The following is a 72,089-nucleotide window of genomic DNA, read 5'->3' as shown; positions in this document are numbered from 1 at the left end:
CATCAACTTCCTTTCCTCTCCTGCTGTCCCCCCTCCTCTCTCCTCATCAATCCTGCACTGCCTCCCTGCACCCTCCCATGATCCTTCTCCGCCTCCCACTCCAACTCCTACACATGCTGCACCTCTGATCTCTAGCACTCCCCGTAAGTCCTCCAAGGCTGTCAACCTCCTCCACAATTACACTCCTTTCACTGCGGCTGCATCAGGCATTCCTCCGATATCTGTCACTTACATGAGGTTATGCACCTTGACATCCTTGGTCTCATGGAAACATGTCTGACGGCCAGCTCTGTCTGCATCCTTCACACACTCCTACCTGATGTTCAGGAGACCCTCTCCCTGGCCCGCCACTACTGTGCAGGGGGGGTGTGCCCTTGGCTTCCCTGAGGGTATTCCTGCCACTGTCACTCCTACTTAGACCTACTCCACTCTGGAATGGCTTGTGTGACGTCTCTCTCTACCACACCTTGACATTCACAAACTGTGCGTACTGTGTCTGGGAAAACTGGTCAAATGTACTACTTCCTTTCTGAGTGTCCTCACCTCTCCTCCTCACTCATGTCCCCAGACACAGAAATCCTCTTCCTTGGTGCTGTACGCATCCACCTGCATGCTTGTTGACCCCCCCACGTGACCTTTCTGTGACCTCAGCAACTCCCTCTCACCCTCTAGACTCCCGTCTGTCCCTACTCATTCTGCAGGGCACACTCTTGATGCTCTGATCTCATCTGACTTTCCCCTCTCCGTCCATCTCTGCACTCCTCTCTCCTGGAGTGATCACATTCTCCTCTCCTCCCAGCTCACCCTCACCACCCCACAGGCAAAGCCACCCTCACCACTGTCACACACCTTCTTGGTATTCCAACCCATGAAGTGTGTGTCAGTCGAGGCTCATGCTGCCAAGATCTCCCCCCCATCCAGCTCCCCCTTAGACTCACTCCCATCCTGACAGGGCCCACTCCATGCTCCACTCTATGTCAGGTACACTGGATGTCTTTGCCACGGTCATGACCACCTGTCTGAAGCCCCATGCCAATGCAAAGTCCTGGCATGACTCGGATCTTGTGAACCCAGACCACAGGTGCCGGGTGGCAGAGAGGGAATGTCCTGCATCATGCTCATCCTCTGGCAAACTGGCCTGCCACATGCTCCAAAGGCAATAGCGCCTCACCCTTTTCACCAAGATGAGATCCCCAATCCAAGGGCACATATCTGCGGCATGTGACAACTCTGCAGGACACATAGAAATCTGCAAGGACCTTGCCGAGCCAGATGCAGTGTGTACCTCCCCTGTCCCCTCCGAGCCCACAGCACTGCATGATTGTATCTGTACCCCTATAGGCCACCCCCCCCAGCACTTGTCTGCGCCTAACACCATCTGCCCTTGACGTTAAGTCCTACTTACCTTGTACAGCACTTCCAGCCGCCACTTCCCCTTGCACTTCATTGTGCCACCCACCCCTGCACTTGCGTGACATGAATGACACCAGCACCAGTAGGATTGTTGACTGGCATCCCCTTCTGCCCCACCACCCCTCAGTGCTCCGCTGTACCTTCATACATTTCTGGACCGGTGCTTCACGAATGCTATATGATTCCTTTACAGGTGATGGGGAGGTGGAATCTCATTGTTTACTGCATTTTGTTGATGTAGACAAGGCACTGTGCATCGTGGCCAATTTGGACTAGCAGATCCATGTACAACATGTTAACTTATTGATGTGATGATGCAATGTCAGGACCAGAGTGGTTGAAATCCAAAAAAGTTGCCCTCCTCTCCCTCTTCACTTGGTGGCTATGTCACATGCCATGTGTGTGATGGCATGTGCCTTTGACATGGCAATCACCGGCCAATGTGTGATGGCAGTGCTAGGCAGAATGGTGAGCAGGCGTTGCTCTCCAATCTGTACATTGTATGCCCTGAGCCTCCCCTACAGACCCAGTGATGGTGAATGCATAGGAGGTCTCCCAGTCATGTGGGACATGTGTCGTAGAACTACTGCCTCTGTTGTTCATCAGCCCTTGTTGCATGCCATGGTGCTAATGCCTGTTTCCATTTTTCTCTTTCATGTCTTTGCAGGGGACGAAGCACTTGTTGATGCTGGGGATGTGGTGGTTGAGCCGTCCCAGGAGGGCAACCTGGGCCGACCTTCCACAAGTGAGGGACGTGGTGTGTTTGTGGGTGAAAACCCACAAGTGCTGCAGGTTGTGCTGTCGAGGGGTGTCTCTGGGGGTTCCTCCCCCGAGCAGTATTCAGGTGTAGACTCGGAGGATGACACCTATGTGCAGTCGCAGGTGAGTGTTCTTGGGAGAGAATCTCCTCTGTCCGACCCACCTGCAGCCGGGCCATTGCCCTCAATGGGGATGTCAGTGTCGGCAGCTCAGCCTCCGGTGGTTACGGATGCAGGGCCACACCACACAATCTCTGATCCTGTTCCTGGGGCTGCAGATCAGAGAGGGAATGCAGTCCTGCAGCCTGAGGCCTTGCCGGCACAGCAAGGCGCAGTCCGCCTTGCCCCAGGCAGGTGTGGTGCCCGTCAACGTGGTGGCCGTATGCCACCTGGCAATACCGCTTGGGAGCAATCCATCTACGGTATGGCCAACCAACAGGCAGCATCATCCGAGATGATTGCACAGGCCATGGATAGGGTGGCCACTTCCATTGTCCCCCCAGAAAGGCTGATGGAGCGACTGGAGCAGGCTACAGAGTCCATCTGCCAGGCACACAGGGAGGATATGTTGGCGTCCAACATGGACAGACGGGCGGCACTGGCGACTCTGCGGGAATCACTTTCCATGGAGTCCCAGCGCCACAGGGAAGGCCTGAGGGAAGAATTCCATCACCTCAGGTCGACCCTGTTAGAGCTTGAGGCTTCATCCCATAGAAGGACAGAGGAGCAGCTGGAGCGTCTGACACGGACGCTCTCGGCCGAGATGCAGGCAACTCGTGCGGAGGTCAGGTCATCCCGGAAGTTACTGCATGGGGACCTCCGCATGATTACAACCCAGAACCAGAACTACCAGACCCGCCTGCTTGCAGCCATGGAGGAGCAAACTCGTGCTTTGCGTGGGCTGCCTCCCATTGTCACACCATCTTCTGAGGCAGCTCCCCCACCTCCTGAGTCAGCTGCAGGGTCTGGCCAGAGCGATAGCGACTCATCTCCCACAACAGAGTAGCCGTGTGGGCCACGAGCCTATGGGGTGTTTTAGTTTCCCATGATCCACACAGGTGGATTGTGGCGTGCATCCTGTCCTCGGACCTCATAGGTGCCGCCCCCCCCCCCCGCCGGCCCTTTCATGGCCATTTTTTCTCAATATTTTTTTTTCTTTTCCAAGAGTGTTGCCTTGTGTGGGTACCTGGGCATACACTGTATTGTGGCTGGGCACATGCAGGCTTGTCCTGAGTTTGGTTTCGATGCTTGGGTAGCAGACATCCACACCCCTCCTGCTTCCGTTTCCATGGGCTTGCAAAGGGTGTGCCCAAGTGACAGCAAATTACACGGTGACATTGGACTCCCATGAGCTGTTGGCCAGTCCATAGTCAATACTGTGTAGACATTCATAGTGTACATTGTTGTTGCACCTAACTATGCATGATGGTTTGATATGTGCCTCTACTTACATATGTTGCTCATGTTTTGCAGGTATTTCACACAGTTCTTCACACGGGCATACTCTCTGGAGTCAGACTACATGTCGGTAGATGTGCACTGACACTTTTGCGTGGCGCCATCACTGTACATCTGGACGGTGAGGACATACCAGCACAATCAGGTAATGAGACTACCATTGATTACATGCATTGTGTCTTGTTTGGGTGGGCTTCAGGGTGGGTTGGTGTGTAATTTGATTGAAATTACTCTTACACAGGTGTGTAGTAGTGGCTCCAGCGCGGTTAGCTGTTCAAGTGCGGCTATGTACCATTTGGGGCACTGCTATTTGTGACACCGGTGTCATGTTGTGATGGCCAGTTTGTTTGCTCTCACATACCATGACATGGTGTCCTCAGTGGCGGGACTGTGAAGGGAATGGGTGACATGGCAATGTTGTCATGTAGTGAATCGCCTGTGGCAATGCATATTTGATTGATGGAGTTGTGTCTTTTCGTTGTGATGCATTGCTGGTGTATGTGTAGGTAGGGGTTCACACATAGTGACACTTCCATGTTAACAATCTCAGGCTGAAGTGTATCTGACAGTTTATTGTCAAGTAATTTTGTGACATTGTCAGGTAGTGTCATCATTGATTGTCAGATGGTATGTGCCAGAGCAGCGTGCACTAGCCAGCACTGTGATTCCTAGGTGAAGAAGTTGGCCACCAGTTGCGTACGGGCTGCCTCCCCCCGTGCCCTTTCCCCTCCCATGCGCAGCGGGCGTGCATGTGGTTGTGGATGTGGGGGCACCACCATGTCCACGGGCAGGCCCCGGCGTGTTGCAACGTTGTGCAGGACACATGCTGCCACTATGATCCTGCACACTATTCGGGGAGCATATAACAGCTGCCCGCCAGAACGGTCAAGGGAGCGAAAGCGTGACTTCAGCACTCCGAATGTGCGCTCCACTATGCCCCGTGTTGCAATGTGGGCTGTGTTGTACCTTACCTCGGGTGGCGTGGTGGGGTTCCGGATTGGGGTCATCATGTGGGGGCTGATAGGGTAGGCACTGTCCCCTGCGGAGGTGGTGATGGGTATCATTAGTGGTGTTGTGTCATGACCCAGTATCTGACATGCATGCATGTGCAGTGGCATTCATGCTCACCAAGCAGCCATGTATCTCCATGCTGGCCAGCCTCTAGGTCCCGGCATAGGGTAGACATTCTGTAGATGAAGCTGTCGTGGGTGGACCCGGGATAGTTGGCATATACTGATGTGATTATTCCCTTGGCATTGCATACAACTTGCACGTTGATGGAATGCCAGTGCTTGCGGTTTCTATAGATGTGCTCTGTTGCCCTGGGTGGACGTAGAGCCACATGTGTGCAGTCAATTGCACCAAGCACTTTGGGGAATTGAGCCACACCATAGAATTCCTGGATGCACGTCCGCCTTTCTGCATGAATCCTGGGGAGATATATGTGCCTGCGGACTGATGGCCGTGCAGTGATGATGTTCAAGACCTGGTGTAGGCAGCGTGACTGCGTGGCCTGTGACACACCACCCACTATGGCACTTGTCCGCTGAAAGGATCCAGTGGCCAAGAAGTGCAGTACATTCAGGACCTTCTGCAGGGGGCTGAGTGCTTGGGAGCACAGGGTGGGTGATGTGAGGTCATCCTCCCACTCACTGACCAGGTCCAGTATGATGTGTGCTGGAAACCTGTACCTCCCATACACCTGGTCATCAGGCATCCCGAATAGGCTGGTTCTGGGTGTGAATATTCTGGCCCTGACTCTCCTCCTCCTCCTCCTTTGGTAGCCCACTGCCACTGCTGCTAGGAACGGTATGTTCATCCTGGCATCTGGCTTGTTTATTGATAAGTGCGCAAATTAATGCCTTGCGCGTGTTCTAGGCGAGCGTGTGACCCTCGCACCCCTGGAATCTAGTTCCCACTCCAATAGCGTGTGGAAATTCCCACGCAGCAGGCATACAGGTGCGCTGACGTACTTGCGTGTGTAAGTGCCCGCGCACCCCTGAAATACACGTACATAGGCCAATGGCGTGTACGCGCACTTTTGGCCAATTACACGCGATGTAATACACGTACATTGGCCAATCGCGTGTACGCGCACTTTTGGCCAATTACACGCGATGTAATACACGTACATTGGCCAATCGCGTGTACGCGCACTTTTGGCCAATTACACGCGATGACACTCTGACGTGCAGTATTTCCACGTGTGCTCCGTCATCACGTGCTGAGTGGGGAACGCCCGTGCGGATCACGTCAGACGCGCTTACGCGGTGAGGGACTCTGGTCCAATAGAATCGCGTATGCGTGCTGACGCACTTACGCGCTTAGGCCCTTTCCTCGGATTTCACGCTGACGTGCAGGAATTTCACGTGCCAAATCACTCCGTATCAAGCTGGCCACCCGAAAACACACGGAACACCACGCTCCTGCCCAGAAGGCCGAGTTACTGCCCCCCCAGTGCCCTGAGCAGCCTCCCACGTGCAATCTGCTGCTGCCTGCCTGCCTGCCTGCCTGCTGCCACCGTGCCCTGCCATTTGGTGCCTGCACATCAGCCATCTGCAGGGGTCCAGTTGCTGTGTCCACCCCTGCTGGAACTGAAGACTCCCAACTGGGATTACATCGCTCCACAGCCCAGCCCCAGGACCCAGTTGCCCACCCACACCTGCCTCTGGGGTTGCCATGTCGGGCACTTCGACATCTGGCACCAGTGGCAACCCCAGGCCAGAGGGGCAGAGGGGCACCAGCTTCACTGCCACCGAAGTTGGTGTCCTGGTGGAGCATGTCCTGGGGCAGTATGATGCCCTCTTTGGATCGTCCCGCGCCAGCAAGGAAGGACGGGAGAGGATCTGGGCCGACTGTGTGGTTGCCATCAACGCGGAGGGGGTGGCAACCCGCAACGTCCAGAAGATCAAGAAGCGCTGGGAGGACTTGAGGTCCAGGACCCTTGTGAAGGCCCGGCGCCTCGTGGAGGGGGGCCGGGGCCGCATGAGTTCCATCCAGAAGAGGGTCCTGGAACGCGTACGCCCAGCGCTCCACGCCCAGGTCCTTGAGAGGGAGGCCCGTCTGGAGTTGAGCGGTAAGTGTGCAAGCATTACTGTGTGAGACAGGGCATGTTGCGGTGTGCTGGTTCTATGATACTTGCCTGTATGTGTGCCATGGGCCATGTATGCATGTATGTGTGCAGGGACATCATGGTAATGCATGTGCGACCAGTGATGTGTGACCCACATGGTTGTTGCATGTGTTGAAATGTGGCATGGGGAGCCCTATGCAGATTTAGGACATGAGAGCATGCCAGTCTCTGTACCTGGACATGGATGGGGGTGAAGGATGGGTGCTGATGCCAGGTACATATATGGTAGCCATGTCTGTGTGCCTGACCTGCGTGTCTGTGACTTGTGCATGCCATGGATGCATGACACATGTGTGTGACAATGCACAGATTCTGTGACGCACCCAACTTACCCTTGTTTCGCCTGTGTTCGTTGTGTTTGGGGCCAGATGGATGTGACTGAGGTGAAGTGTGTGCATGTGATATGCATGAGCCATGATGCATGTGAGTTACATATCATTGAATGTTTCAAGAGTCAATTGGACATGCATGGAAATGTGCATGGCATGCACCATGCCTGTTACTGTGTGTGTTTTGCCTGGACTGACCCATGTGTTGTGGAGGGACATGATGGAAGTGTACTTTGACAGGGGTGCTCATCTGCTATTGCTTCCTGTCTAGGGGACCATTTTACAGTAGCCTGATGCTTGTGTCCTTTGTCTCCCTCTACGCAGCGGCTAGTGAAGAAGAGGGCGGAGACGGCGCTGTGGAGCAAGGCGGCGGGGATGCCCCCACGGCTGCAGCGGAAGGGGTGGGTGAGCCCCCACAGGGGCCTGCTACGGCGGGAGACGGTGAGGAGCCATCCAGGTTGGTGGTTTGCACAGAGGAGGAGGAGGCCGACACTGGTGCACACATGGGGCCTGGTGGGAGCATCCCTGCTGGTGCAAGTGGTGCAGTCCAGGGCCAGGGGCAGGAGGCAGCACAGGTCACCGTGGAGGTGCCTGTGCATGTCGCTGTCCCTGACCCTGTGAGTGCACCACCATGCACCAGCAGGGATGCCCCGTCCCAGGCCCGTCCGCAGGTAGTGGGGATGTCCATGTCAACTGACTCCCCTCCACCTGCGGCCGTGGGAACCCCTGGCCGCGTGGAGCAGGTCCTGATTGGGGTCGCGATGTGCACGGCTGTGATTCGTGATGACGTGCGTGCTTCCCGGGAGGAGCACGCACGTCATCACGAAGTGCACCGTGCCGACGTGGCCCAATTGGGATCGGCCATGTTCGGGGGGTTCCTGCATGTGTTGGCCAATCTGATGGCCCTCTCCTCCTCTGTGCAGGCTATCCACCGGTCGTTCTCCTTGCCGTCTTCCGGCCCAGATGCCACCATGGCCCCCTGTGGACCTGCCCCGACCAATGCAGCCAGCTCGGTGGGGATCCCATCCCTGCCACAGTTGGGAGTCGGAGGTCCAGCAGGGGTGGACGACACAGCAAGTGGACCCCAGCAGATGGAAGATGTGCCGGCATCATCGGGCAGGGCACGTGCACGACGGCGTCGGTGGTTACCATCAGCCTGGATGCCGTCGTGCTGGCAGAGGCAGTGGCGTCGGAGGCAGCAGCGGGCTCGACGTGGGAGGCATCATGGCTCAGGGCCATCAAGATCAGAGGGGCAGGCATCGGCCGGAGGGCAGGGCAACCCTGGCATGGCGGTGTGTTCCGTGTGGGAGGAGTTTGGCCAGCGGATAGGTGCGGAGCGGCAGCGGGCGGAAGAGGAGCGGCTCGCCATGGCCAGGGCGGAGATCTCCATGCGTCGGGCATTGAGGCGGGCTGAGTGCCTCGAGGAGGCTCGCAGGGATTTTGGTGAGCACATGGGGTTGTCCCTGCGAGACCTCGGGGCCAGGACAGAGTCCCGCCTCCAGGACATTGACATGGAGTTCGAGGATGCCCTGGCCAGCATCACCAAGTGAGCCGCAGGACTAGCCCGCTGCCTTTGTATATAGTTTTTTAGTTAGTTAGTGCTAGGTTTCCTTTATTTATTTTTATTATTTTGGACCGCTCGGACAATGGCCACTTTTTTGTACATATTTATTTTATTAGTTAGTATTAGGTTTCATTTGTGGTGTTGGGCTCATGGACCCTGGAACATTCCTGTATATATTGTTATATTTTGGGAGATACATTTTTTAATTTTTTTATTGTTTACACCATGACGTAATGGTTTTTCTTTGATTTCCTACTACATGGTTTTGCTTTGGACAAATTCTATTGATTTTTTAATCCTTTGTTTTTTGGTTTATCATTTTTGTTCTCGGACATGGACCTTTTATTTACTTTGCCACATAGTTGTATGTTTTATTGGTTTACTTGATTTTTGTTTTTAATACATTTTTATATTATCTTACACTTGTGTTATTTTCTCTTTGGTTTCTTACATGTCATGATATGGGTTTTGACATTCACTTGCACCCATTGTGTATGTGTGTGTGACGGACATGTGTTCTTTTGCATACTTGCCTTTGGGGTTGTGTCATGTGATTGCATTCACTATGTGGGTGGATGCAATCCTTGCCTGGGTGTTTGTGCTGGGTATGCTGGCCATTACTGCCATGATTGTGTATCGTCAGGACCTGGGGCCAGGGGGACATGGGTGGGGGCCTGCTGGCAGGTTCCCCACAGTGCTGGGGGTGGTGGGAGACATGGGTGGGGGCCTGGTGGAGGGTGTCCCTGGTGGATGGGGGGTGGGGGTGGTGGGAGACATGGGTGGGGGCCTGGTGGAGGGTGTCCCTGGTGGATGGGGGGTGGGGGTGGTGGGAGACATGGGTGGGGGCCTGGTGGAGGGTGCCCCTGGTGGATGGGGGGTGGGGGTGGTGGGAGACATGGGTTGGACATGGGTGGGGGCCTGCTGGCAGGTTCCCCACAGTGCTGGGGGTGGGGGTGGTGGGAGACATGGGTTGGACATGGGTGGGGGCCTGCTGGCAGGTTCCCCACAGTGCTGGGGGTGGTGGGAGACATGGGTGGGGGCCTGGTGGAGGGTGTCCCTGGTGGATGGGGGGTGGGGGTGGTGGGAGACATGGGTGGGGGCCTGGTGGAGGGTGTCCCTGGTGGATGGGGGGTGGGGGTGGTGGGAGACATGGGTGGGGGCCTGGTGGAGGGTGCCCCTGGTGGATGGGGGGTGGGGGTGGTGGGAGACATGGGTGGGGGCCTGGTGGAGGGTGTCCCTGGTGGATGGGGGGTGGGGGTGGTGGGAGACATGAGCAGGTGTGCAGGGTAGTTCCCTGTGGTGTGTGCTGCCTGCAGGGGCCGTGGAGGGTGTACAGGTAATGCCTGGGAGCACACAGCCAATTCGCGTGTGGGACTTCCCGCGCACCCCTGAAATCCACGTACCCGGCCATATCGCGTGTGGAACTTCCCGCGCACCCATGAAATCCACGTACCCTGACTATTCGCGTGTGGAACTTCCCGCGCACCCCTGAAATCCACGTACCCTGCCATATCGCGTGTGGAACTTCCCGCGCACCCCTGCAATCCACGTACCCTGACTAATCGCGTGTGGGACTTCCCGCGCACCCCTGAAATCCACGTAGCCGGCCATATCGCGTGTGGAACTTCCCGCGCACCCCTGCAATCCACGTACCCTGACTAATCGCGTGTGGAACTTCCCGCGCACCCCTGAAATCCACGTACCCTGCCATATCGCGTGTGGAACTTCCCGCGAACCCCTGCAATCCACGTACCCTGACTAATCGCGTGTGGAACTTCCCGCGCACCCCTGAAATCCACGTACCCGGCCATATCGCGTGTGGGACTTCCCGCGCACCCCTGAAATCCACGTACCCTGCCATATCGCGTGTGGAACTTCCCGCGCACCCCTGAAATCCACGTACCCGGCCATATCGCGTGTGGAACTTCCCGCGCACCCCTGAAATCCACGTACCCGGCCATATCGCGTGTGGAACTTCCCGCGCACCCCTGCAATCCACATACCCTGACTAATCGCGTGTGGAACTTCCCGCGCACCCCTGAAATCCACGTACCCGGCCATATCGCGTGTGGAACTTCCCGCGCACCCCTGCAATCCACGTACCCTGACTAATCGCGTGTGGAACTTCCCGCGCACCCCTGCAATCCACGTACCCTGACTAATCGCGTGTGGAACTTCCCGCGCACCCCTGAAATCCACGTACCCGGCCATATCGCGTGTGGAACTTCCCGCGCACCCCTGAAATCCACGTACCCGGCCATATCGCGTGTGGGACTTCCCGCGCACCCCTGAAATCCACGTACCCGGCCATATCGCGTGTGGAACTTCCCGCACACCCCTGAAATCCACGTACCCGGCCATATCGCGTGTGGAACTTCCCGCGCACCCCTGAAATCCACGTACCCGGCCATATCGCGTGTGGAACTTCCCGCGCACCCCTGAAATCCACGTACCCGGCCATATCGCATGTGGGACTTCCCGCGCACCCCTGAAATCCACGTACCCGGCCATATCGCGTGTGGAACTTCCCGCGCACCCCTGCAATCCACGTACCCTGACTAATCGCGTGTGGAACTTCCCGCGCACCCCTGAAATCCACGTACCCGGCCATATCGCGTGTGGAACGTCCCACGCACCCCTGAAATCCACGTACCCGGCCATATCGCGTGTGGAACTTCCCGCGCACCCCTGCAATCCACGTACCCTGACTAATCGCGTGTGGAACTTCCCGCGCACCCCTGAAATCCACGTACCCGGCCATATCGCGTGTGCAACTTCCCGCGCACCCCTGCAATCCACGTACCCTGACTAATCGCGTGTGGAACTTCCCGCGCACCCCTGTAATCCACGTACCCAGCCATATCGCGTGTGCAACTTCCCGCGCACCCCGGTATGCACGCACACGTTTATTTTTTCTCTCAGCGCGTGTCTGTGTTTGTGGGTACCCCTTTGTACGTCATTTGTCCTGGAGGGCCACAGTATTGGACATTGATCATGTCTGTATATAGGTGCTATTTGTTGGCGCACCTTTTAGCGCACATTTCTTGCAGGCGCAGAGACGCTACCGCCTGCTTTCTTGTGGCGGTCGTGTTTGTGCCTGTTTGTGCCTGTGCGCTGCTTTGAGCGTGCGCTTTTTTGCCCTATTCTATTCCATGAATACGTGTTGTATGCGAGCGTGTGGGCGTTCCGCGCACTTGCCTCCTATACTTTCCCCGTGCCGCCCACATTCTTCCCCATTCCGAGTGTTGTGCCCCATTTTATTCCCCATTCCGAGTGTCCCGCCCTGTGTTCCGCCTACTTTAGAGCTGTGCGCTGCGCTCGGAGTGATAGCGCAGTGGCCGTGGCGCACGACGTTGGTTGACCTGTGCGCCGGCCTGCGCCGCGCGCTTTTTCAGCGCACGTCCTCTGCTTTTCTTGCGCACGGACTTCCATGAATCGACGTGCGCTGGTTTCCCTGCGCTTTTCGCTAATTTTCGGCGCAGCGCACGTATTGGCCCCTCTGCGCCGGGATTTTCGGCGCACATTTATTCCATGAATCGGCCTGACAATGTTTTGCTTGTTGCACAAATTGTAAAAGAAAATGATCGCAAATTAAAAGGACATCACTGTTCAAGGAGTTCTGGGAAAAATAGAGAATACATAATGCAGTCGATTGACTTGAGACAGACAAGCAAAAATAATGTTTCTATGTGATAATTCGTCATTTTAAATCAAGACTGATTTTATTTGGATGTTTTTGTGTTGGATTTAAACTGAGAGCAATATCACATACTGTGCCCCCCGCAAGATGATCCTTTCCCTACCTCCACCCTCTCCCACTGGGTTTCTTGTTAATCGGGGGGTTCAATCCCCTGAACCCCTAATTTTCCCACCAACCATCCTCTTACCAGCACAACACACACTTACTCCCTACACATATGTGCACAGACACACACAAACACACACACACACACACAGATACTCACATGACACTCCTGCAACGACTCCTCTGGGTCTCGACATGCCTCTCAGCCCCTGCATGTACTTGTGTGGGGCAGGGGTGTGACCATTCGATTTAGATTGATCTTTCTGTGCGGTCAGAGAGCAGTCTTTCTAAATCAAACTTTTTTTTCGGTAAATTGAAAACTTTTTTTTCACTTAACACCAAAATAATCCTTCATCAATAAATACCAAATCCTTCCCGCACAAAGTACTTGTTTACCACTGCTTAAGAAAGCTTTCCCTCTTTCTAAAAGCAGTAAACAGTGACCACATTAAACAGCCTGATTCAAGGACATCATTTTGGTTACATGTCTTTTAACCAAATTGTTTTCACCTAAAGATACTTTCATCAGATTTTTTTGACCTAAACCATTTTCACCTAATGTAGATTAATGACATTATTCGCCAAAAACCTGTATACCAAATTTTATTTCTTTTTTTTTAAATTGGGGATCCCCCCAAACCACTGTTTTCCGCCCTTAAAAACACCCCCAACATTCCCAAATAATGTTTTATTGTTTTTACTGAGGCTCCCCCCAAACCCCTGTTTTCAGAATGTAACCCTTTATTTTTTCAATTGAAATATCTTTCAATTAACATTTTTCGGTGAACATCTCTTGATGAAAATCTTTATGTGAAAAGACTGTATACCCATCATTTCAATATTGTAAGAGCCTCTCGCCTGGTTTCAATCACATACTGGTTTAGCCAAGGTTTGAGTCACTTGCGGTACAAAGCTTCATGAAGGGGACAAGACAACATAAAATGCATATCATCTTCCTCGAGTATCACACATACTGGGCAGAAAACAGATGTTCACTTCCCCCAATATTTGGTAAATTTGGCGAGGGGAAGAATGCCCAGTCACAATTTAACAAACAGAAATGTTTTCTTCATGCCTACTGGCTAGTCTACACAGGGCTCCATGGTCAGGTTAGATGTAATCATTAAATGGCTTGCTTGCTGATAGTCGCCCTCTATGCCGATTTCTATTCGGGTCTATGTCGTTTTGCCAACAGGAATTCCTTTGAATTAATTTACTTTGAAGGAATTATGCAGATAAAATCTCGTTTTTTGTTTGTTTTTTTATTTAGAGCGTTCCCTCAAGACTCCCCTTACTGTATGCTACACCCCATACCCCAAGTTCCATCACCAATCCTTTTAAGCCCTTAAACCCGCCCCTTATGTAATTCAATGAACATTTTTGGCATACTTTCTTTGAAGTAAATTACTTTGAAGGAGTTCCTGTCTAATCTAGTTCCTAAAGCCCAGTCGTAGAATTTCCCCATGAGAAGTATTATGTACTGCAGGCTGATACTGGAAGGGTCAGATAACAGGGGCGCAAGATCTAAAATCAGAAGTAATTGTTTGACATGATTCAGCTATGGTAAAGATTTCACAGCCTCCAGCGATAAAACATCTTCAAGACCCTCACTGTAAGTGGCAAGTTCATCGGAGGTGCAGGTCTTAAGCCAGTATAACAGGGGTTTGATCATAACCTCGTATTTGATTTCAATGTGCCCCAGTCTGAGGGATACTGGTGCAGAAGGGGCACTACAGGGGAGACACGGAAGACCCTTCAGGAATGTGCTTTCAGTCATCTGCAGAGGCATACATTATTTATGTAAAGATGTTTTGTAAAGCGCCATGTGCAAACAGGTCATTTCATCAAGGCCCAAGTGCAAAGTGTGAGAGAGACATGAGACAGACCTTTCAAAGCCTTGGCACATTCAGATCAGGTCAGGTAAGTTCATGGGTGGGTAGGTAGGTGGCAAACATCTTCTGGCAACTACCTCAGTGGGATTCAGTATTATATGTACATTGCTGAAAGATGACTGGTCTGCTCTTCACCCCACTGCCATGTCCTTTCGACTCCCCCCCCCCACAGTTATTTGCTTGGACTGTGTGCTGCAGCCCAATTTGACACTCTAGCTGTTCACCTTAGACGTTCTTATTGTGTGGTGTTTTTTTAATTTTTTTTATTTCTGTACTTCTCTCCTGATTTGCTATCATTACATCTTTCTGTATTATAATCATAGTGTCAAGAGACCTTTTGGTTAATGTGGACTCTCTTAGTACTAACCTTAAATTAAATAAACACATATTTGAACACTCAAGTGAGTCTTCTTCACAGCAGCTCCATAGCAGTTACTTCAAAATGGATGCTGTGTGTCACATACATTTAGACAGTCCACCAACGATGTCCGCCATAGCTTTATTACTTAAGGAGGTACTCCCATTAATGTACTTGATGTTTAGCAACATGCCAGATTGGAGGCAGTAAACAAAATCATTGGGGAATCAGGCACTTCTCAAATTGTATGACAACATTCGTCAAACCTTCCTTGTGATGCAAGCATAAAGTTCATGAGTAAATGAAACATCAAATATGTGTTTGTATTATCATTTTCTTTAAGATTACAGTGGCTAAAGTTGAAAGTGCGGGCAGATAAGGGACAAGGAAGAATGCAATGGGAAAAGTCTTGCATGGGGATGTTTTTGCAGACATAGGCAAGAAGGACAGACAACACCAGAGTACCTAGATAACCTGCAAGAAGTTGTCTTTCTTGTAGTTCACCCTTCACAGCTTCATCTGTATTAGAATCAAAGACACCCTTGTAGGATGAGCAACAGTGACACACACTACTGTGTGCTTGCAACCTGTGGTATAGCTCAGCTTGTGGGCCTTCCAAAGCAAAGGTTGGCCAAGCAGTCATTTAGGACAGCGTCACCTTTCCACTTGTCTTGTGATACCCTGAGCAACTCTCCCACTACTGTGCAACACGATTGAGATACTAGTGTTCATGATCCATTTCTTCTGCACATTATTTAATTACACTAACATTACAAATTGCCTCTTTTTAAAATTGTCTGATGATCACATCGAGTATATATTGTAGTCATCATAACAATGCCAAATTCGTCTTGCTGGCCAAAACAAATTATTGAAACCGAGCCTACTGACAAACATTATTTTCTGATACACAGTTGTCATTCCAAGATGGACATTCAGGTACACTCATATTGTACTCTTTCAAAATGCAACTATAAGAAGGAGAAAAATAACACCAATTAGCGTTCCTGGCAGCTTTGCATACATTCAAACTGCATTTGGAGAATAGCAGAAACATCAAAGGGCTTTACATTCGACAAATATGTCTGTGAAAAAAGGGGCTACCAGTCACTAAGCACATAATGCGCAGTTGGCTTGGTGCTCATTTCATTTCTCACACTCACCCTGACATTAAACCGTATGAAAGAACCATATGTACAGATTCAGACAGCCTCCGACTTTAGATGTGAGAATGTAAGGGTTAATGTAGTCCCTCCTCTCTCAGAACTCAGAGTAGAGGCTGAGAAGGCAAGACGGTTCCCAGGGAAAAGTTGACTGCGCAGATGCCCAGACCTTAATGCACAGATATATAGACATATAGCAGAGGTGCATTGCTAACCTATACTTATTACATGCACTTCAAACCATTCCCATCATTAATTGAAGAGCCCAGCACAAGCCATTTGAGTATGAAGCGTAGACACGCTGTGTTTGCTTTAGTATACTGAATACAACTGCGGCAGAGTAATTATCAATCATATTAAACAGATAGTGCTCCTCTCATTCCCATCACAGTCCTTCCATGTATCATTTGACAGGGCAGCTTACGATGATAACCATACTGATACGTTTTCCTTTAAGTTATTTTCATGGCATTTGATACATTCAATTACTTTTGATACATGTATGCCACATGGCCACCAGGCTGCCACAGAGCGGTTCACAGCCCGTGCCAAGGGTACATTCAGGCCGAATTGCTCTCTGTATCATCCGAGGGAATTGCTTCCTCAAGTCTGTAAACTAAAACGAAAATATATGAGAGTTCACTTATTTGTGTCATGAGAGTCGTCCACTCCTATTTTTAAATCATGATGCACATGCTTAATTTCACAGAGCTAAGGGGACCCACCCCTTCTGTAGACTGTGGGGCTCTACACAGAATGATGATGTGTATTGTATTATTATAATTGAAAGGAGAACGAGGATTAAATGGGCTACAGACTCTCGTCCTCCCTCCTTAAGGATAGTTGACTATGGCTTTACCTCTCACGAAGTGTTTGCGCATTTGAAGGAAAATAATAAACACACCGAAAGGTGATCTGGGGATATGGGGGGTGTTACGCAAAAGGATTACACTTAATTAGGTAGGTACTGAAGTTGGTCAGGAACTGCACCATTATATTAGTGGTTCGGTGTATTCCCTTCAATGAAGCAGATTTCTGCTGTGTGGGAAGGCAGATAGAGTCATTCAAGAACTCAACAAATGGGTTATAAACATATAAAGGATGATAAATACCTGACACAATACAGTCTTTAAATGAGTTTTCTATCCTCAAACCCACAGCACAGAACACTGAATGAAGAGAGTGTCGATGCCAAGCTTAACATTAAAGTATGAAGTATATAGTTATTCGCTCTTTGCCACTGAGTACAAAGAAAGTGATGCTACATGCTTCTAATCAAGTGTTTCATGTGATTGGCTAAACACGTCTGCTCAATAGTGTCTGTTTGAGGAATTGTCATCTGTCAAGGGTGTAAAACCTTGTCTTTTTTTATTTGCATTGAATTAAAAAATGATCCGTGTAATTCCTCGTAGAAAAGGAAATCTGCTATTGAGATTCCCCTGTAAAAAGCTCCCTGACAAAAGCATAGTATGTATCCATGTCCTGCTGCATCAGTATATTGATTTGCAGCACCTGCTCTACCAGAGACACCAAGAAGGTTCAGAGGTCATATATGCCCTTTTCAAAGCAGCAGTGACAGCCAAGTCTCTGCCGCGCTGGGGCTGCAATTTAGATATGCTCCCCTATACCAAAACTACGATGATCATTAGTAATCCATGGTGGCGTCAGGTGTATGGTAATACTTAAGATCATGACCTCCTCCTCCCAATAATATTCCACACGTGTCAGCTCCTGTAAGTTAGCTTTGCTGTGGAAGGTGATGTGTGCTCTCGTCAGCTGGTTGTAGGCTGCCAAATGGCTGGAGAGGAACCTGGAGGGCCTTCTGTTTGTGTCTTTGTGAGAGCACATAACACCCTCTGCCCAAGACAACTGCAAGCAGGCAGCTGGCAGCTGGCCTGGACCTGAGCATCAAAGGATCACACCCATTCACAAGGAGTAGCCTTGCAGCAGGGGGTGGGAATATTATAGGAAAGGCCCTGGTCAATGGAAGAAGACTTCCATGTGTCTATCCCTTTCCTGTCTCCACCACTTCCTCTGGAGCAATGCACTTTGGGTGTGCTATCTAAAGGTCAAAGTCCACCTCATTCAAGATCAGGGATTGGACAACTAAGGCAAATTAACTTTAGACCAATAACCTGAGGGATTGCACCACTTCTTCGGATTCTCTCAGATCGTCTCAGATCCTTTAGGGCAGCAGATTCACTCTGAGGAACTCACTGGACTTCTTTTGGGAAGGTTGTACTTTCAAAAGACTTCAGCCTGAGGTGAAGAAGGAGCCATCCAAGGCAGAAGGAAGAAATGTCCTCTACCCACGCCCAGAGCCCATCGGGAGTGACCTCTGTTGTGAGCCAGGGCCTACAACTCTGCAGCGGAATCTCCTAGAGCTGTGAGAGCAGACCCTAAACTGAATCATCTTGTCCTTGAGTCCCCTGAGTGGGCCTCACAACCAACAGGGCCAGACCAGCCAAAGCTCCCCGTTCAACTGCACTGAACCGGTCACTTCATGTTCACAGCACCTTGAATGAGAGGGTAGGTGCCATCTCTACCTGTAGTGTTCCCAGGGCTCCAACCTCTCTCCCTGGCTGTTCAGCCAATACCTGGCGCTTCTTGCCCACTGCATTGCTGCTCTCTGCCCCAACTTTCAGTGCTATGCAGATGACACTCAACTCATTTTCAAGCTCCCTTCTGCCACCTCTTCTCCTTCTATCATATCTGACTGTCTTACCGCCATTCAGGAGTGGTGTGCCGCCAATGATCTCTGCCTTAATGCCAGTAAGACTGAGATTCTCCTCAGTGGCACACCAGCACCTTCCTTTCCTGTTGCCCTCTGGCCGGCCTCTCTTGGCCTTCCTGCTGCTCCTACCTGCAAGGCTAAAAACCTTGGGGTCATCTTCGACTCCACACTCTCCTTCACTCCTCACATCTCTGACATCTCTAAGAAGTCACACTACCAACTGCCCTTCCTCAGAGGTATTCTTCCCTTCCTCTCCTTCCCCCAGAAGCTCACTGTCTCCAGAGCTCTGGTTCTCTCTATGCCGGACTACTGCAACAGCCTCTTTCTAAATCTGCCTGTCTCTACTCTCCACCCTCTGCAACTCATCCAGAACAGGACTGCGAGACTTGTCCTTGGCCTCAAGCCCAGGGATCGTATCTCTCCAGGACTGAAATCTCTGCACTGGCTTCCAGTGGCAATGAGGATTATGTTCAAAATGCTCTGCATTGTCCACAAGGCCTTCTGGGGCCTGGGTCCCCAATACATTCAACTCGCTCTTCCTAATTATCTTCCTTCTCAAGATCTTCACTCATCCGCCTCCAACTCCCTCAGGGTCAGTCGCTTCTCCATGCAACAAGTTGGTGGTAGATCTCTTTCTTCGGCTGGGGCATCTCTCTGGAACAGACTCCCTGCCTCTCTGAAACTTGAGGAGAACCATCTCCGGTTCTGGAAGCACCTCAAGACTTTCTTTGCTTCTGCTTTCTCTCCTCCTCTCCCCTGATGATCTCCTGGCTGAATCTGCAATTGCTCTGGTTACATAACTACCCTCTGATCTCGAGCCATGGTCTCCTCCCCGCCAGTTGCACACCTGGACTGCCCTCCTGGCAACCCTTGCACTTGGGGTCTGTTTATGTATACCTACAGCCCCTACTAGTACTTGACTCCTGATGATGCACTTACCCTTGCACTCGCCACTAGCTGGCCACACTTTTATTTATTGACTTTATTTATTTTACTGTTATTCTATGTACTGCATTGCCCCCTCCCCTTTCCTCCTGCACTTTTCCCCTTCCCCCTTCCCCTGCACTTGCGCAGTCTCAATTTCACCTGGCCTAGTAGGATCATTGTCTCTGTCTTCCCTCTGTTTCCCCTCCTTTCCCTCGTCGCGCCTTGAAACACTTGGGTATAGGCACGTTATAAATGTCATATCATATCATATCATATCATATCATATCCTATCATATCATATCATGGCTGGCTCCTCCACTACTTCAAACTAATGATTGCCTTCCAAGCAGCTCGATGTTGTATTGTGCCCTACCAAAGCCGATCACCTGCTAGGCCCGAAGCGAGTGCCCCACACCGGGACCTGAACTAAATCATTGGCAACTTGCCAACTATGACCGGGGTTTACAACCACATCCACCTACACATCGACGCACCCAAGATCCCCATTTCTCAAACCACTGGCGTGTCACTCATCGCCCCCTCCTGTTGGCTAAAGCCTGACTTGGCCTGGCAAACTGCAAAGCTTCCTGGGACACCCCACCCTGCATCCTTGAGAGCCTCCCTTCAACCCCACAGAATGACACCCGCTAGCTGCTTGGGCTTACATGCTCCAACGTGCCGAACTGAGCTTAATCCACTTGATTGTGGCAGGCTTGCTATGCTCTGCTATGTTATGGAGGACTGCTATTCTATGATAGGTTAAACTGGATTGCTAAGCAATGTTATGCTAGGCTATGTTATGGAATACTATGCTATGTTATGCAATGAAATGCTATGATATGGTATGCTACATTAGGCTATCCCATACATTTAGGCCTCAGAACCTCCATGTCACCTGCCTCTGCCTGTTCTGCATGAAACACCCCAGACATGCCCAAATCCCTCCTATGGCAGAGGACACGTTGGACCTTCCCTTCTGCTTACTCTCTACAAGTATAGCCATAGCCCCATATATGGGAGATAGCAGAAGGGGTTCTGCGAATGCCGCTTATTCATAATACAACACAATGTCTTTGCAGGGCTGCATCACAAAGTCACAAGTGAGATTTCAACAGTTCTTGCCAAATGTCTGTAATATCATGCCAAGTAAAACCCTGATTGCAAAAGTACTGAAACATATTAGTGTTTGCCTATGATTTGCTATATAAACCGGCACTCTAGGGTGGGGGCCCTAGGAAGAGCACTGTGTGCCAAACTGGTTGAACACTTGCATGCTGTTTTCCATGCTGATACCTCTGTATGCCATGTATTTGCGATATAGTACAGGAAGCATCAGTCTGTATCTCTCCCCTTATTTGCATATATTACTTATTGTCTGCAAGCGGAGGCCGGCCCTTGGGTAGAGGGCCGCTCTTGGCCATAACACACTTGCATCCATTTTTGACCCTCGGTCTGACACTGTCAGCCCACCAAGAACTGAATCCAGGTATAGTTGACCCTGAACTGCTTCCTCAGTACACCTGAACCCTAGAGACTAGTTAGGTCATGATCACTCCAGTTTTCACCCACAATGTATCCTTTTTGTGGCTAGAAACTTACCTATCACCTATGCTCAGAGTGCCACTTTCCTCCGTTTGTCGCATCTTCTATGTTCATCCTTCCTTTGGGGTGGGTTGGTGTACAGTATTCTCTATTAGTTCTATTGCAGATGGTTTGTTTAATTAAAGTATGTATATATTTAAGTAACCTTGACTTGACATTCCCTTTATTTTGGACTGTGATACTGTGTTGTTTTGGTCACTACTGGTTTACCTTCACACCCCACTTGAGAGCATAGTCTTCCCCTTGCCCATGTTACCACAGGAGTTGAAGGAGGTATATCTCTTAACTGTCCCTGTTTTACCTTCATGATTCTGTTGTGTTTTGATTTGTAGCAGTGTGTAGTTTGACTGGGACATTTTAGCCCTACTCAACCTTGCACTCCTGTGGAGCAGAATACAATTCGGCACAGTCCTGCTCAATGGGATTAGAGGAAAGGCAGAGGGGACTAACGAGCCTACAACCTTGGCAGTACTTCCCTGTGAGGACAGTGTGTTATGGGACATTTTGTTCAAGAACATGCAACCTAACAAGTCTGGTTGAGATCATTCTACTCTAAGTAAACCTAAGAGTGCTTCTGCAGCCAGTGACAGAGAATGCATTCTACAATAACTAGTCATATGAAGACTCCTTCCTGCGGCACAGTACATTTGGAACCTATCGATCTCTGTAGTAGGGGTTCCTTATGTTAAGTTTAGTTCTGTGGGGCCTCTGTACTCAGTGAAGGTGAGCACATTCTGCCATATCCTGGGAGTCATTGCCCCTCGTTTATAGGTCGTTTTAGACATTACATGGCTATAACTTGGTATGAAACTGGATGAGGGCAATTGATGTTTGTAGATTAGCATATGCTGCTGTGCCTTGCATTACCCTTTAGTAGGCACAATATAATGGCAGTTCCTGGTCACATATGAATAAATATGTCATATGATGACTGTATGGCATATATGATACTCTTCCTGGGTTTATGATGCGATTAATCAATGCCAGACCATTTGTTTTTGACAACGTTGGTCCCTACTTCTCTTCTTCCTTGAAACAGTACAATTGGGTCCTACAAATGTTATTGCAAACACCAGAAACTTCAGTATCTACCAGAAAATATCACAGATACTGTAAGTCGATGGAGTCCAACAAAAACCACCTGCCAGAGACAATCTGATCAGAAGGCCTTCAAGTGGAAAATTTGAAATCGGCAAAGGAGCAATTCCCTCTGAACGTTTTAGATTTCTAATAATACAACTGGACTTTGATTGCACGAAACTGAAAAGGAGACATCTAGGCAATTACCAGATCAATATCACACACTGACTCACTAGTGACACTTGAAATACTGCAGTATAGTTGCTAAATATAAGTGCTATGATGTTTTCATAGTTATTACTAGTAGCACGAACAGAACATGACATATGACAGCATTAACATTTTAAAATAGCTATTTCTCTCAAAAATATGTCTGTGTTTACATCACAATGATATAATATTTGATAGCTCATATTTAATTTAGTCATTAATCTCTTTTAACCTAATAGCAGAGTCCAGTCTCTAAGTGCTCTACTGGGATTTGAGCCTGTGTTGCCCTGTTTTGCTTCCAAGACAAATGCGTTGCTCTTGAGCTATACTCTCGGCCTATTTAATAAAAACAGATAGCCATCACAATTTCGATTTTGTATCCAGATTGCATGCACACTTTGATTTAGAAATGTGTTGAGCCAAAAATCAAAACAAATTTGAAGACCCTACGCTCAAACATTTTTTACTTTTTACATTTTTTTTATCGCAGGATATTTCATTTTATGTTATTTTAATACTATTTTCTGTGTTTCTATTTACATCTTCTGCATTCACTTCTTTGCATATTGATATGATATTATGTGATATGTTATTTATTATATGCCTGTACACAAGTGTTTCTAGGTGCAACAAGACAAGGAGGGGGAAAAACAAAAGGAGGACAAACCAACCATCTTACTAGGCCATGCGCGATTCAGATTGCGCAAGTGTGGGGAAAAGGGAGGGGATAAGTACTGGGGGAGGGGAAGAGACTAGTGCAGGTACTCAATAAGTGCAACCAGATGGTGGCTCATAAGTGCAGAGAGAAGGGATTGTGGGTTGCAGACACAGGGCCTCATTACACGGAATGCGGTAAACCATGGTGCTATTAGCACCATGGTTGCCGCTGGTACCATACCGGTACCATCATGGAGAAAAGGGGAATTACCACCCCATTCCAAGGTTGGTGGGGCGGTAATTCCCCTTTCTCCATGTGCCTTCCCCATTTGCCCCATAGGGCTCAATGGGAATGGGGAAGGAGCTAATTACGGTACCGCAAATTGCGGTACCGTAATTAGCACCAAGGTCCCTTTGCGGGTCACAACTTTAACGGCTGGTGTAGACCAACCGTTAAGGTCGGGTCCCGAAAAGGGACCTCTTAGTAAGGCGGTAAGGGTTTACCGGTACCGGTGCCCTTACCGGTACCGGTAAACCCTTACCGCCTACTGTGTAATGAGGCCCACAGACCCTTAAGTGCCCGGGAGCCCAGACGCTGTGAAGGGCATCTGGACATGCAGGGACCTGGGCCCAAGTTCAGAGGGAGGCCAAGTGACCAGTGCGCAGAGCAGTCAGGGACATCAGCAGGTGAAAGGAAGCTAGAAAGAGGAAGCGAAAAGGAAAGTCTTGAGTTGCTGTCAGAACCGGATGTGGTTTTGTTCAAGTTTGAGAGAGGCAGGGAGGCTGTTCCAGAGGGAGTCCCCAGCCAAGGAGAGAGATCTGCGCACACTCTCTGCTTGGAGAAGCGTCTGACCCTAAGAGAGTTGGAGGTGGATGAATGGAGAGCTTGAGAAGGAAGATGTTTAGGAAGAGAATGTTGGAGGTGGTGTTGTACCAGGCCCCAGAATGCCTTGTGAATGATGCAAAGGGTCTTGAACTTGATCCTTACAGCCACAGGGAACCAGTGAAGAGATTTCAGAGCAGGAGAGATACGATCCCTGGGCTTGAGGCCAAGCACAAGTCTTGCAGTTCTGTTTTGGATAAGTTCTAAAGGTAAAAGAGTAGAGAAAAGCACATTTAGAAAGAGTCTGCTTTAGTAGTCCAGCCGAGAGAGGACCAGGGTTCTGGAGACAGCAAGATTCTGGGGGAAAGTGAGAATAGGAAGAATACATCTGAGAATGTGCAGCTGATAGTGTGACTTCTTAGAGATATGTGAGGAGAGAAGAAGAGGGTGGAGTCTAAGATGGCACCAAGGAGCTTCGCCTCACTGGAAAGAGCAAGAAGAGGGCCCAGAGTGAGTGGGCAGTCAGAGAGAGGAAATGAGGGAACAGATGTCCCGATAAGGAGGATCTCAGTCTTACAGGTATTAAGGCAGAGATCATTGGTGGAACACCATACCTGAATTGCGGCCAGACAGTTTGGTATGGGAGAAGGAGCAGAGGTAGCTGAGGGGAGCCTGCAAGGGAGCAAAGTGTCATCAGCATAACGCTGAAAATTGGAGCAGAAAATAGCGATGTGGTGGGCAAGAGGTGCCAGGTAGTGATTTAAAATCAAGGGAGAAAAGTTAGACCCCTGGGGAACACCACAAGTAGAGAGATTGAAGAGAGGAAAGACCCCAGGTGGACCTGGGAGGGTTGGTTGCTGAGAAAGGAGGTCAACCTGGCCAGGGCCTGATCAGTGATACCCTGGTTGTCACAGAGGCAATTAAGCAGAATGGCATGGTTGACTGTGTCAAAAGCAGAGGATAGTCTGAGGAGAATGAGGACAGAAGGAAGATTAGAGACATGATTATTTAGCAGGTCTTCACTGGTGTTCAGGATAGCAGTTTCTTACCTTCTGGTAGCTCTGAAGTCAGACCGGTGGTGATGGAGGCAACCAGCAGATTCAGTATGCAGATTAAGCTGGTTCTGCCCAGTGAGGAGGAGAAAGAGGAGTTAGAGGAAGAGAGGGTGGACAGGACGTGCTGAGTTTTAGTGGTGAAATGAGAAGCCAAGGCAGTGCAGAGGGCCTGGGAGGGAACAGGATTGGTAGAGACTGCAACAGGATTGGCCAGCTCCTTGCAGATTTTGAAAAGTTCAGCCGAGTAGTTAGATGCTGCAGATATGCAAGCTTTGATGTAGGCTCTCTTCTTAGAGAAGAGAGAGAATCTGTACTGCCTTTGGAGCAGGCGGCAGGCCAGTTTGTCAGAGGGAGTGCCTGATGTCCTCCACTTCCTCTCAACCACCTTACACTTGCGTTAAGGGTGGCAAGGTCAGAATCATACCAAGAGTTACACTTGGATGTGGGCTTCAAATGGATCCTCATGACAAAGGCAAGGATGTCCAGAGTGTTAGAGATAAAGAGATGAATGTTAGAGAGGCCTGTGTCAGAGTGTGATTCAGCCAAAGGTGTATAAGGAGGAGAGAAAGTAGTGGCAAAATCCTCAACTGACTCATGCTTAATGAGTCGGATGACCGAGAAGGTAGGTGGCAGTACTGGAGTTGGCTTGACCTGAGGGGTAGAGAGAGGTGGGAGGAAAGGAGTAAGTGTTCGCTCCATTCAAGAGGAGTGGTGAGAGGGTTAATGAGGGGGAGGTCTGAGGAGATCCGAGCATCCACGGTGTGCCTTGCAGAGTTAGTTGGTCCAGAGGGGCTAGTAGCATCCAGGTGGATGTTCAGGTCTCCAAGGAGGAGATGTTGAGAGGTAATTGCTAGGAAGGAGGAGGAGAGGTCAGCCCACTCTTAGAGGAAGAGGGCAACCTGGCCAGGCGGCCTGTAGATAGTGGCCACAGTGATAAAGAGGACAGGAGAGTTAGAGAGGCTGCAGAGCAGGAATTCAAAGCAGGAGTAGTCCTGCATTGGAATGTCAGAAGCTGGGATCCACTCTGGAAAAATCAAGGCTTCACCCCCACCGGGATGGTTGGTTCTGGGTTCGGAGAGGATCTTGTAGCCATTGCGAATGAGAGTGTCAAAACACGTGACAGAGCTGGCCATGAACCAAGTCTCTTTGAGACCAAGTACATCCAAATCAAGCTCTTCATGAATATGGCAGATGTCAGAGGAATGTTTGACAGTGGAGCGAGAGTTGAGAGTAGCGATGTGGAATAGGTTGCAACATTTGAAGGACTTCTGTGGAGGGGTACAGGCCCGATGTATGTCCTGCTGAAGTGTCAGAGGAGGCCGATAATGGGAAGAGATGGAAAGAAGAGAAGGCATGGTAGTCAGAGAGTAAGAAGAGAGTGCCAGGGGGGTGACAAGGAATGAGGCAACAGGGTGGCCAGGGAAGCAGCAGAGGGTGCCAGAGATGTGGCGGAGGAAGGAGGTGGCAGAGGTGCCAGAGAAGGGTAAGTAGGGATAGCAGGAGAAGAAAGCAAGTTGATATGGCATGAGAATTGTCTATCAAAACGGAGGAGATTGGCCTGAGGGACCTAGACAAGACTGTGCCATTTAAGTAGACATTAATGATGGTCTTAGAGGAGTGGAACGGGGCCAGGAGGGCATCCCACCAGGTGCCACCATTAATGGGAGAAGAGGAAAAAGGAAAAAGGAGAGAAAACAGATAACATGTGGGGGTCATAGGCCCGGAGTGGAAATGACAAAGAGGATGTCTGTAAGGGTCTGTCTGGAGGAATCACTGGTGTAGATATCAGCGATAAGGAGGCCTGGGTTGAAGACCTGGGTGTCTCTTTTGAGCTTCTTCCTGCCAGACTTAGTGAGAGGGATAGGATAGTCGATAGAATAGCAGTTAGAGAAGACAGGTGAGACAGAGAGCACCATAGAGGGGGTGGGGCAGAAATAGATGGGGGTAGTGGGGAACCAATTCAGAGGGAGGGGGGTAGTGCTGGGAGGCAGACAGGAGGGAGGCACAAGGGGGGGACACAAAAGGGAGAGGAGCACAACAAAGAACACGAACACCGGACCTGTGAAATCGTATGCAATACATACTTTGTTAAATTAAGTAGAAAAGAGCATTCTGGGGCCAGATTACAGAAATGTTGAACCATTACAAGTGCAACGTTGTGCGGTATTAGCACTATTTGCAAAAACACTGGGACATATTATTTATTTATTTTTTTTTTTTATTTTACTTTATTTAATTGTATAAAACAATTTTTACAAGGTTTTGGATCCTTAAAGTCAGAAGGAGAAAAGAAAAGAAAGAAAGGAAAAGAAAAAAAAATCCTTGATGGTAAGGGGATAGCACAGTCAAAAGAGGAGACAGAGAGCAGCAGAAGAAGAAGAGGAGGATAAAGGCGAGGAGGACGACAAAAATCCTGCTTGTTCCCTATTACCTCCCGTAAGGGTAGTAGAGAGATAATTTCAAGCCGTGATTTCCATTTACTTTCCCCTCCTTATTGAGTTATTAGACCAATAGCACGAAAAAAGCCCACCACTGCTATAACCCAAGACGTCTTTTCCCCGTTGATTAAGCGACACCACCATTCCTCTTCATCAAAGAACTGCAAATTTCTGAATAGAGGACCGAGATGTAGTGTACGTGCAGCCAGCACAGCCGGGCAATTCATTAGCAGATGTTTAATAGTTTCCACCTCGTCCCCAAGTTTGCAGAATCTGCACCCTTTTTCTTCTGACTTATTCCTTCTTGACAAAACTTCCTTAATATGAATGATATTCAGTTGAATTCTCAGGAAGGACTCTCGTACTTTCTTGTCAGGACATTTCAACAGGTATTGTTTTGTAGAGTTGACTTTCTGCCAGCTCAAAGGTAGATCAGATATCAATTTCGAAGTCGAGGCCTTCTCCAATGTATCAATCCAGTCTTGTTCCATAATGCGCACTTTCACCTTTACCGGATTGTTAATAAGTTTGTCACTAGAACTACTCGCCCAATCTAGGAGAGTTGTCATTCTTAGTGACCAATCCGACAGCATTTTACACAACCTGATGTTATTTCCTGATGAATTTCCTTTAGTATCAGCGGCGGAGAGGGTAGTAACGTTTTTCGGTAAAGCATAATTTCGTTTCGAGCCACAATGGAGCTCAGCGATTGAAGCGACAGCTCTCTCCTTATTAATACAATTGGAAGCGATTGTGGCAGGTTGAGCAGTTTTTTCCAGAAGAGTCCCTCCACTTTTTCCCAGAAGTTCGATGGTAAATTGGGTAAGGCTTCAACTCCATAAGTCAGGGTAGGGACTGCCTTTGCTCTGTAGAAGGTCAGGTCTGGCGCTAATGTAAAACGGCCAAATTTGGTCGCTACTGCTCTTGCCTGGGTTGTGAGTAGGCGAGTTTTAGTCATTATGTTGTCTTGCATTGGGACTTCTTTTAAGCTTTTATTTAAGATAATCCCAAGGTACTTGAAGTTGGTCACTTTTTCCAGCTGTTTGTTGTCTACTGCCCAGACGAATTTCTCCGCATCACGGGACGACTTTCCAAACGTCATTATTTTGGTTTTATCGAAGTTCATCTGGAGATGGTTTTCTTTAAGATAGGCATTAAGATTATTAATCTGTCTCTGCAGGCCTATAGGTGTGAGGTCCATGAGAATAATGTCATCTGCATATAGCAGGCGTGATATTTTGCATGTTCCCAATGTCGGGGGGAAGCTACGTACTCTCTCCTCGTATTCCTTGTAATCCGCTATATAGGCGTTGTACAAGGCCGGGGCCAGTGGGCAGCCTTGCTTGACGCCTCTCTCTGTCTTGATCTCGGAGGAGAGGCGACCTAGATTGTTTAACCGTACACACATTGAGGTTTCTGAGTACAGGGCCTTTATTGGATCCAGGATCTGTAAGGGGCAAGCATGATGATGAAGTTTTTCCCATAGTAGTCCTCGATCAACACGGTCGAAGGCCTGGAGAAAATCAATAAAAGCCATGTATATTTTGGGCCGTCCCTCTGATACCTTCGCTTTCAGTGTACTCAAAGCCAATATATTTGCCGTCGTGCCAATATTTTTCACAAAGCCTCCCTGCAGAGGATCAAAGAGGGCTGATGTTAGTATCCAAGATTGAAAATTGTCCAACAGTAGAGCTCCAAAAACTTTACCTATGGAGTCAAGCAGCGCTATTGGGCGATAGTTCGAGGGAGTGTCTTTAGAGCCCTTTTTGAAAATAGGTACCACTAACGCCTTTTTCCATGATAGTGGAATCTCTGAGAGCTTAACACACGTCATGAAAACCTCTTTGATGAAAATTGACCACGCTTTCAGATTTTTTTTCAAATCATGGTTCGTGATGCCATCAGGGCCGGCTGCTCTAGAGCCATTAAGTTTTTTAATTTTCCATTCGATCGTCTCGATATCAATTGGAACACCCCAAACAATCTTTTTTGTCTGCTGATCTGGTGTTGATAGATTTTTAGATGATGATGGGACTCCATAGAGGTCCGAGAAGTGAGATACCCAACTTGCATCGCTTATTGAGTTTTGAAGAGCTTGATTCAGAACTTTCGAATCCCCCTTAATTAGGGACCAGAAGTCTCGCGCGTTCTTACCACAAATGGTTCGTAACATGAGCTTGGCGTCATCTTGAGCACGCTGGTATTTCGATGACCTTAACCATAATGTGTAATTAAACGCCGCCACAATTGCTTCTTCTTTTTTCTCTGGGGACTCCGAAGTAGCTGCTGCTCGCTTCAGTTTTCTCACCCATTTTCTGCGTTCTACTTGTTGTGGGTTAAATACATGATTAAATGGCGTTGCTGTTGGCTGCTTCTTTCCTTTATTAGAGGCGAATATCGAGAGAACTGAGGCGTAGTCTGTCGATACCTTAGCCCCAATAAGGTTCCCGTTTTTCTCCTCCTTATACAGCTGAGTCAACTGGGCGATTGCGGATACGGACATCTTCAGCCGTGTGCCACTTTGATTGACTTCCAAATTTGCATTTGTGTAGCGGGCTTCTGCTCTTGGTGAGGCCCAAGAGAAACTCACGATATTATGATCACTATATTTAGTCCTGGTCACTTCAAAGGATACTTTTATTATTAAAAAGCTCCTTGATACCTGGATGTAGTCGATGATGGCCGTTTGGTTATTTCTCTCCCAAGTTGGGATAACCTCTGCATTAGGGGCTACTCTTTGAAGCAGATTATGTATATCTCTTGCCTTTATTAGGTTTGTCCATCTGCGGGCTCTTCCCGTCGGAGAGTTTAGTCCTTTAGTTAAGTCAACGTTCAAATCCCCTACCAGGATGGTATAATTGGCGGTGCTCGAAGTTAGATGATCATCGATGATCGTCTCCATTTGATTGATGTAATTATCACAGGTCACCCGTTTTGGGTTCCAATAGGTATTCACCAATAATATCTCAAACTGCGGGGCCTTATCACCAACATTACGGGAAGTGTTCCAAGTTATGATTACAGCTAATATAAACTCTGTTGTTTTGAGTACCTTTTTCAGGTAAAGGCCACTTCCCGATCTGATGGCGATGATAAGCCCTGCTCTGGGTCTGCCCTTGTTTTCTTTAAGAGCCGGCGAGTGAATCAGATGGTAATCGTCGAAAATAGGTTTCTCCCTTAACCAAGTTTCTTGTAAGCACAACACATCGAAACTTGTGAGGTCGACGTCTTACTCCACAGTCAGGTGTTTGAAGCCCCTGGTGTTCCAAGATCCTAGTTTTAAAGAGGGGGGGTCCCATGTCGAGGATGCCTTGACATCCTCAAAGAAGTCAGTGATTAATCCTTGTGGTGGCTACTTGCTTCTTTGGGGACCTCTGCTGGATTCCGGCTTGTCTCCCTTTTGATCGTTGAAATTCGAGGGCTTTAGATCACGGGGAGGCGCCCTACAAGCCCCTCTGTCACTCAATTTTTGTTCAGCTAGTTGGAAAATTCTACAAGTAGAAGGTATCGGCTTCTCATCGGGTTCCCATTCCCTCTCATTTCTGCCTCTTCCGGAGGAGTGTTGCTGGTTTCTCCTTCTTACTGGAGTGGCGACCTCCATCTTGCCAGTGTTAGTGAAACCCCCCTCTTCACTTCGCAGTTCGTGTCTTCGTCTGTTTTGCAGGATCGGCCTTTGGCGTCCGTAGTTTTGTTCGTTCGCCTTATGATTTGTCGCATTTCGTGACGCCCCCTCTTGGGGTGGTTTAGATCCCAGGATACTGTCTGCGACGTAGGACAGCTCGAAACCCAATTTGAAAAGGTTTGACCTCTCCCCCCAGATCTGCTGCTGTGTGTAGTTTGAGTCAATGTGGAGATACGAGCTGTCTTTTCTTCCATTGGGATTTGGCTCGAGGATGTTGATCTCCTTTGTGATATTAATTTGCGAGAGATGAGACTCGCTAAATAGTTTTGCCAGGGCTCTACGGTTCAGGATCCAACTGTCCTGTTTTTCATGGACCCTTTGGAGTTTGAAAATCCTGGTAGTCTTTTCTTTTTTTCCTGGAAATTCTTGATCCACAGCTGTCCTTCGTGGGAGCCCCTCCAACACGGCTCCCCTTTCATTCCACCTCTGCTCGTGGACTCGTGATTTATAATGCGGGTCTAGGACTGCTGGGGAGACTCTTCCAGCCTTTGATCTCTCCTTACGGTCTCTTTCTTCCTTCAGCGACCTGACTCTTAGATCTACGGAAGCTCTTGTGTTATCGCTATAACACTTCTTCCTGGTGATCAGCCGGGGGGAGAGCCTATCTTCCCTGGATTTGTGTGAAAATGTATCCTTCTTGGATCTCGCTCCCTCAGGACCTGCCCTGGAGGTCTGGCTCGAGTTCCTCTTGTTCTTGGCCCGAGGGGTGCTTGTTGGCGAGTCCATGAGGAGGGCTTTTGTTTTTGGTTCTTCCGCGGCTCTGTTTTCGCGAGTCTCTGGGGTTTTTCGTTTTTGCTGGATTGGGGGCAGCAGGTCGATCTCATCCTCTTCCACCGAGTATGTACTGAGGTCGATTAGATCAATTGAGTCTAAGTCGCTACAGGATTCCATATCAAGGTGGTCCTCCTGATTTTGATCAGCTGGCTTTAGTTTAAACACTTTTCTGTTTTGCACAGGTGACGAGTCGTTTGCCGTCTTTGACTCTCTTATGTTATTCGGTTTCAGCGTTGCTATTTTTCTCGAGACAATTGACGCTGGTTTGGCCGCTCTCTGGGCTTTTTTTCTTCCTTGGGCCGGGTAAGGAGCTCCTACGTGCTTAAAGATTTCAAAAGTTGACGGGACCCTAATTGCTGCAAAATTAGTTCCCGTCGCTGCAGGTTGAATCTGACCGTCTTCCGGGAGATTAAGAACTACCACACCATTTTTCGTGCCTGCTAAGCTCTTTGTTTGCGGGTCAGTTAAGCCCACCTCAATCCTAGGAGGCTGGTGGAGGATGGAATTTCCACTTGTGGCCCTCAGATCAGCTGAGCTGCAGACATCCTCCGTTGTTTGGGATACCTGGTTACTTAAGGAAACCTGTTTGGGCGTCCTCGAGTTGTCAGACAGGCCCCCATCCGCATGCTGAGGTCTCTTATTACCTAAAACATTTTGAGAGTCATGCACGCAAGTGCTGTGAGCCAACACAAAACCTTCTAGATAGGTGAGTTTGGAGTGCATAAATGCTATTAGAGTGTTTTGATCTTTAAGTGTCTCATGGATCGATTCGTACAGCTTCCCAAACAGAGCCAGTGCTATCGTGACGGTGGACAGGATCGTCATTGGATCTAGCTTTTTGACAGGTGTTTCTGGCATCGGTTTGGCAGTAAGTTTGCTCATCCGTCTAGGAAGCACAGGGGAGTTCACGTGTTGATCGTTCCCGATGCATTTGTCTAGGCTGCTTCTTAACCCTATCTCCTTGACTCCCTTAGGAGAAGGGGGGGAGATCGAGTCAAGAGGAGCTGAAGGGAGGAAAGGTTTGGACGAGGAGGCTGCCCCCTCTTCAGGGTCAGATGGAAGAGAGGTCTGCCCCTTCCTCTCCCGCAAGCCCCTCTTTTCCTTATCCTGATCTTCCTGGGGCTGCCGACGGGGGTCCTGAACTTCGGCAGCGAGAGGGCACTCTTTTTCTCTGCGTGCCACTTCAAGAGCGTCGCTTATCTCTGAAGGATTACTCCTCACATCCGGACTAGCATGAGTGTCTCCTTCATCACCAAGCCCAACCTCCAACCCTGGTAGCATATTACTGGGTGGGTCATTTACAGGTCCGGTGGGTAACTTCACTGGCTCCGACTTGTTGATAACCTCTTCCACATGAGGTTTAGGTTTTGAAGGTAGAATTAAATTTGAGAGATGTAGGGCTGTGTCCTCCATTATGGCCAGCAGCTCCGCATCAGAGAAGTCCTGCTGTCCACGACCTTCTCGGCGCGATTTTTTACCAAAAAAGTCTTTGAGGGTGATCATTGCGTTTGAAGGGTTCTGATGCTGAGTTTTTTTCCCTCCTACTCCCCCTCTCTTATACGGAGCTTTTAAACGCGCTGGTCTTTTGGGGAGCATTTTCTGTAAGTTCCCCTCTGTCTTTGAGTGAACAGAGGGTTCCGTCCTCCTTTTGTCAGATTGAGGACTCGATGGTGGGGTGATCACTGGAGGAGCGTTGGGCAAAGGACTTGCATTCGGCTGAGACAGCGCTACCGGGCTAAGGGACGCTGTGGTAGCCTGGGCAATGTAGTCCTGATAACTTGGAGAGTCCGTTACCCTGACCTCTCCTTGAGGCGACAATGATCTCGCCCTGGCTACTGGCACCAGTCTCTTCGGGGAGGTAGAAGGACTAGATTCTAGTGCTACGGGGCTAGCCTCTGGGTCGGTTGGTGGTGTAGACGGGGAGATCTCCTCGCCACCTGGCGGTGTTCGCAGGTCATCCATTTCCCCCATCGTATGTATCATGATGTTCACTTGTCCCCCCCCATAGAAGGCTTATAGGGTAGGCCCGCCCCCAAGCCCCCCTTCCTCGGGTTGGCGACCACTGGCTCTCTCTCCGAAGCGAGCGAGCATAAATAGTTCTCAGGTCTGATGGGGGGGTTCTATCCATGGGACTGGACTTGTTTTAGATGACGCTTGGGGTTCCCTGCTTCTCCCTTTTGTCGCATGGGGTAAAATTTTGGGCATGGGCGTTTCGCTAGTCATGGAGAAGTCTGTGGCGCCCTTCCCCAAGGTGATTGGTTGGCCCCCGGTATTCACTCCTCTCGATCGTAGGGAAATTGAAAACACACTCTGAATGTTGTAATTGGTTCTTTACATTGTTGGGGAATGTTGTTAGGGGGAGGTTATGATGCGTTTCCAACAAGGGGCTATGCTCCATTACCTGCTCAGCTGCATCGGTGGAGCTACAATTTAGAAACTCTGGGCACCGCGGTTTCTTGCTCCGTAGGTTTCTCGGCTCAAGTTCATTCGCTGAGGGTTTCCTTTTGGCTCTCTGCGCCAACTCAGTCATGGTGGAGAGGGCCCCTCCCTTGAGACTCGCTGATTAAAGAGCACTCCTTCCTCCTCCCGCCGACCGCGGACTGCTGACTGCCCTTGTCAGTCCCTTCGCGGTCCGCTTCGCGGAGGGAAATGGTTATGTACCAGAGGCTCACCAGAGCACACGCCTCTCAGCACACGCCTCCAAAGGAAAGTGAGGAAATACTGCGCTCTCGAACAGCGCTCACTGCTCACACTGCTGACTGCCCTTGTCAGTCCCTTCGCGGTCCGCTTCGCGGAGGAAAATGGTTATGTACCAGAGGCTCACCAGAGCACACGCCTCTCAGCACACGCCTCCAAAGGAAAGTGAGGAAATACTGCGCTCTCGAACAGCGCTCACTGCTCACACTGCTGACTGCCCTTGTCAGTCCCTTCGCGGTCCGCTTCGCGGAGGGAAATGGTTATGTACCAGAGGCTCACCAGAGCACACGCCTCTCAGCACACGCCTCCAAAGGAAAGTGAGGAAATACTGCGCTCTCGAACAGCGCTCACTGCTCACACTGCTGACTGCCCTTGTCAGTCCCTTCGGGACATATTATAAAACCATTGCACCATGAAAAATGCAGTTTGGTACGTTATAAGCAAAAGAGCAACAATTTCCCTAGTGCAAAAAAGCTGCTTTTTCACTGAATTTTAACATTATGGCAAAATGTGCCCTAGTGTTAATACAACATGATATTAGCATTAGGGCAACATTTTCCCTGGTGCAAAAATGCATTGAAAATGTATCTATTTTGCACTAGGGCAGATTTTGCCCTGGTGTGTATACCATGGCAAAATGCTTGCTGTTTTTACAAATAGTGTTAACACTGTGCAACTTTTCAATTGCACCAATGCAAAGTTTCTATAATCTGGCACTTGATGCTCAAAGGAGCAAAAGTCTTTAATTAGTACTCTGATTTGATTTTTTTTCACAGCATTTTAAGTAGGATTCTAATTATAAAGCACCAGTCTTCTATATGAAGACTATATCCAAAATGATTAATACAAATACAGCTACTGGAGAGTGGGCGTATGCAAGTAACATGGATCAAATTGTTGGCAAACGTTATACGTTTTTAGAATCAGTGCTTAAACTGCAGAAGAATAAAATAACTTAAGCAAATGTCCACATCGTATGGATTCGAGGGAGTGAATTTCTAGAAAAACCTTCAAATAAAAATAGTGGTTACCAAAGACCTTATTCTGGGATTCGTGAAAGGCTGTTGAATATGGTGAATGTTTAAATTGCAGTGGTGTACACATGTCTCATTAATGTGCTTGAACGCCTTAGTGCAGTAATTCAGCCCGCACCAACTATTGGGATTTAGAGGTCGAGGAGGTGGGTTTTCCCCCTCGAGATTTCTTTTTATAATATTGGGGTAACACTGTGCTTTTTATACTAGATTTTCTGTCAAAAGAATTGATAAAAGTATAAGTATAACATTTTAGGGTACCACATGAAATATGCAATGAATGCCATGTAACTCTGCAGAGAAGCATTATCCATAGCATGTTCATAGTGTCTTTGCCCACAATATATGTCAGTACTCTGCCAGCTTAAACACACATTTTCATGCTGGCTTTTGCCCAAACATGGCCAGCTAATAGATGGTAGTATGCCTGCATAAGAACAAACCCATATTTGCTTTTCCCTTAATGCCCGTATTTATGTTATAAGATAACATGTCCCTGTTGGCACTGCCAAAATATGTCAGGCAGTATCCCCACAGATGAACATACTCCTGTGAGATTTTCCCATATGCAAGTAATAAATGCCATGCCAATGTATGAAAACATGTCCATATTAACGGCATCAATATATGCCACTATGGCCATGTAAGAACCAGCATTAGGATGGCTATGATCATAATGCCAGTAGAAAATGCCATTTACTTTATTTATTTAATTTATTTCTGAAGCGCTAGAACAAAAGCCCAGAGGCATGGGAGTGCTAAGACTAACATACAATACAACACATGAAGAGCAACAAATCAGTTGGGGGATCCAGTTGGAGGTAGGCAGGGCAGTGATCATGCCAATGTATGAAAATGTGGCCCTGATGGCCACACACATGTACTATGGCCACATATGAACACTCATCATGTTGACTTTTCCCATAATGCCAATACAAAATGCTAGGCTACTCTCTGAATAACAGTAACGATGTGTGGCAGCCTGGCCATCTAAGAACACTAAGGAAATCATGCTGGCTATGCAGAATATGGCAGTAAGAAATGTCCTTTCCGACCGCCCATCCCGGGTGGAACTTGGGTCCTTTCTCTCTACTATCACTCTTTCAACCTGTGGTGTTCCCCATGGTTCTAATCCATCCCCCTGGGTCTTCAATGTCTACATGGCTGCCCATGCACGTGTGATTGCCACCTTCATCTCTAACATTCAGTGTTATGGGGTTGACTCGCAACTCTCCTTCAGACTAACCTCAGCCACCTCCTCTACCTCGCTCATATCTTACTGTCTGTCTGCAATTCAGTCATGGTATGGTGCAAACAACCTCTGCCTCAACGCCAGTAAGACTGAGATCATTCGCATTGGGACTCCTGCTCCCGCTTTCCCACTCTCACTCTGGCCGGCCTCCATTGGCCCTGCCCCCTCACCCACCCGCAAGGCAAAAAACTTTGGGGCCATCTTTGACTCCACACTCTCCTTCTCCACTCACATTTCGGACATCTCTCAAAAGTCCAACTACCAGCTACACCTCCCCAGAGGTACTCTTCCTTTTCCCACCTTCCCCCAGCAGCTCCCTGTCTCCAGACCCCTAGTTCTCTCAAGGCTGGGCTACTGCAACAGCCTCTTTCTCAACCTCCCTGCCTCTGCAACTCCTCCAGAACAGAACCACAATAGTTATCCTTGTCCTCAAGCACAGGGACTGCATCTCTTAGGCACTGAAATCCCTCCACTGGCTCCCAGTGGCTGCAGGGATCAAGTTGAAGACCTTCTGCGTTGTCCACAAGGTTTTCTGAGGCCTGGGACCTACTTATCTGAAACGTTGCCTACCTAAATACTGTCCTTCCCAAGACCTCCACTCACCTACCTTCAGCCTTCTGCAAGTGAGCCAGTTCTCCAAGCACAGATTTGGAGGGAGATCTTTATCCTTTTGTAGAGGAGGAGTCAAGTACCTCTACCGGAAGTTCCGCCCCTATTCTGCCTATATGTTGGCAACCGGAAATTGTGACATGCACAATACCATTGAAGATGCCTATAATGCGAAAAATTCTTGAAACAAGGTATTCATTGAGAAAACGCTATATGTATCCGCGGAGAAATGACAATCTTCTGAAGAAAATTCTGGAAAAAGTGTGAAAACGAATGGAAGAGAAGACTGTTGACGTCACGTGAAGTAGAGGTGGCGCACACAGACGAGATGCAAATGAAGTAAGAATATTGACCTTATAGAGCTGATGACGTAGTAGTGAAGTAAGCAACATTTTCAGGAGCGAAATGAAGATTTCACATGCGAAGAAGCACTGAAGAAAGTGCAAAGTCATTTTACAATTGTACAGACGCAGTAACGTAAGTAGCCGAAGTAATCTTAAGGCTGGCTACGTAGTGAATAGATTGGGGCGGTGCACCAAAGTATGTATATAGCAATGTATAGAATGTGGGTGTTCCACAATGCACTTTAACAAACGTGGACCCCGTGAATGGAAGGGCTTGTCAGTGTGGCATATCAGAATAAAGATAGCTGACAGCGAAGAGAGATTCGAGTTGGGGCCGCCGAGAGCCTTGCCATGTACTCAAGAAGATACAATAATGTGAGAAGCAAGCTGAGCTCCTGTTTGAGGTGGAACGAAAGTCATTGGGGGTGCCAAGATGTCATCATTTAATCGTATTAATTACAATGAAGAGCTCAAAAATGTGGTCTGCAGTAACATGGTCAGATGAAAATAGACTTTGGGCAAGCTACAGCGAGACCAGAAGATAAGGCCATGCCACACTCCCTTTTATTCTCAGGCACAGAGAGCCTCTGCAAAGTCAAGTTCAAAGGAGCAAATTGAATGGTAGACTGCAGGAATGATGATGGATGTTGAGCTAATTGGGTGGGGTGGCATGACCAGGCCAACCCCCCCAGCACCGGGGGTGCCAGCTTGCATGCTGCTAGCAAGTGGAATATTCCAGAAGTGTATATGTGTGCCAACCAATTATAGAGGGCCACGTATTAAGGAGCCCTATAGATTGAGAAGCCAATAGTATGTTGTGTATTAGACTGACACGGAAGATGACTTGCACTTGGGATGGGCTTAATCGTCTACCTGATCTTAGAGACCCAATCACATCCCTGAATCCCATAAAAAGTATATGTAGATATTCCCCGTTGACCAACCACAACTCCTAGTAGGTTTTCTTATTTGCCACGTAGTATGACGTCACGCATGATGAATATTTAGCATAAAAGCACTGATTTTTATGAAATGTGTTGAGATAATTCTGTTTGGTGTCTGTTGATGTCCTGTCTGTTGTACTCCCTGTTTTAAAGAATTGTTATTAAAACAGCTTTGACTTTTGCCAACTTCCTGAGTCGGTCTGATTATTGATGTATGAGTAAGATCTGCATCCCCATCCATCTCATATACTGTTACCTCGTCTTAAAGGACCTGTACCCTGGATTCACTCTGCAGGTGTCTACCTCTGGAATAGCCTTCCAGTGCACTCTGTCTTGGGCCTGATCTCCTTAAATTCCAGAAACTCTGTAAGATATTCCTCTCTCCTCTTCCTTCTCCCTCTACCCTGCTAACCTTTCTCTCTGCTCTATCCCTCTCTCCCTCCTTTTCAGCACAACCGGCTGACTGGCCGCCTGGTGTACCTGAGAGTCTCACAGGTACCTAGCACCCTCACCAGCACCCTTGCACTTGCCTCCCGAACTTGCACTTGGTCAATGACCCTTGAGAGTGGCATCTCTCAGCACTTACCTCAGCTTCTGATTGGCTCGGCACACTTGGTCCACTCCCCCACCACCTCCACCTCCTGCACTTGCCCCCTGCACCTCTCTGCACACTTGCACGATCTGAATGCATATGAAGATCGTCTATCTGTTTTTCCCTTGTCTCCCGTCCTTGCATGGTGGTGCCTCAATGCACTTGGAAAAACTGCAGAATCGTCATCAGACCTATTTGCTGTTATCTACACCATTAATTGTATTATATGCACTTGTTCCATGCACCTACTCTGCCCGTGTAGACTTGTATTGTTCAGAAATTCAAGGGCTCTGAATGACTGTTGTTTTTTTTCCCCTTGTTCCCTCTCTCCTTGAGCAGTTTCAAACACTTGCCTTGTGTATAGGCGCTTTAAAAATAAACAATACCATGCCATACCATACCATTGAAGGGGTGAGGGCACATACTCACATTTTCCATCTCTCCAGTTTTGCAGAGGTGACGGCACACACTCCATTTTATCTATTCTGTCTCAAAACAATGGGTCACACATTCAGTTAATAATCTCTCCTGACTCGAACAGGTAGGTCCACACAGTGAATTCTTACATCTTCTTGAGAAGATACAAAACCACCCTTAAATTAGTTGCTTGATGAGCCATTACCAAGTTTGAGTTGTGTACCCCAAACACCATTGCATAATCTGAGCAAGGCATTCTTTATTTTTGCTACAAGATAAAATCTACAGCATCTTCATGTATATTGTTTGTTGTTTTGTGTTAGGAAAGACAGCTGTCCCTATATACAGGCTCCCCCCGTCCACCTGGCAAGCAAATAATGCACTGCCTGTCTGAAAGAGGATAGAGAGATGATTCCATTCTGCATGATGAAGTGAGACACCTGTATTTCAAATGTCTACCTTGCCTCAATGTTTTTCTTGAAGACCTGTAACATTAAACGACACTATATTGTGCACCTGTTAACATAGGGCCTTATTATAACCCTGGTGGTAGACGTGCCGGAGTTGCATTTTTTCCAGCACCCATCAATGAGGAATTACCGGGTAATTCCAACATTGCCGGACCCAGTAATTCCTGCATTGCCGGGTGCCAGTGCATGTCAGTCCCCATTCCCATTGAGCCCCGTTAGGGCTCAATGGGAATGGGGATGTCGGATGGACTAACAGTGCCCTTGCACCTGACATGCTGCGCTCGCGGGTGCCGCTATGCCTGCCAGGCCAGACCTGGCGGGCTGACAGGTGCCCACGAGCACAGCTTGTAGTAAGGCGGTTCGGGAACTACGGCACCAGCATGCTTACTGGTAACGTAGTTCCGGGACCGCCATGCTTATAATGAGGTTCATAGAGTTTTTTTGGTTTTCAGAACTTAAAATCAAAACTTAAAATCAAAATCAAATTGTGATCTTTTGTAATTTCTCTGTAACTTTTGAGAGGAAGGGTAAGGAAAAATGAAAACATCATAAACAGCTCCCTCCATAAACCAACCAAAAAGTATGTACACATTTTCACTGAGGCATGCCACCACAGCAAAACTGTCAGCATTTCCAAATGTGCTTGGACTGGTGAACAGAAGGATGCTGTGCACTTGCCATTATTGCCAATACACCAATTCCCCCTGGATGAACATGTGTCTGCTCAGTAGGCACAATCCCCTGATATGACCCCGTCAATGTTCAGGGTCGGACTGGGACAAGAAATAGACCCGGACAGCCAAAAAAAAGTGGCCGACCCCTTGCCTCAAAAAAAGTAGCCTTGAAACCATCATCCATGATTCACGTCAATTGACGACTTTACAGAAAATGCTACTAATGGAGGGTGAATGTGTCTGTTTCATGTTATGTTTATTGTAAACGATTGAGAAAGTAATAACATTTCTTTTGTTCTTTTTTTTTTAAACTCATCACATAGCTAAATACTTATTTTGCAGGACCAGACTCAAGGCATGACTACTCATTGTCACCAGTAATGAAAATAGAGTTGCATTTAATAAGCAGTACAGCCAAATGATGACACCGGAAAGTACATTGCTATTTGTATTTATGCTCAAATATTACATTACAACACAATTCATCAAATAACATAACTTTGCATACAGATCTGTGACAGGGTCCAGAGCTGTGAGGCGCAGGAGTGGCATGAGCCACCCCCCCCCCCTGCGGTTTTGGGACCTGCAAGTCGATACTTAAACTGGGCTACACAACCCCACAGGGTTAGGGTGATGGTGATGATGGTTGGATAGGAAGGGGGGAAGTAGGAAAACCAGAATGAGTTTTTGGGAGAGATTATGGATAGGTGGGGATTTTAGGGTAAGGTTTTGACCACTGCACACGCTTCCAGCGAGCTGTTACACTCATAGAAACACACGTCCCTGCTTCTGACTCTAAATACATATACAATATCACTATGGCAATATACAAATGCACAGTAACATAATAAACACACATGAGGTAGTGCAGCACTTAGATTAGGTTAGTTGTCACCCAGAGTGTCCCTTGTCATCTCCTGTGATTCTGTTGTGCCAGGATGTGTTGTAGTAACTGTTGAAATGCTGCAAGAGAGTCCTGCAATGAGTGTACACATCAAACATGCCCCTTTGGATAACCTAATGTTCCATTATCGACTTACAGAGAGTGCACTGGCTGCTTCTGGAGTTGTCGACTACTCTCCGTCCCTCTCAGGAAATAAGGAAGTTGTGATTGTCTGGTTCTCACCTGATGCTATGTTTCCAAGTCTTCAAGCTCTCCCCATACACCCATGTATATCCTTGAACCTTTCAGTAAGTTGAAACAGTGCACCTGACCTGACTTATGACCCGCTCCACACCACTGCAGGTGATACTTTGGCTCCACCATCTGATCTGGCGCTGCCAGCTGAGATACAGTGTGGATGTGTGCCTGTCCCGTGGAAGCGCAGGGCACAATAGGCCCTAAAAGGAAGTGAATGCGCTAATCATGGCCTTTCGGGGTGAGAGGCAGAGATACAGTGTTGAACTGAAGTCCTTTTTTCATTTACAATAAAAGAATGACCTGTTTCTGCAGGTCTATGGGAACACTATAATTTAGCCATGCACAAATTAAATAATTAAAAAAGTAAACGATAATGATGGAAAAGGTAAGGGAAAGTGCTTAATATCTGTGTAGTAAACATGCATGCCTGATAGATCAGTGGGTAACTGCAGCTGCTGCAGATATATCTGTGCGACATGGCGGTCACACGTGGGGTCAGGGGCAGGATTATTATCTCTGAGTTTGATAATAATATGTATTATTTTCGAAGGTAAAAAGTTCACGGGCAGTAGCAGCAAGCTAATAGCTGTATACAACTGTTTGCAGCAAGTGAAATTGCACCATGTCCTCCGTTCGAAATGATCTGGTAGTTAATTAAATTTGCACAACTTTGTGTTCCTGTATTTTTGAATTTACTTTTCTTGCCCTGCATTCAGGTCTGTTGAAGTCGCAGGAACTTACAACCAGGGGGTCATTAATACAAATTAAAGGGGTGGGACTCATCAACAAAGGCAATCGGATGTGACCTTGCCAGTAATTAGCATATCACATTCCCATATCAAGGTTAAATATGCACATTTCATTAAATTAACTTTTCATAACCACACAAATTGCACAGGACGAATGACATTTGCCTTTCATAAAATAAACACAAACACCAAACCAAGAGAGGATATTTTCTTCTAATAGTGTTTTTAAAAACATTAAAAGGTGGCATGGATTAAACTCAAGAACCACTACAAATGTTTTCCCTGGAACTTGCAGTACTGAAATGGGACATTTCACATATATATATTTTTTTTCATCAGGTTATTTGGTGCAGAGGTGAAGTGTATATGGCCTGCAACCCTGACCGCAGCGTTTCGATCCATGAGGTCGGCTTTAATTCAGGAATTCAAAGAGGACATTCTCATTTTAGCTGGGGGAGGGGGGACTGAGCCCACCCTCTGAAAAACGACTTGAGCCCTGCGTACAACTCAGGATGACAACTTCAGACTTCTGATAAATGCAATTCGTGTTGACTTCAATGAATCTGCAAAAAACACCTTACCTTCGAGTGAGTTTGCATAATCTCTTTGGAAAAATCGCTTTCCGTGCCTATTCACCAAGGCTTGTCCCGGGAGGATAGCTCAGCGGCAGCGTGCGCGTCTTGGAAGCAAGACGACATGAAGCAGCAACAGGTTCGATCCCCGGGTCCGCGCTTAGAAACCTCCGGGTGTTTAAGCGCGTTATAAATACGTAACTAAGACAAAAAAAAACACAATTACGCAACTAAGAAAAACAAACAATTCCTGTAACAGCGCCTCGATGCCTGCGGGCTGTGTGAGCGCTTTATAAATGTAAATAAATAAAATAAATAAATATTGCATAAAAAGCATGGCGGTATAACTGTGTTTACCAGCATCAGGATGTGGTACCCTGCAGACATAGGCTACCACTTTGGAAAGGTTTCCATTTTAATTCATTAATTCATCCATTCACGTGTTAGTCATGTGTGCGGCAATCGTGGTGCCTACCAGGATTATGATGTTCTAGCCTGCAATAGGACAAACGAAGGCAAACCAAAGACAAAACACGCAATTTTTAAAAAGAGCATGGGTTTTTTGATGAAAGGTAGCCTTATGAAAACATTGATTCAACTTGCTAAAAAATATATATTCACTTAAATGTTTAACTTGTAAAGTAGCTGGAATAGAAGGATTAATATCGTGCAACGATGATCTCTAGATGGTGTTACCCGGAAATTAATCATGCCTTTCTTATAGGGTATTGAACATTAGGGGCCTGATTCACAGACCGTTTTCCAATGGGATTACACCATTATAAAATACTTCTGTGAATCAGCCCCTGTTCTCATATCGAGTATTTATAATTGTACCTCTGCTGCCTCGCGGTTTTCATAACCCTGAGCTTGTTGCACAAACTAACCACACAATTGAAAAGGTAAGGGCATTGCAGCCATAAATGTTTCAAACCCCATTTGTATCTCAATTTATGTTTGACTTAATTTTTTTCATCCTCTCTGGCCTAGCATTCCCACTCTCTGTAATTCTTTGCCTTGCTATTTCAGCCCGAGATCGGGCATACCAAAGCTCAGGCTGGCATTGGCGGGCCATTAAACACCGTGTCTGCCCTCCTGCCAAGGTGTGAATGCTACATTCTTGCATCCGGATCTGAACGCTGCACTTCAGTGGAATGGGATTCAGAGGCACCTCTGGGTTTGGGCAATGCTGCAGGGCCTCACAAAGCGAGGCAGGGTAACTGCTGGTACCATACAGCAGACCCACGAGAGGGGCAACTCCTTCCCCCATGCCTGCACCTCTCCTCATCACAGTCGGAAACACATAGTCTCCCTCATCACAAAGACAGGGAAGGGTGAGGTGTGAGCAATCACCCCACCCTTCCAAAAAACAACAGGGTGCTAAGCACCCAGGGGAAACCACCAGTCAGGCAGAGAGAACACAATGCTTGTTCCCCCACCCCGGGGGCCAGACAGTCGGCTACTGCCAGCCTGGGGGTTGGGCTTCAGCCCCCACAGACACACTTCAAAGACCCAGGGCTACCGCAGGGTCTTATAAAAAGAGCTGCACAGCTCTCACAAAATACAAACTGTTAGTCGACCCTGAACGGGGACCCAAACAGTCAGGAAGTTCACTGTTAACTCAGTGTCTTCCATCTCTTTCTTTCTTTCTTTCTTTTTCCTCACAGCTCCTGGGAATTTTAGTTTTAACTAAGTATCTTTCCGGGCTTTCCAAACCCCCCCGTTACCTCTTTTCCTCATTTAAAGTTTGCTGTTACCGTGGCGTCTTTCTTTTCCTTTCTCCGAGCATAGTACTGCCCGAAAAACAAGAAAACTTGCAAGGTGCTTTCCCGCGGACTGCACTGCAAGCCGGAGAGCGAGGCGGACGAGCGAACAGACCGGAAGGAAGATCGGAGAGCAGCCCAGTGCAGGAGAGGTCTCGTTTCACCTTTGCAAGTAAGTGAACCCGGGCGCCGGGATGCGCGGCAACGGTGAAAGCAGCGGGACAAACCTTCTACTACATTTATGTAAACATTCCAATTTGGAAGCAAGCCAGCACGGAGCAATCATTTTGAAAATACACACGTGGGGAACAAAAGCACAATATTAAGGGACGAAAAAATCGTTTTTTCACATACTTTGCTAATTTTGGGAACAATGTTTTTTTTTTCCTTTCATGCATATAAAGGAAAACTGAGTAGTTTATGCAAACCACAGCCAGATCAGTTTCATGCAACGAGAAGACACATGTCTCCTGAGCAGTACAAAACGAATTCAAAAGAAACATACATCTTAATAATTTAAGAGTTGCAATCTCCCATCAGCTTTAAAAAACGTCGGATTGGCCCAGCAGAACAAAGAAAGGGTTTGGAACAACATAGAAACTCACCATAACTAACAAATGTGGCAGTAATTTCATGTCTGAGCCATTTTAGGCAGAGTTAGTTGTCCCGAGCAGTTTAAAACATTCTACTTATTTAAGGCAGCCATCAATTTTAATAGTACACGGGGAAGAATTGAAAAAAACTTTTTGTTTTTATATTCTTTTCTTTTTCACAAACAGGCTATGGCGCCTAAAAGAAAAACGCAGGAACCGCCAAAATCGCTTCCTCCACGGCACCAGCAGCCCCAAGCCCAATTGTGCCGTAACTACAACCACAACATCAAACCCAGATGGTGCACTGAAAGCATGTGCAACCCCAAATGCTAGCACGCCAGGACATGTAGATATAGATAAAAACAGCAGAGCCAAAAGGGTAATGATGAGCTATGCTCAACTGGACCAAAAATTGAAATCTTTCCACACAGAAATTTTGAATAGATATAAAACATGTTTAGCATGGAACATAGACACTACAATCAAAGAGGCCATATGGGCAAAATAATTCATTGAAATCTTCTCTCTGATAGAAGCACAACGAAAAGGGAGAGATACCTTCAGGGACCCCAAGAAAATAGAAGAGAAGGCAATAGCCAGAAATGCTCAGGTAGAGCAGAACTGGGACAACTGGCTGAAATCTTTCACCATTTTAGCAACTATATACTTAGAAAAAGTTCCCGGAGATGGTGCCAAGCTTTGGGACTACATGGACAAAGTCAGAGAAGTAAAAATCGCCCAAACAGGCAGAATCGGGTTAGCATACGATATCAGATTCAGACGGAGCATGTCAGAGAGGCCAGCTATAGAATGGGATGAGGTGCAGGATGACCTATACATATTAAACAATGAGCTTCCATCTGAGAAAGATGTTAGCATAGCAACACCCAAATCAATAAAAATTCTGAAGGGGCCAGAAACTCTGACAACGAGAAGAATAAGAAAGGGGAGCAACCCTTTCGGAAAAAACAGCCCTGGGCGGCTAAATCAAATGCCCATGGACAGAGCAAAACTCACCATACGTCCAAAGCCAATATTTCATGCAGGAATTTTGGTAAAAACCTATGCACCTGGGGGAAAGAATGTTGGTACAAACACAGCTGTACACACTGCAATGGCGACCACCTGGCAAGCAATTGCACCAGACTACCGGCCAAAAATATGAAAGATTAGCAACAATTGCATCCAGAATACAGCCCTAAACCACATCCAAGTAGAAACTGCATGGACCAACCATTGTTGGAACCAGGCAGAACCCCTATCAACTCCACCAATTTCAACAAAGCATTGTTAAGCTACCCAGACATCGAAATCAGCACGGCAATCCAACACGGTTTCAAAACAGGTTTCACCATTCCTTTCAAAGGAAAAGGGTCCCGCACTAACCCAAACATTTTAAATCTGCCAGGGACAACCCAGAAGTGGTAAAAACAAATTCGAGAAAGAACTAAGCCTGGGCAGGATCACAGGCCCCTGGGATTCCATGCCATTTTCAGATTACCTAGTATCACCGCTAGGTCTGGTTCCCAAAAAGGAACCAGGAAAAATTAGGTTAATTCATCACCTTTCATATCCGAAAGACCAATCACTTAATGATGGCATTGCACACACGGAATCTGCTGCTTCCTACACCCATTTACAGGAAGCAGTAACACTTATACAAGAATGTGGCGGATATGCTCTGATGGCCAAACTAGACATTGAATCTGCTTATAGACTCTTACCAGTCCACCCAGACTCACAACAATGGCTAGGGTTTACTTTTGAAAACAGATTTTATGTTGACAGAGGCCTTCTAATGGGATGTGCAATTTCCTGCGCATTATTTGAACAATTCAGCACATTTTGTTCAATGGGCATTTCAAAAACAACAACCAGGGGTCAAAGTGGTACACCATATTGATGATTTCATGGTGATGGGACCAGCGGAGTAAGGAGAGTGCAAAAGGGCTCTGGCAGAACTAGTAAAGAGGGCCGCACAATGGGGCATCTCCCTGGCCAAAGCGAAGACATCCAAACCATTCGCCAACATAGTCTTTTTGGGGATTGAAATAGATTCATTCGAGGGCCTTTGCAGAATCCCAAAAACAAAGATAACAGAACTCCTGGAGAAAATACAAAACTTAAGTAACAAAAACAAGGGCACAGTAAAATAATTGCAATCACTGGCAAGTAGCCTCAACTTTGCAGCCAGAGTCATCCCGCAAGGGAAGGTATTCTCGATGAGTCTAGAGTTTAAAACCAAAGCATGCACCAAGCCCCACCTCCACATCTGGCTGGGCAAAGAAGTAAAAGAGGGCCTGAAAGTCTGGGGGAATTGCCTCAGAAACTTCCACGGGATCACACTTTGGCGCACGCAATTGAATACATGGGCCAAAGGAGTCCTCTTCACAGATGCAGCTGGGAGCAGAGGTTTGGAGCCATTCTAGACACACAATGGGTGGCTGGGCAGGGCCAAAGTCATGGCAACCAGCAGGTTGGTTAAGAAACATAGCGCTTTTAGAAATATTCCCCATCTGGCTAACATTGCGCATCTGGGGCAGGCAGCTAGTTTACACGGAACTCTTGATTTGGTGTGACAATATGGCGTTAGTAGGCATCATAAACAGAAGAACGACCAAATGCCATTTAGTACTAAAAGTTCTAAGAGCCATTACCGCAGTCACACTGCAAGAAAACATTGTAGTAAAAGCCAAACACATCACTGGAATGGATAATTACATTGCAAATGCCTTATCTCACTTTCAGTAGACAAGATTCCAGGAGCTAGCACCTCATTCCCAAGAAATGATGACGTCAATACCAGTGGACTGCTGGGCAATTATGGGAATCTAAAAGAATATACATCAATGCCAACGCCAGAGAGCCAAGGCCGGGATGTACAATGAGAACCAGGTACCTCAAAAACAGGTGCCAACACCACATGGCTCATAGAGATCAGGAACCCTGACACAGGGTTCCTTGCAGAGATGGCAGAAAAAGCACTGGCGAACACCACCACAGCTCAGTACAGTAAGTGCCTACAAACAGACTTTAGAGCAACAGGCTTAAAACATGTTGAATTAATAATGATAAAAGATATAGAGATATTTTTAAGAGGGTTTTAAGAGGGATTGGGCAAGAAGATACATAGTAGCAATATTCTATTACTCCAAACTGCGGGGGGAACCAGATCCCACAAGTGCGCTGATCTCATATGCCATGAAGGGCTGTGGCAAACTCGAGGGACCCCAGGTAGACTCCCGCTGCCCGCTTGGTTTTGACAAATTAATAAAGATAACAAACCAACTGGACAGTATATGCTGTCACCCATATGAAACCGGTTTATTTATAACAGTATTTTTTCTGGCTTACTTCGGGGATTTCCAAATAGGAGAGCTCATCGCATCAAGCACCAAAGCCAACAACGGGCTAGGGATCATGGAAACCAGGGTTAGACAGGACAGTGTCAGTATAGACATATAACACTCCAAAACAAGGGCAAAAGAACCATCAACATTTGCTGCATCGACGATGCAACTAACTGCCCGGTGTGCATCGCCAACCTTTATTACGCACAAAGACCCAAAGGAGGGGGGAGGTTCCTCCTCCACAGGGATGCCTCGGCACTAAGCCACTACCAATTTAAAGGGGTACTAACAAAAGCCATCAGCAAAGCAGGGTGGGACCCCAAGGAATTTGGCACCCACTCTTTTAGAATTGGGGCCTCAACTTCAGCCTGGCAAGGGGGGCTCGGCCGCCAACAGGTAAACATCATTGGGGGCTAGAAATCAGATTGTTACAGAAGATATATCAGACCAGAAACAACAGACGGGTAGAGGGCACCACTATGATCAGCATGGATAATCGGACACTCTTTCGCTTTCAGGACAGGGCGATTGGCAGAAAAAAGCAAGGAGGGCTTGCCATTTAGGAACACTATTGCATCCTGGTGGGGATACAGAGCCCTCGTTTGGGCAGACATACACGATAAGCTAGCAGACCTGGCCGCATATAGGGATCCACCAGAATTTCGTATCATACAAATAGGGGGCAACGACCTGGTATCCACAGGTAGATGTAGCCTACTTGAAGAAATGTGCACCTCATTAACTGGTATCTCACACAACTGGAGAGATAAGGAAATCTATTTTTCTGCCATCCTCCCCAGACAAAAATGGAGGGGGGCCAGATGTTAAAATTCAGTGACATCCCCAGAAGCAAACTGAACAGAGGGATAGAACATTTCTGTATGGCCAGAGGCTTGGGGTTCATAAAACACCCGGCCATCACATTGGGAGACCCCAACCTTTTCCTCAAAGACGGGACACATCTATCAGGACCAAACATGGAGCATTTCTTCTGGGAAATTTCTGCCACCCTAGCCAGCAGGGGCTGCAAATAACCACTTTTGTGGGAACACAGACAGCCGATAACCTGCCCGTGTGTGGCGGCACGGGCCATAGGGGGCTACCTCAGGACCCGGTGCCCAAAAGTATGATACCATAAGGATGTGCGATTATTGTATTGTTTGCATAACCATATCTGTAACAATAAAATCCTACGGCCTTTTATTGACAACACTTGTAACGTGTGGTCCACATTACTTCAGAGGGAGGGCAGGGTCGGTTATGTTTACTGCATGCATATGGGTCCAGCAGTTATGGGCAATGCTGCAGGGCCTCACAAATCGGGACAGGGTAACTGCTGGTACCATACAGCAGACCCAAGAGAGGGGCAGCTCCTTCACCCATGCCTGTCCCTCTCCTCATCACAGACGAAGACACGCAGTCTCCCTCATCACAAAGACAGGGAAGGGTGAGGTGTGAGCAATCACCCCACCTTTCCACAAAACAACAGGGTGCTAAGCACCCAGAGGAAACCACCAGTCAAGCAGAGAGAACACAATGCTTGTTCCCCGACCCTGGGGGCCAGACAGTCGGCTACTGCCAGCCTGGGGGTTGGGCTTCAGCCCCCACAGACACACTTCAAAGACCCAGGGCTACCCCAGGGTCTTATAAAAAGAGCTGCACAGCTCTCACAAAATACAAACTGTTAGTCGACCCTGAACGGGGACCCAAACAGGAAGTTCACTGTTAACTCAGTGTCTTCCATCTCTTTCTTTCTTTCTTTCTTTCTTTTTCCTCACAGCTCCTGGGAATTTTAGTTTTAACTAAGTATCTTTCCGGGCTTTCCAAACCCCCCCGTTACCTCTTTTCCTCATTTAAAGTTTGCTGTTACCGTGGCGTCTTTCTTTTCCTTTCTCCGAGCATAGTACTGCCCGAAAAACAAGAAAACTTGCAAGGTGCTTTCCCGCGGACTGCACTGCAAGCCGGAGAGCGAGGCGGACGAGCGAACAGACCGGAAGGAAGATCGGAGAGCAGCCCAGTGCAGGAGAGGTCTCGTTTCACCTTTGCAAGTAAGTGAACCCGGGCGCCGGGATGCGCGGCAACGGTGAAAGCAGCGGGACAAACCTTCTACTACATTTATGTAAACATTCCAATTTGGAAGCAAGCCAGCACGGAGCAATCATTTTGAAAATACACACGTGGGGAACAAAAGCACAATATTAAGGGACGAAAAAATCGTTTTTTCACATACTTTGCTAATTTTGGGAACAATGTTTTTTTTTTCCTTTCATGCATATAAAGGAAAACTGAGTAGTTTATGCAAACCACAGCCAGATCCGTTTCATGCAACGAGAAGACACATGTCTCCTGAGCAGTACAAAACGAATTCAAAAGAAACATACATCTTAATAATTTAAGAGTTGCAATCTCCCATCAGCTTTAAAAAACGTCGGATTGGCCCAGCAGAACAAAGAAAGGGTTTGGAACAACATAAAAACTCACCATAACTAACAAATGTGGCAGTAATTTCATGTCTGAGCCATTTTAGGCAGAGTTAGTTGTCCCGAGCAGTTTAAAACATTCTACTTATTTAAGGCAGCCATTAATTTTAATAGTACATGGGGAAGAATTGAAAAAAACTTCTTGTTTTTATATTCTTTTCTTTTTCACAAACAGGCTATGGAGCCTAAAAGAAAAACGCAGGAACCGCCAAAATCGCTTCCTCCACGGCACCAGCAGCCCCAAGCCCAATTGTGCCGTAACTACAACCACAACATCAAACCCAGATGGTGCACTGAAAGCAAGTGCAACCCCAAATGCGAGCACGCCAGGACATGTAGATATAGATAAAAACAGCAGAGCCAAAAGGGTAATGATGAGCATTGCTCAACTGGACCAAAAATTGAAATCTTTCCACACAGAAATTTTGAATAGATATAAAACATGTTTAGCATGGAACATAGACACTACAATCAAAGAGGCCATAAGGGCAAAATAATTCATTGAAATCTTCTCTCTGATGGAAGCACAACGAAAAGGGAGAGATACCTTCAGGGACCCCAAGAAAATAGAAGAGAAGGCAATAGCCAGAAATGCTCAGGTAGAGCAGAACTGGGACAACTGGCTGAAATCTTTCACCATTTTAGCAACTATATACTTAGAAAAAGTTCCCGGAGATGGTGCCAAGCTTTGGGACTACATGGACAAAGTCAGAGAAGTAAAAATCGCCCAAACAGGCAGAATCGGGTTAGCATACGATATCAGATTCAGACGGAGCATGTCAGAGAGGCCAGGTATAGAATGGGATGAGGTGCAGGATGACCTATATATATTAAACAATGAGCTTCCATCTGAGAAAGATGTTAGCATAGCAACACCCAAATCCAATAAAAATTCTCAAGGGGCCAGAAACTCTGACAACGAGAAGAATAAGAAAGGGGAGCAACCCTTTCGGAAAAAACAGCCCTGGGCGGCTAAATCAAATGCCCATGGACAGAGCAAAACTCACCATACGTCCAAAGCCAATATTTCATGCAGGAATTTTGGTAAAAACCTATGCACCTGGGGGAAAGAATGTTGGTACAAACACAGCTGTACACGCTGCAATGGCGACCACCTGGCAAGCAATTGCACCAGACTACCGGCCAAAAATATGAAAGATTAGCAACAATTGCATCCAGAATACAGCCCTAAACCACATCCAAGTAGAAACTGCATGGACCAACCATTGTTGGAACCAGGCAGAACCCCTATCAACTCCACCAATTTCAACAAAGCATTGTTAAGCTACCCAGACATCGAAATCAGCACGGCAATCCAACACGGTTTCAAAACAGGTTTCACCATTCCTTTCAAAGGAAAAGGGTCCCGCACTATCCCAAAAATTTTAAATCTGCCAGGGACAACCCAGAAGTGGTAAAAACAAATGAGAGAAAGAACTAAGCCTGGGCAGGATCACAGGCCCCTGGGATTCCATGCCATTTTCAGACTACCTAGTATCACCGCTAGGTCTGGTTCCCAAAAAGGACCCAGGAAAAATGAGGTTAATTCATCACCTTTCATATCCGAAAGACCAATCACTTAATGATGGCATTGCACACACGGAATCTGCTGTTTCCTACACCCATTTACAGGAAGCAGTAACACTTATACAAGAATGTGGCAGATATGCTCTGATGGCCAAACTAGACATTGAATCTGCTTATAGACTCTTACCAGTCCACCCAGACTCACAACAATGGCTAGGGTTTACTTTTGAAAACAGATTTTATGTTGACAGAGGCCTTCCAATGGGATGTGCAATTTCCTGCACATTATTTGAACAATTCAGCACATTTTGTTCAATGGGCATTTCAAAAACAACAACCAGGGGTTAAAGTGGTACACTATATTGATGATTTCATGGTGATGGGACCAGCTGAGTCAGGAGAGTGCAAAAGGGCTCTGGCAGAACTAGTAAAGAGGGCCGCACAATGGGGCATCTCCCTGGCCAAAGCGAAGACATCCAAACCATCCGCCAACATAGTCTTTTTGGGGATTGAAATAGATTCAGTCGAGGGCCTTTGCAGAATCCCAAAAACAAAGATAACAGAACTCCTGGAGAAAATACAAAACTTAAGTACCAAAAACAAGGGCACAGTAAAATAATTGCAATCACTGGCAGGTAGCCTCAACTTTGCAGCCAGAGTCATCCCGCAAGGGAAGGTATTCTCGATGAGTCTAGAGTTTAAAACCAAAGCATGCACCAAGCCCCACCTCCACATCTGGCTGGGCAAAGAAGTAAAAGAGGACCTGAAAGTCTGGGGGAATTTCCTCAGAAACTTCAACGGGATCACACTTTGGCGCACGCAATTGAATACATGGGCCAAAGGAAACCTCTTCACATATGCAGCTGGGAGCAGAGGTTTGGAGCCATTCTAGACACATAATGGGTGGCTGGGCAGTGGCCAAAGTCATGGCAACCAGCAGGTTGGTTAAGAAACATAGCGCTTTTAGAAATATTCCCCATCTGGCTAACATTGCGCATCTGGGGCAGGCAGCTAGCTTACACGGAACTCTTGATTTGGTGTGACAATATGGCGTTGGTAGGCATCATAAACAGAAGAACGACCAAATGCCATTTAGTACTAAAAGTTCTAAGAGCCATTACCGCAGTCACACTGCAAGAAAACATTGTAGTAAAAGCCAAGCACATCACTGGAATGGATAATTACATTGCAAATGCCTTATCTCACTTTCAGTAGACAAGATTCCAGGAGCTAGCACCTCATTCCCAAGAAATGATGACGTCAATACTAGCGGACTGCTGGGCAATTATGGGGATCTAAAAGAATATACATCAATGCCAACGCCAGAGAGCCAAGGCCGGGATGTACAATGAGAACCAGGTACCTCAAAAACAGGTGCCAACACCACATGGCTCATAGAGATCAGGAACCCTGACACAGGGTTCCTTGCAGAGATGGCAGAAAAAGCACTGGCGAACACCACCACAGCTCAGTACAGTAAGTGCCTACAAACAGTCTTTAGAGCAACAGGTTTAAAACACGTTGAATTAATAACGATAAAAGATATAGAGATATTTTTAAGAGGGTTTTAAGAGGGATTGGGCAAGAAGATACCTAGTAGCAATATTCTATTACTCCAAACTGCGGGGGGAACCAGATCCCACAAGTGTGCTGATCTCATACGCCATGAAGGGCTGGGGCAAACTAGAGGGACCCCAGGTAGACTCCCGCTGCCCGCTTGGTTTTGACAAATTAATAAAGATAACAAACCAACTGGACAGTATATGCTGTCACCCATATGAAACCGGTTTATTTAAAACAGCATTTTTTCTGGCTTACTTCGGGGATTTCCAAATAGGAGAGCTCATCGCATCAAGCACCAAAGCCAACAACGGGCTAGAGATCATGGAAACCAGGGTTAGACAGGACAGTGTCAGTATAGACATATACCACTCCAAAACAAGGGCAAAAGAACCATCAACATTTGCTGCATCGACGATGCAACTAACTGCCCAGTGTGCATCGCCAACCTTTATTACGCACAAAGACCCAAAGTAGGGGGAAGGTTCCTCCTCCACAGGGATGCCTCGGCACTAAGCCACTACCAATTTAAAGGGGTACTAAAAAAAGCCATCAGCAAAGCAGGGTGGGACCCCAAGGAATTTGGCACCCACTCTTTTAGAATTGGGGCCTCAACCTCAGCCTGGCAAGGGGGGCTCGGCCCCCAACAGGTAAACATCATTGGGGGCTAGAAATCAGATTGTTACAGAAGATATATCAGACCAGAAACAACAGACGGGTAGAGGGCACCACTATGATCAGCATGGATAATCGGACACTCTTTCGCTTTCAGGACAGGGCGATGGGCAGAAGAAAGCAAGGAGGGCTTGCCATTTAGGAACACTATTGCATCCTGGTGGGGATACAGAGCCCTCCTTTGGGCAGACATACACGATAAGCTAGCAGACCTGGTCGCATATAGGGATCCACCAGAATTCCGGATCATACAAATAGGGGGCAACGACCTGGTATCCACAGGTAGACGTAGCCTACTTGAAGAAATGTGCACCTCATTAACTGGTATCTCACACAACTGGAGAGATAAGGAAATCTATTTTTCTGCCATCCTCCCCAGACAAAAATGGCGGGGGGCCAGATGTTAAAATTCAGTGACAACCCCAGAAGCAAACTGAACAGAGGGATAGAAAATGTCCGTATGGCCAGAGGCCTGGGGTTCATAAAACACCCGGCCATCACATTGGGAGACCCCAACCTTTTCCTGAAAGACGGGACACATCTATCAGGACCAAGCATGGAGCATTTCTTCTGGGAAATTTCTGCCACCCTAGCCAGCAGGGGCTGCAAATAACCACTTTTATGGGAACACAGACAGCCGATAACCTGCCCGTGTGTGGCGGCACGGGCCATAGGGGGCTACCTCAGGACCCGGTGCCCAAAAGTATGGTACCATAAGGATATGCGATTATTGTTATTGTTTGCATAACCATATCTGTAACAATAAAATCCTACAGCCTTTTATTGACAACACTTGTAACCTGTGTGGTCCACATTACTTCAGAGGGAGGGCAGGGTCGGTTATGTTTACTGCATGCATATGGGTCCAGCAGTTATGGGCAATGCTGCAGGGCCTCACAAATCGGGACAGGGTAACTGCTGGTACCATACAGCAGACCCAAGAGAGGGGCAGCTCCTTCCCCCATGCCTGTCCCTCTCCTCATCACAGACGGAGACACGTAGTCTCCCTCATCACAAAGAAAGGGAAGGGTGAGGTGTGAGCAATCACCCCACCTTTCCACAAAACAACAGGGTGCTAAGCACCCAGAGGAAACCGCCAGTCAGGCAGGGAGACACAATGCCTGCTCCCCCACCCTGGGGGCCAGACAGTCGGCTACTGGCGGCCTGGGGGTTGGGCTTCAGCCCCCACAGACACACAGGGCTACCCCGGGATCTTATAAAAAGAGCTGCACAGCTCTCACAAAATACAAACTGTTTGTCGACCCTGAACGGGGACCCAAACAGTCAGGAAGTTCACTGTTAACTTAGTGTCTTCCATCTCATTCTTTCTTTTCCCAAAACCCTCCCACCATAGAAAGAAGGAAGAAGATCAAACAAAGAGAAAAACAGGGCCCTGTACGGTGACCACAACAAGTTGTGGGACAAGAAGGCGTCATTAGCCAGAGGGTGCTACCTCAGGACATGGTGCCCAAAAGTATGATACCATAAGGACATGCGATTATTGTTATTGTTCGCATGACCATATCTGTAACAATAAAATCCTACGGCCTTTTATTGCCAACACTTGTAACCTGTGTGGTCCACCTTACTTCACGGGGAGGGCAGGGTCGGTTATTGTTAGTGCATGCATATAGGTCCAGCAGTTACAGTCTGTGGAGCTGTGCACATTAACTCTGTTGTCTATGGGGAAATCTCAGTCCTCCCCAGGCTCATGACGTTACAGTCAACTTTTGATATGGCTTTTATAATAATAATCCACATCTCTGAGATTATTCTGGCTCTTTTATCAGGTTGCATGGCACTTGCTTTCCATTTGGATTCGAGACATGATGCTGGAATTTTGTCCAGTATGGTTGATTCTGGGTGCTACATGTGCTCTACATAGACACACACTCAGATGCCATTGCTTCCTCCGCTCCGACTACAGGTGTTGTTTTAGTTTGCCCACATCCGACTCCCATTATGCACCGATGCGCATTTATTTGAAAGTGGCATGACATCAAGAAGTTTAAGCTCTACGAATGAGCTTTGCTAACGCTATATAACCCTGAATCGATTTGTAGGATTCCCGATCACTATGGAAACGGTTGTGCCCTCTCAATCAAGAAGAATGTCCAGCTCAGGTGAATTTTCTACACATTACTGAAGGTTTCCGTGCGGTATATGAGCTAGAGTCTATCTCCATAATTCATCTTTAATTAAGCCTACACTCTGCGCAGCAACTTCACAAAAAAGAATAACATAAAAAATAACAATCATAATACTATCGAAAGCCATTAACAACTTGGACAAATGTGTGTCACTGTGGCCCCGGCCCCGCAGGCACCAGCTGCATATAAGCAGGCTGGCTCAGGCTGCCCTCCCCGGCTCATCAGGCTCAGCTCGTCTGTTCTATCAGAGATAGAGAGTTGGTGCTGAAGCGAAGTCAGGTGGCGGTGCTGCCTCCAAATTAAAAAGCTCATCACTCACCCCCACACACTCGAGTGATGAAATTGTCATGACCTCCTGCTCCAGGCTGAGTCACTGACAATTTCATTGGCCCGCTGACAATTTTCCTGATCCCAGGCACTCAGACAAAAAAAATTGATTTCAACTTTGCAAGAGCAACACCAATTTGTTGTTGGTTGGGTTGCACTTGCAGAGTTGAAAGCAACTTGCAAATGGACAGTGCCTGTGTGTGCACGCAGCAAGACTCGATGAGTGTTAAAATTCACAGGAGCAGCCTCGGCTCGGCTCCACCTGCTCCTGACTTGCACCAGCCAGGCCATCGCTGGAGGATGCCAATCGGGCTACTGAGACAGGGCAGCGAGCACGGCTCCTCCTCTATGCATAATTCATCAAATAAGGTAACCAACACTTACTTTAAGCAAGTGTGTTACCTTGCTTTGATGAATGCATCAATCCACTGTGAGCTGATTGAGCAGGCCGTAGGTAGACAGCAGCTGGCAGGCAAGGAAATTATGTTACTTAAAGTAATGTAAGTTACAAACAAAAATATTGTACCTCAAAAAACCTGCCCAGGGTGGCTTGTTCATAAAACCACCCCCCAGGTCCTCAAAGTCATTCGGCCCGTGGTCGAATGACAGATAGGCCCAGACCAACCCTCTCAATGTTGTCCATGGCCATTTCTGTTTCCCACACATTCTTGAATGGCACCTGTGATTAGCCTTGACCCTTTGTGGGTAGGTATCAAACTGTCACTATGTGCACAGGTGTAGTCTAGGCTTGCATTGCACAAGGCAGTGCAAGCCATGGAATGTTGGTGCAGCCTGGAACCTAGTGTTCCCTCAGAGTTCCAGGAACTACATTTGGGACTTCAGGATGGGAGAGTCTTACAGAAGGATGTCTATAATATGGCTCTCCCCATTGCTTCTGACTGAAACCCTGCAATATAAATAAAGCACATACCTTGTATACCTGCCAGCTCCAGAGTCTTCACTGCATCTTGTCCATCATTTCTGGACCTTAGAAACTATACATTTTGGAGACGAGTATGGGATCCCAAAATGGAGAGAGATGGAGCCTTGATGAGATGCATCCTTAGTGAGAGGCGTTCCCTGAGCTGGCTGTCAGTGAAGATTATATTGCTTGCGCTGCCACTTTCAAATATGTTGTTGGCCATAGAGTACCCCATGTTGGCCCTGATGATGTTTGACTGCACGAGCTATGTGCTTCCATTGGCACGACAAAGGCAGCACTGATAAATCCGTGGGCAGGTCAGGGATGGGACTGAGTGTCTTTCGGCTGGCTGTGGTTTCTGTTTTTATTATGGAATGGAACTACTGCAGCTGCTGTATATAGCAGTGAACCTGCTCCTTTTATTGCTATCGGCAGGAAGGCAGTGTTAATGGTCGCACAGCCTGTATTAATTGAAACTGTGGCATTAAGAGGTCTTGGAGGTTGTGCTGCTAGTGGTGACCCCTGGAGAGGACAGGAATCTTTGGAGCTCCGCTCAGCCCCACATCCATGCTAACAATAGTGACGCCATCGCTATGCTGGCCGGGCATTACGATCAAGAGAATGGTCCACGTCATTTATTCTGATGCTTAGAAATTGCCTTGAGTGCTCTGAGTAAAGCACCCGTTGGGAAATACGATGATGTATGCAGTTCACAATGGAATCCCGATAACAAGGCTTGTAATACGGAAGAGCAAAAGAGATGATGTATGCAGTTCACGATGAATCCCGATAACGAGGCTTGTAACACGGAAGGGGAAAAGCCATTTTGGAGTCTGTATTTTGTGTCCGAGGATCGCAGTGACTATTAGTCTTTAACACTGTTCACGGTCATTTTCACAGCTGTTTATGAGGAAGTTTATCCCTCGGATGTGCTGTCCTTTTCCCTTTTGAACATGAGGTTCTTCTATGTGGATCATTTGAACATTTGCTGCATCGACGATGCAACTAACTGCCCGGTGTGCATCGCCAACCTTTATTACGCACAAAGACATCCACACGAATTCTTGGAATGTGTCCCCACAAAAAAGATGGGCATCTTTCCAAAAAGGTACTGTTTGTTTTTCTTTTGAATGGCGCTGGATCGACAGGATTTGGTTGTTTTCAACTATGTAAACTTTGTCTGCAGTATACCGTACGCATCGCTGGGCACAGCAGTAGGTTCATCCAACGGGACTTGATGGTGCATTATTGAAATGTTTTCTCCAGCGCCGGTAATGACGTTAAGGATTATTGCTATGTCTTGGTGTAAGTTTGAAGTCACTTGAAAGTGAAAAAGTGAAGGCTAATATTTACTTTTTTTTTCAGATGGACATTTATTTGACTCATAATGTTAGAACGCTGCTGTGCTTTGAAATGCACACATGGATATATATGTACTTATATGTGGAAATTGGGCAAACGTTGCCATGTTACATTGTAATGAATTTACATGTAATTTAAATATTAGTGCAATGGGCACTAGTTGGTGTTTTGCTGGCAAGTGTGTTCTAAATTCCAGCTATGTTTTTTTTATTTTTTTTTATGAAGTATCCTCCATTCTTCCATAGCATACCTTTCTTGTGAGTGGTGCCTGATCACCACCACTTGCAGGGAAGTTTAGTAATGTGCATAGCAGCACCCGTGTACTTTAGAGTGCCTATTTAAATGCAAGAAATATCTTAATTGGTTCAGTTATTAGGAGGATGAATGTTATCATTCTTCTCACATTTATGAAAATAAGTGATTAATTCATTTTACATTAATATTATTTCACTACTGATATCGGTGGGAGAGGCCCGGCATGATATAGGTATTATATTTAGGCCATCATATAGATGGTGAGGTAATGACTTCAGTTATTTGCTTTTAAGCGTTTTGACTCATTGGTGATGAGTGTGATTGATGTTCTCAAGGGAGGAATAAATGAGTATATTGAGTGATCATGGGATAATAAATAAATGAGAAAGTGAGAGCGCTATATAGGTTTCCGGTTATTTGCATGCTAATGTTTTTTTTTGTTCTTCCAACATTTCACAGGCGTAATTAAACTGTACCTGTTGTTCTTGATGCTGTGTTTCTCCAATACTGCCATCTCTTTTTAGTGTGCTCTTTGTTTTGTTTGTTGTTTTTCTGTCCTTTCTCACTTTTTCTGTGTGATCCTTGGGGAAGCATTGTGGTGGTGTGAGCCTTGTGTGCGTGACTGTGGTATATGTTTTTTTGGTTGAGAATGTAGTTTGTTTAGGAAGTGGTTGTTTTGGGTGTGCGTGATGAAGGTTTCTACCCAAAATGATGTGTGTTTCTGTTGAACCTTTTATTTATAAGGAAGGGGATGTGTAATGTAGGCTTGCACAAGGCAGTGCAAGCCATGGAATGTTGGGACTTCAGGATGGAAGAGGCTGACAGAAGGATGCCTATGCTATGGCTCTCCCCATTGCTTCGGACTTAAACCCTGTAATGGAAATAAAGGACTTACATTTGATACCTGCCAGCTCCAGATTCTTCACTGCATCTTGTCCATCATTCCTGGACCTTAGACACTACAGAAGGCCTCACTCACTGCAAGGGTGAAGCCTGTACTTAGGGTAACAGCATCAGCATTCCCATGCATCTTCCCATTGGGTCCCAGCTGAGTTCTCATTCTCATCACTAATTAAAGATGTATGCCCATATCCAGCAAGCCCCTCTACATAACTGGAGGGCCACTAAACAATCTGTCTCTGTCCTGCGTGCCCATCTTTCAGAATCAAACCTACTTATTGAGAGCAATGACTTGAACCACTTACTGATAGTTTGAGAATTAAATCCTGGCCTCAATTGACACTCTAGCTCCATTGACTTTATGCAGGCTATGGCTGGCCTGCTCACAGAAGTAAAAATAGTTGACTCCTGAGTTCATCCTTCTACGTTGCAAGATGAAAAAGCTAGAAATGAAATTGCTCTGTTCAGAGAGTGAGGATTTCCTTTGCTCACTTAAGCAACTTCAATATTATTATAAAAAGGAAATAAATAAAGCAAAGAAAGCCTTTTTTGGCCACAGAATTTACACGGCTCTTGATAATAATATTAATTGAGCATTTAAGAGCGCTATGAGCCCTCGGGTATCTGAGCACTGCTTAGTAAGACCCATGGTGTGTAGTGTTCATTTATTGACCTCGGTTAGTTCGGTAGTTTGGCCCGGCCGGGATTTGAACCTGCTTTAGCAAGCTCTGCATGGATGTCAAAACAAGTGCTCTACTTGCTGTGCCACTTGACCATCAAATGTTTGTTTTGAGGTAAGAAGCAGATATTTGAGATACTTCAAGAACTATGCAAAGAAACAAGTGGCCCTGCTATCACCCCAACTCAGTCCTTTTTAGAACAATTATTCATTTAATTTACCGGTAAGATAGAGAAGAGCAGGTTAGAATTGGCTTGTGCAAACCCAGTTAACAATGTGCTAGAAGGCACCACTGAGGTCAGTAAGCCCATACCTGATATCATAAAGGCTGGGTTCATGCAATTAAGTCATGTAGATATCTCTAATCTTAGGGCCTCCACAAAAACCTCTGGTTCTCTTTGGACCTTGTACCCCCTTAAAGAGCATAGGAAATAAGCCCAATCTACGCTGATCGTAATTCTCTCTATTGTTTACACCTCATCATCTTAAAGGGTCATCTCCTCAATATGGAAAAATTCATTTATTAAGCCACTACTAAAGAAACCTTCATAGGTTCCTGCTGAGTTGTTGAACTATCACCCTAACGCACAACTAACCTTCCTTTATAAACAACTCGAAAGGTGGTTGTCTCTCAAATTCAAAATGTGGTTGAGGCAGGAAATGCATTGGATCAAGCCCAGCTCAGCTTCAGACCTTTGGGTAGTACGGATCAAATTAAACTATCCTTGATGGATCATCTTTGGCTCAAGTGTGATAAGAACGAAATAGGGGCTTTCATCCTGTTAGATTTGTTGCCAGCCTTTAACACATTCAACCATCAGATCCTGCTGTAGAGGGTACACAAAATGGGCATCCAGGGCACTGTGGGGATTTGGATAAAATCTTAATGACAAGACCACTCTCATCAGATTCAATTTGGTTCATTGTTCTCATCCTCTTCCACTCTGGATTGGGGAATGCCTCAGGAATCAGCCTTCTCCTCTCTTCTGTTTAATGTGTACCTCCAGCTGTGAATGCACATTCTTCATCAGGCTGAGGAAATATATATTAACTAAGCAGATGTTACCCAGATACTGCTAGACAAAGGAGAGAACAATGGTCACTTATCAAGTAAGATGAAGCACTAGTTGGGGGCTAATTAAAGCCAGGATGGACTTGAACTACTTGAAAATAAACCCAGACAAAACAGTGGTCTTAATTATAAACACTAAATGCAACTCTTGATCCCCAGACTGTTGCCGGACACATGTGCACCAACCCAAGTAAAGAGGTGAAGAACCTCAGCGTCATTATTGATAAGAACCTATCTCTGAATGCACGAGTTACAGAAGTGACTAAACAATGGAACGTTATCAATCGGGAAATAAAGAAACTCTTCTCTTACTTGACGTTCTCACATCAGGTATTAGTTTCTAACGCTATGGCCTCCTCACGCCTGGTTTTCAACACTACCAGCGTATCTCACTGCAGGCTGCGAAAGGTGAAACACACGGCAGCAAGGCTTTTAAGTAAGCGCAAGAAGTTTCAACAAATCTCCTCTGTGATTTGTTCTCTGCACTGGCTGACAGTGAAAAACCAAAGCATTTTTAAAAGCATGTGCACAGTCTTAAAATGTCTACTATTCCCAACGCCACTAGCAATAAGGCTTAACTCCCACGCTAAGTTGCACTGTACTAAATCATGTCTGGAAAGAAGACTCAACATGCCTTCTTACAGGAAAGAGAGTGGATGGTTGCTCAAACCAGGTGCAGCCAATCAAATTCTGGAATACTTTGCCAGCCAGCCAATCAAATTCTGGAATACTTTGCCAGCCGATTTACAGATGGAACCTAATCTATTATTAGTTTGGCTCTGGCCTATTGACTCAATGCTGAACAGTGCTGAGATACCCATATGGGTGATTGTTGTGCTTAATAAAACGGACCGATACCATACATAACATTACTGGTATGGGATTGGGGTGGGTGGAACTTGTCATATACATCCTGGTGACAGTGCCACAGATAGTTCATGAGGGCCTTGGTATCAAGTGATTGGGTAGCAAAGGTATTCCCTGTAATAATGTTCTTTGACGCCTGGCACAAAGTGTGCTCCTATTTACAGACTCTGCTGCTGAAACCCTCTCAGGCACCATAAAGTAATGGGAGGCCCAGGAGATGATGGCAAAATGGAGGCTGTATTCCTGCTTGCCGTTACTTCTTGAAGAACACCTGGGCCTTGCGGAAAACCTCACTGGGATTTGTGTTTCATTCTGACTCTAGCATCCCTGTGGCACTGGCTCTCATCCTGACCACTGCGGTACTGTCTGTGCCATAATCTCAGGCTCCTCCTTTTCCTCTTTGCCACCATCATTCCCACCATCACTCCCAGGACCATCCTCACCATCACCACTAATCCCACCAACAACAATTGCACCAATATCTTCTGCTTGAGTAGACAGAATGGCTGTGAGCCTCTGCCCGAGAATGTTCATAAACTGTACCTCTCACTCTTCAAATTGTATGCAGAAGGATAAGAGATCCATGTCCAACAGTGGATCCAGATTGCTATACTCCTTATGCACAGAAAGTGGTATGTCACATTTCTCCACATGAATTCTTGGAATGTGTCCCCACAAAAAAGATGTTCACCTAAACAAAATAAATATGCAAGTATATTTCTATAAAAAATAAGGTTTTGCAACTAAGTTACCTAAGTTTCTCCAACAAAACAACTGGCTTCCCAAATAAACTGGCTTAACAAGTAAGTAAAAATACTTTAAGTAACAAAGGTTTTAAATTCAAATCACCTCGCAAAAGGAATGATTCCCTAACAGACAAACTAGAATGGCTTCTCAAATAAAATAAGGGAAATCTGACTCACAAAGTAAAAAAACAAAATAAAGCTAAAAACAAAACATTTTCAAATCCCAATTAACACACACAGTCCCCAAAGAAAAAGTCAATCCTGCGTGGCCTCTCAAGAATGTCTCTCTTTCTCCAACTCCCGGTGTGGAATAGCCACATCTCACATTCCTGCAGCCAAACTCAACCCACAAAGAAAACAGGAAGTTGATGATTCTGTGTATTAGATTTCTGCCTTAGAACCTCCTTGAATCCACATAAAAATGCCCAAATCTGACATTCCTAAAATGCCTTCTGCTAAGTGCTTGCTCATGCTCAAATCCATATACAGACTCCCTGATTTTGCCCATACTCACAAGATGAATTTGAACATCACAATTATTCTGTGGGCATCCTTTGAATTGAACTAAATCGGTTGATTAAACCAACAGGGATTTGTAAAGAGAGTCTATTTGTAGAGATGTCACCGTCTTCAGGAGTTTTCAATGTTATAAAATGCTTCAGTCTTCGTACTATTTGTGATTGTTATGCAGCAACTTCAATGGTTGTCTTTATTTAATTTTAATTTACATGAACCATTCTTATTGATTATGAGGCCCTATTATGCTAATATATTTTCCAACACATCTTTTTCATCACATCTATATCCACTAGGTGGACCTCTCAACAATGTACCACCAAATATGCATATAAAGTCACCTTACTGGGAACATTTTATTTGCTATACAATCTAGCCAAGTTCATCAATAATAGGTGTTCCCACATAAAAAAGGTAAGCATATAGGAACTACCTAGGCATCAATCACAACAGTGTTGCTTTCACAGTGATAACCAATGATTTACTGGTTGCAACCTCTTCTGTCATATAGGGACGTGTCAAATAGTTGTGTTTACATCTTGATGAGGTTTAGGAATTTCATTAGATAGTTATGACACACTTTCATTTTCTATAGGGAGATAAATAAAAATAAAACAGTTCAGTTAGGTTTCCCATTGATTGTGTCTACCTCGTCAATACTTTTAATAGCAAGATGCATTTCCCTAAACCAGCACTGTACATTGTATTTGCATAGATTGATGTCCTCTAGAGTGCCTTCATTTGTTTCATGCAGAGACATGTATGCTGAATTTTCCGTCAAAATCTTTTAAGAGAGTTGGAAAAACTCCAATATTCCTCATAGGGGATGGTGAACAGAAAATATCTGTATTGTCTTACTTAGGTATTCCAGTTGATCCTTATGACTTATAATATTGCAGTGCTGGCCTAAATCCCCATGTCATCATGGGATCGGTACATCTACAGTGTCTAGTATCAGAAAAAAAGTGTGTTTTGTCAGATTGAACCTATTATTGCCATTCTACCTCATCTCCTGTGCTTGCATTCATTTTTCCCAACGTTAACTCTTGCTTAAATATTTCTGAAACAAATTGAAGCCTCCAAATATTGAGCATTTTATATGAATTAGGTGTTACAAACATTATCAGTGGTTCAGGAAATGTGATATGGGTAGTTTGTAGTGAACTTATATCAACAGTGCATGCAAGTTTCGATTTTTGAGTCAGCAGGTTGAGGACAAGAGGTTGCTCAAGCAATTGATAGAACAGGTTGATAGAAGATCCGCATACAAGAAAGCTATTAAGGACAGGAACATTGAGCTGGGGGATATCTCTTGGATAATGCTGCTGGAGGTCTCACAGAAAAATGAATTTTGAAAGATTTGGCAGGTAGTGAAACAACCCTATTGGGCATTTATGGTCAAGATGGAAAGAACAGGCTTTGCACTCAAGGAAGTCATGGGGGGCCATTTTACTGAAATCCATTTATGTTGGGCATATCGCTGACACAGAGCAAGAGGATATCAATCTTGCAGTTGATCTATTAGCATGGGTCCCCCAGCAAATATTGAGATGTTCAAGGGACCATGGTTCAGAGATCTGGAAAAGCCCTTGGCTCTGATAAAGTACCTTCAGATTTTTTTAAAGTATGATCCTTATTTTTGATCTGTGTTATTTTTTATATATTTAACCACCAATGCTAGAGTTTAATGCCTTCCTAGACTCTTGGAATTATGTGTTATGGCCAATCTATAAAAAAGGATATCCCACTCTCCAGACCTCATATTGTCCAATATCCTTTTTGAACAGTAGCGTTAAGATGTTTTCGTGCACTTTACTGTACCATCTAAATGAGCGGGAGGACTCACACAGCATTTTAATGGATGTTCAATTGTGTTGTCATGAAGGCCTTGGGACTGCAACTCAGCTGCTGAATCAATACCCAATTGTTGTTAGGTCTACTCACATTAATGTTGAACCTGTTTATGCAGCATTCATGGATCTCTTGTGAAGAATCGTATGGATCCCTCACTGAAATATTGCCTAAAGTCTCCTCCCAAGTGACCAGGAAAAGGCAGAAGATTCCTGATACTCTCCTTCGTGGTGGTGTACTGCTGGAGGATCACTGGGGAGGAGACAAGGTACAGGGTGATGAGGTGATCCCATAGGATGAGACAAGGTATGTGTTCTTTGAAAGGGAACATCTTTCTAAATTGCAAAAACAGGTAATGGCTTACTGTCATTATAATGTCCTTGAATCGCACATAAGATCCATGGCTCTGGGCACAGGTACTATAAAACCTGAATAAGCCTTCCCCACAGAAAGACCCTTCAAAGTATTTCAGGATAAACCCCATCCTTACTCACAAAGGTATAATGGAAAGGAATCCAGAAATATTCCTTAAATAGACTGTCTTCCTCTGTAACTACAACATTGAATGATGTATCCTCAAATAACTTTAAGGGAAGTACATCTACCCTTAAAAGTTATTTAGGAGAACTACCTTTGAAATAACTAACTTTGTCTTTTGGGACTACACGTTCCATAATCCCATAAGTACTGGGAAGAGGGCTGAAGAGGCATGCAGAAGTAGTAGTAGTAGTCAGGCAATTAAGCCTAACAGCCCACACTTGCAGGAACCTGGGAGGCATACAAGTCCCCCTCAGGTGCAGGCCATTAGAGGTAGCTGGAGCTGTGACTGGAGTGTCTGCTGAAGCAGTAGAAGCAGAAAGAAGAAGGAACGAGGCTGGCAAAACAAGCAGAAGTTGGAGAACCAGAAGGACGCCAGAATGTGGATGCAGCAGATTTCAACAGCTCGTTCTGAGAAGTTCCTGTTCCTCCAAACTCTGAAATGCAGATGCTGGACAGCGGAAGGCGTGCATAGAGGCTGACTTTTACCATGTGAGCCTGATTGCTGTGGTTGCTGTGCAGGGAACTTGGCTGAGGTGAGGAGCTGTGGGCGAGTCCTGGGTCTCAGGAGCGAGAGGGGCTCCTTAAATGAGTGGCCAGACCACAGACAATTTCAGCAAGTAAGGATGTGGGTCCGAGTGAAGCAAGAAGCAGTAGAAGTCATAGCAGAATTCACTGAAGTTGTGTGACCCGCAGAGCAAGTGTTACAGAAGCCGGTGAGAGAAACCTGGCATTCTGATTCCTTGCATGAGCACTGCCGGAAACATTATCCAGTTTCCTATTCACTCACGTGCAGTCAGAAGCAAGCTGACTGAAGTTGTTTGTTGAAGATTTATGAAGGGAACAATGGAAAAGTAGCACTCTTGTGTATTGGGTAATTCCATGTAGTCGCGTGAAGAGCAAACGCTGCTCAAGACCATTTTTAAACCCTTTAAGACTGTAACCCTTGTGAAGAAGTGTTCGCATGCCTCTAACTAAGAAGAGTGACCGTTTCAAAGACCATTGCTGAACATCTAACGCTGATAAGTCCATTGTTAAAACCTTTAACTTTGAAAGCTACATCAAGAAATGGTTGCAAGTGCCTAATTGTGCTTCCCAAAGGAAGACTGAATTCTATCCTTAACTTTCATGCGGCATACATTTCAAATTCAAACCTTTAACCTTTGAAAACTACTTGAAGAAGTGGTTGTGTGGGCCTAATTGTGATTTCCCAAGGAAGATTGAACTCTATACATTACATTCACACGGGCATACCTTTCATATAAAAGAACTTAAGCAGTTAAACAGTGTATCTACTATTGAAACATTGCCTGAGTCAAGAGACTCCCCACGTGAAGAGTGAAAACAACCTTTCTCAGAGCCATGCTACAATCTAACTATTAATATGGACCCAATACCAGTCCAACCTTGCCTAAGATACAAGTGTGCAAGCATTATCTGAAGCTAAGAGAGTGGCACCAAGGCTTTTGGGTAATTGCTTGAGCTAAGAGCTGGCAGAAAGGTGAAAGCAAAGTAGGGGAAGGGAAACTGGTTGCTTGTAATACAACCTATATTGCCAAAGATTGTGAAAGGAAAGGAGAAGTGAGTCATAAAGGAAAACATAGGTTGTTATTGTGGCAAACAGACAAGAAAGGCAAACAGGCTGCTCCTTTTTGAAGATCGATATTCAGATGAAGAGTGCCTTTTGTAGTTGGAGGTGTTGAAGTACTTGAAAGTGTATATTGTCAAAACTGTCCTGATGCCTAAATTGATGGAGCTGTGGTAGTCGTCCAAAGTACTGAAGCTGGGGTTGTATATTTAGTTGTTGGTAGATTCTGCATTGCCATAGCCTAAGCAAAGTGGTGTACTATGGGGCAAAGGAGACTGTTCTTGTGGTAAACCTGAGTAAAAGTGAAGTTGTTGAAGTGGAAGTAACGGCACTGTGAAGTCATCCTGACAAATATACCTATTGTGAATCCTAATCTGTAACTAGAGAAATCTAACTATTAACCAAGAATGAGTTTTACTAACTGGTACAGAAGTTGCATTTCTTTTGAACTGTGGCATGTCTTCTTGGATTGCTAGAAGTGGTGACAAAGCATCATGGCTGGGATTACCGTTGGTGCTGTTCTGAGGATGTGGATTGTCCATCTTTCACCAAGGAGAAAAGATTTGCTATTGTTTGAATTTTCGCTTAACAAATCTTTACTTACACATTGACACATCAAGAACTGATTTCAGACTGTCTTACCTACAAAGACTTTCCTATTTCTTTCTTTGGTTGAACATTGAGGCAACATTCACTTTGAATCCTGGGGAAGGGAATCCACTTAGGTTACTGAGATGTTATCAATAAAGTGTGAATGTTGTTTATGTTATTTGAATTGCCATACATTTTCTTTGTGTATTTGTTGTTTAGTGTGAAGGCCAGGCTTCCTGGGTTAAGGGGTTTCCTCTTAGCTTTGGTTAGGCAGGGAAATCCTCAGCAGAGAAGGAATAGTTTGCATTCTTACTTTATTTGTTCTATAATAGAAATGGCATGTTTGAAGAGTCATCGAATAGCGGTATGCCTTGCATTGCCGACTACTCACACTCTCCACAGCTTTTGACTGTTTTAGCAGGTCAACACTTTGGAGAGGGCTTCATCATATGGGTATTGCAGAAAGTATGGTCAGAGTTCTAAATCTGAACTACATAGAGATATAAGGGCAGTGATTAGAGTCAGGTAATTAGGTGAACACACACTGTTGCATAAGGTCAAGAGAGGAGAAAAGAAGGTTTGTGTTTTGTCACACTGCTGTTCTCCCTCTATACCGATACAAGTGGGTGACCCTCACTTTGGCTGCAAAATAATTCTGGGTCTGGCATAAGCAGATGATGTCACCCTTATTGCAAGGACCGCATGCTCTCTACAGAAACGTGTAACTAGGTACATGAAATGTATGAATAATCTAGATCTAAAAGCAAAAGTCCATAGTAGTCTGTTTTCGAAAGAACAAAAAACATCTGAACAGGCACTTTACATGCTACACTAGCCCTAATGAGAGAATACCTGGAAAATAATATTTTGCATGCCTGGGGGTCATGTTTACTAAATATCCAAGCGGCCTTGAGCATCTATCTATTGATTATACAAAGATGAAGCAAAGTATTGGGGCTATGGATAAACGTTGCTCGTTTTATAGGTGCAGTCTTTGCTAATTGTAATGGACATTTACACATCACATGTTAGGGTGATTGGGATGTTTGATATCTGTAAGGAACCATGCAAAATCCAGATAACTGAAAATGTATGTTTCCACAAGCTGTTAGGTGTACCTGGACGGTCACATGGATATCAACTTTAAATTGAATCAGGAATTTGCTCTATATCTCAGCTGTGGGAGTGTGCCCCACTTAGGTTAAGTCTATCTACCGTTCAAATAATAAGGTATTAATCAATAACATATTAGATCACATTACTGCTAGATCGTGATTAGATACCTTGGTGTAACCATGAATTACATGTCCTAACGTTTTGAACACGCACAACCTGTGGGCCTCTACTTTTAACATGGCAAATGTGCAAATTAACCAATTCATGATGAATTTAGGCTCAAATAGAAGGGGTAATTCTGCAGATGGAGCGCTGAGAACGAAAAGATATTGGAATACTATACTTTATTTTCAATAGTGTTAAAACCACACTTACATACATTGTTTTATTTGCATGAACGCTGGGCTGTTACCAGGCTACATTTTATTGCATTGCCTTTAAATGCATGGTTTTGTTTCATAGAATAACCAAGCAAAAGCACTAACTGCCTGTTGCCCCGTTTGATCTGATAAAATAGAGACAAATATCCACTTTGTATTGTTGTGCCCAAAATATGCCCACCTTGCGTGCACAATACTTGATCCCTGTTTTGAGATGTATTCATATAAGATAGTATGCGCTGGCTGTTGTATACATATTTGGGAAAAGAAACAGCCCTACTTCGACAAATGACGACAGATTCTCTGATTTAGTGATTCGAATGTATATGTACAACCTTTACTACATTAGCTTTTATGTTTTCTTTTACGGAATTTCTAAGATATAATATGTACTTTCATGAATTGTAATTATCAACTCAAATACCGTTTTGATAACTGAACAAGCTTTAGATGATGGTGAGGTAGAAAATTAGGCTAGAGATGAGAGAGAAGAACATTACAATAGGCTTTACTTGAAAGAACAGAACATTGAAATAGGATTTAGTTGAGGGAGAGACAGGGAATTGAAAATGTGTTGGCCACAACTAGCCACTGCTTCTGTCTCTGCCTCATCAAAAGGGCAAACTTACATAACTTAAACACACATGGCATGTTTGTCAGCGAAAGCAGAAGAACAGCCCAGAATTGTTTGGAGGCGGGCAAGAGATTGTTTTACATTTAGTTTTTGAAGTGTTTATAAGTGTCCGTGCGAACCTTTGGTACCAAATAATAGTAGGAGGTTGCAGAGAAACAGCTTCATAATTCTAGGTAAGCAAGAGTTGATTATATTCAATGCATGTAATTGAGTGCATAGTATTTTAAAGGCAATAGCAAATACTCGTTGCAGAGAAAACCTATAATGTGTCTTGGTGATTTAGCTCCCTGTCTCAGGG

The sequence above is a fragment of the Ambystoma mexicanum genome, chromosome 4p (assembly GCF_040938575.1).
Source record: "Ambystoma mexicanum isolate Mex_15411 chromosome 4p, UKY_AmexF1_1, whole genome shotgun sequence".
In the NCBI taxonomy this organism is placed as follows: Eukaryota; Metazoa; Chordata; class Amphibia; order Caudata; family Ambystomatidae; genus Ambystoma; species Ambystoma mexicanum.
Note: the sequence above shows the minus strand (reverse complement) of the source record.